We start from the raw sequence: 72,089 nt of genomic DNA, 5'->3' as shown, positions 1-72,089 counted from the left end.
ATAAATTAAATGCAATGATATCCTTCTGCTTCCCACCCATGTGAATTTTTTATGCCATTTCCTCTGCCTGTACCATCTTCCCAACAAAATCTTGCTCATTGTCCAAAACACAGATCCAACAGATCCTTCTCTGTGCAGATTCTGGGGGGCCTCTCCAATCGGAGTCAAGAGGAACACTCTGTTCTGTCACTGTACACATACCTACAGCAGCACTTATGCAGTTATGAAATTAATTTAGATTGGCATTCATTCTATTATACTAAGAGATTCTTGAGGACAGGAAATGTATCACTAATCCATGTATTACTCACATATATCAATATTTAGCTTTGAAAAGATGTTCTATGAAAATTTATATGACTTCACTTAGAATTAGGGGAACTATATGGTCTCCAAGTATATGGCAATATATGGAGCCTAGTCTCTTTTGAGCAACATTTTTTATATTCTCTAAGATGCTATCATAGCTTTCTCCCCTCTCAGGGCCATCCAAGGCAAATCAGCATGTTCTCGTGCTGTTTGTACCCACTATTTTCCATTGGTTGTTATGTAGATTTGAGTAATTTTTGCATTTGTCTAATGGTGGTTATTAAGTATGACCCAGAGTCATGTGGAGGCTCTTTACTATTCAGGGGTGGATAGTGGTGTGTAAACTGAGATCCCAATGGAAACCAGCATTACAAGGTTTCTGCAGCTAGGCGGAGGTCCAAGGTTTCACTGGAGATATCAATATCCCTGTATCTTCTGATAACACTCTTGACAATTTCATCATGAGGTGAGGGTTTTGGAGGAAGGTTTAGAATCATGAAGAAATGGTCGAATATTACGTAACATTGCAGTTTGGAGAGCAGTTGTTTTTTTTTTCAGCACCATGAGGCTTGAGTGATCTTAGTTCCCTAACCAGGGATTGAACAGGGGCCCCTGCAGTAGAAGCACTGAGACTAAACCACTGGACTGCCAGGGAATTCCCATATAGAGCAGTTTTTTAATTACATTGGTCTATTTATCTTTTTAGTTAGACTTGATGCAACCATGAAGTTTCCATGATTCCACAAGAAATTATGTGGCTAATTAAAACTCCTGTGCTTTTGAAAACCTAGAATCCTCTCTTTGACTTTATACTGCACAAGGTGTCATGACTATGCAAAGATTATGCTGAGAGGTAACAGTTTGTTGAATGACTGAATGAATAATCCAGTAAATTAGTGCACTGCTAAAAATAGTAATTAACTGTGTGTAAATATGATGCAATTTTATTTCTACCTCTCTCATTATACTTATGCATTCAGCATGACATTTTTGCCTCAGAGCAGATACTCAATGTTTTTATCTAAATAATGAAATCATTTAAATTTGTGCACTGTTAGAAGGAAATCTCCATGAAGCCTGAAATCTGATAACTTTTATTTCCTTGGAAGCATCTATTAAATAACAGACACATAGTGAGAGGTCAATCACTTACTGAATAAGTAGATACTTAGATTCAAAAAGAAAACTGGACTCTGACACAGGACAACAATGACTTCATCAATGTAACAATTGTGTTTGATTTACTTGCTCAGCTGTTCCAATGGCTGACTGCCTGTCACATTACCAATCAAATTGATGGTTCAATGATCTAAATTTGCATTTAAGACACTGAAGTGGTCAGATTGATTATTCAGTGCTCTTTTGCAGGTTACATTGACAGAATGTAGTCATTGAATCCATTGTCTATCAATTGATTTTCATTTATTTAATTGGGATAGATTTCCTCTTAAGCCATTAGATTAATGTTTATGTGAAGATTCATTTTGACCTAAACTACTAAATTAGAGTCATTGATTATATCAGTCAGGGTTCAATCAGAGAAGAACCAGTAAAGCAGGTAGTTTGAAGGGAAGACCACAGGCAAGTTCACACACACAAGCACAGGCTGAAGCACTTTTCCACAAGAAGTCAGGAAGAAAGAATCATGAGAAGGACTAGAATCCCATGGACATATGAAAAAACTGACATTCACAAGTAGAATCTTTTCTTTCTCCCAGGTAAACCATAGCTATGCTTTGACGCCTTCCAACAGATTTAGTCAGAGCCACCAGATCATCTAGGTAATTGCCATCACTTAAAATTAACTGATTAGGGGCTTTAACTACATCTGCAAAATCCATTTACAGTAACAGCTAGATTTGTGTATGATTAAATAACTGAGGACTGTAGCCAAGACAAATTGACACATCAAAAAAGCCTTCCCATTTTTCTCTGCTAGGCTTGAGACTCCCTTCCTCCACACAGAAATGCAAGGCTAGGGACACTGGGAAGGGGGATTCTGCCTCATAGAGTGCATCTCATAAAGTTCTCTCTGTTCCATACAGGGAGGGTTCATCCTATGAAAATGAGCTCCTAGCCTAGGAAGTGTTCCCACAGACTGGGAATTTCCTTCCTCCACCTGGAGGACATAGGCAGCTCAGTCCAAGGAGGCTCCTTCAGAGCCCTAAAGGACAGTTCTCAGCTGCCAGCAGCGACCAATGGGAGTCTCAGTGTAATGAGACGGACAAGTTTATTCTAAAATTTATATGAAAAGGTATAGGCCCTAGAATATCTAAAATTATCAAAAGTATAAGTGGGAGGAACCACTCTATCCAATATTAATGCTATACAGCTACAGTGCTCAAGAGAGTTTGCTATCAATGGAGGGTCAGATACATAGATCAATGGAATGGAATTTAGATCCAAGAAATAAACCTACACATATATGCTCAACTAATTTTTGGCAAAAATGAAAGAGGAATTCAACAGAAGGAATATAGCATTTTCAACAAATTGTGCTGAAATAATTGGACACATATACAGAGAAACGTGAACCTTCATCTAACTCTCACACCTGAAACAAAATTTAGCTCAGTGGATCACAGACTTAAATATAAAAATTAATACTATAAAAATTTTAGAAAAATCATAGGAGAATGTATTTATGATCTAAGGCTAGGTAAAGAACTCTTCAATTTAATACCAAAAGCACTATGCATAAAAAAGGATAAACTGATAAAGTAGACTTTATCAAAAATTAAAGAAAAAAGCTTTTGTTGTCTATACGTCTCTCTTAAAATGATGCAACTATAAGACGAAAACTGAGAGAAAATATTTGTAAGCCACAGATCTGACAAAAGACTGGTATCTAGAATAGATAAAGGATACAAAACTCAACAGTAAAATCAAACAAACAGTCTGATTAGAAAATGAGCAAAAGACATGAAAAAACAATTCTCCAGAGTATATCCAAGTGAGGAATAAGTATGAGAAAACATGTTAAACTTCATTAGTCATTAGAGAAATGCAAATTAAAACCATAATGAAATAGCACTACACACAACAAAAATTCAAAAAGAAAATAGTGAAAACTCTGAATGCTTAGCGCATTCAGAAAAATGGTATCACTCATATATTGCTGGTGGAAATGTAAAGTGATACAGCCACTATAGAAAACACTTTTGTCAATTTCTTATAATCTAAACACAACTACCACATGAGAGTCATAATTTATTCATTATACCACCAAACCAAAAACAATCCCCAAGTCCTTCAACATGAATGATTAAACAAAGTGATATATCTATATCATGGAATGCTACTCTGAAGTAGAATAATGAATCTTTGATAGGCAAGACAACTTGCGTGAATCTCCAGGTCATTATGCTGAGTGAAAAAAATCCAATCCTAAATGGTTACATATTGTATGGTTCCATTCATATGGCATTCTTGAAATGACAAACTTATGGAGAACCAATTAGTGGTTTTCAGGGGTTGTGGCTGTAAGGGGCCATATCGGGTACCCTGGTGGTGACGAGACTGTTCTGCATCCTGATTGTATCAATATTCACATTCTGGTTGTGATATCCTATTACAGTTTTGCAAGATGTAACCATTATGGGAAAGTGTATAATGAGTACAGGGCAACTCTATGTTGTCATTGTATGTTGCCCTGTACTCATTGTTTTACACACAACTGCTGTAAATCTACAACTGTCTCCAAAAAAATTTAATGAAAAAGCAGTCACATTAATCAAATGTTTTAATTTATTCTCCTGAGTTTCAATTTCTTGAAACACATATAGAATTTGAGTCATGATTATAAATATTTGTTTATAGTATTAGTTCCAATATTTATCAACCACATATTTTGATTCATTAACACTTATTAAGCCAATAGATATTCAGTATTTTCATATATACTCAATCATTTGATTCTTATAGAATCCCAGTGAGTTAAGTAATAAGTTTTTTTAATAAGTGAAAATAACACACACTCCATGTTAGAAAAGAGGAAACATTCTAGAGGAGATTAGATGAGGTCATGTAGCTAATTAAGACCAAAAAGCAAAACATTGACACCTGTTTTTTTTGCATCTAATGAAAAATGAGAGAGATAAAGAAGAAAGGAAGGAAGAAAATAATTTATTACAATACATGTTAGAAATCAATATTATTATTATTGTTATTTTTTCCTACTAAGATCTTTAGTGGTGCTGTTAAGGAAGTAGACATTATGGTCCTTGATCTGATATTTGGAGAAAAACGTGGTTATAACCATTGTGACATATAAGTCGCTGAGGTGTGTCAGAAAATCTAAAAACGTATTACTCTATGAACAGAACTAGCTGCTTCCACAAATCTGACTCAATAAACCTCTATTCCACAAACATTCACGAAAGGCCTACCGACTATCTGATACTACACTGTTCTCTGGGGGTATAACACAAAAAGAACAAAGATCTGTTTTAATGAAACTCAGACTTTTAGGAACCACAAGCCCTCCTGTACAACAGACTATATAGGTACCAATATCAGTGACCCAGCCTGGAAGTCATATTCAAAGCTATGTCTGCAAGCCTGCTTCCTTATTGACCAAGTTTAGCCTGAAACTAAAGAAAATATTGACAGGTTGGCCTAACTGCTTTGATATCTTTAGAGACAAAGTGAGGATGGAAATACAAAATTAATGTTATGGAAAAGTCCTGAACTACCTGATCCTAAGTGTTATAGTACTTTTTTTTTCAGGTTAAATGCCCCAGGTTTCTTTCTTTCTTCCTTCCTTCTTTCCTTCCTTCCTTCCTTCCTTCTTTCTTTCTTTCTTTCTTTCTTCCTTTCTTTCTTTCTTTCTTTCTTTCTTTCTTTCTTTCTTTCTTTCTTTCTTTCTTTCTTTCTTTCTTTCTTTCTTTCTCTTTCTTCTCTTTCTTGGGGTATAATTGCTGTACAATGTTGTGCTAGTTTCTGCTGTACAATGAAGTGAATCAGTTAAATGAACACATATATCCCCTCCCAGGGCTACAGTATTGATGATGTGTTGGTAATGGTGCTTAAGTCTTGTGAAAATGTACAGAAATTATATTGTGTTTAACATTACTTCAGTGTACAAAAGTAAGGACTTTCCAAGATCCTGTTTTATTTGAGATGCTGTATTTCTAAATCCCTGTTAATTTACACATCTTAGGAAATCTTGCCTGTCCGTGGAAGCAGGACCAAGCAGGGTAATATGATCTTACTCAATGAGTTCCTGACACCACTTGTGTCAATGGGAATGAGGCAACCAAAAAAATGATTTCAAGTGAAATTATTGTAAATCTTTAAAAATACCTAATATCAAGAGAGCCAAAGCATATTAAGAGGGTTATGCGCTCAGACAGTCAAGAAAATAAAGTTGAATTAGATTGCTGAGAATAAATCACCCAGAGCCCCAAAAGACATGTTTACCAAATATGCAAAAAAAAAAAAAATCCCATTCAGTATGCACTGTGAAGAGGCAGAGAGTGTTTTTTTTTTTTTTTTGGTTGTTCTCAACGACATTTGGGTAGGAAACACATATATATGTACATTTACTGTCTAGATAGGAAAAGCCTTAGGATGTAAGACCTGGAGAAAACTGAGGCATACATAGGGATGGATGGACAGGTTTTTGATGGATGAACAAAGATAAGCACGTTTCACGTGGAAGGAAACAAAGGGAGACAGGGTGAGGACAGCCTAAGTAGAGAGGGACCTTTATGTTGGGGAAAAGTGAAAAAGATAGTTGGATCTGAAGACTGGGTAAAGATTAGGGAGAATTATTTGACATAATTTTTGCCAAGCTGGAGCACACAATAATTATTGAACTGCAGTGAAAATACTGGGATCCTTAATAATTATTTTACTTAAATATATTGTATTTTGATGGCACGTAAAGGAGCTGAGATGTTTTATGATGAAGTGAAAACAGCACTGGGTTAGCAATTCACAGATATTGAATTTTAATCTTTCCCTTCCTTTCTAGTGATTGAACATTGAAAAATCACATAAGTGTTTAGATTTGGGGTACTTTTATGAGCGAAATTAAGGAATTGGAGTTGATTTTTAAAATTCTTTCCACTGCTAACAATCTTCTAAATCAGATTACTCAGTTAATACCATTTCTTTTCCATCTTTCTTTATATGTTCTATAATCTTCACCTATTCCTGAATATTGGTTACCTTCGTGTTTTGCCCTAGGCTGTCTTCTCATCTCATACTTCCCTTGGATATTCTCCCCCTGTTTTCATGCTGTGAACTAGCCCTACAGATCTAATATTTCTAATCTGTATTTTTAGTCCAAATCTCCTCAAGTCATCTAAGACCATCTCTCCTTGGATATTTCAGCTTGAATATAGTATTTCTATTATTATACTCTATAATGCATGATACATATCTATTGTATTATATACCCAATGGAAAAGTAAGGTTTTGTATTTCTCTATTATCAACTTACAGCTGAATGCCTGAAATATAGTAGACTCCCAATAAATGTTTACTTAACTGAACTGTTTATTAAATTTAGGGAAAAAAAACAGCTTTTATTCTGAGTATAGCATGAAAATATTAAGAAATATATTCATCTCTCAGTTACATCTCATGTCTGTATTATCATGTACATTTCTACTGAAGCTAAAATTAAAGATAGTACACTTCTCCCAGAATTTAAAATTAGGCAGAATAGATGTATAGTGCCATACTCTGATCCAATTTTTTTTCCAATATTTTTTGTATCCTCAAGAATGTTGGTGCTATCTGATTCTCTATTAACTTTCTTTTGCCTGAAGTATTGTCATGATCAGAAAATCTCATAAGACATAACTTTAGCCTTAGCCCTATAGTAACACATTAGATTGGACAATAAGAAGACAAAACAACCAAGAATAATTCAGTGTTTTATTACCCAAGGAGGGTCTGTTATTAATGAAAAGTGAATTTTCTTGAATTCCCATTAGAATTTCATATAGGCAATTACAGTGCATTCAGCTCAATCAGTTTTTAACCGTTTGTCCACTATATTAACAGATTTTCCAAAGAGAGAATTAAAAAATCCAAATCCTATTTGTCTTGGGAATTGAACAAAATTGTATTTTTTATACAGATGCAACATTATATGACTTACAAGTTTGGTTAAACACTAGTTTCTATCACTCATTGTTTCTGTAGCTGGGTCACCTTTCAAGCATAGCAGCACAATATACTTTTTCTTCAAAAACTGTAATTAGATTTTTTTAAAATATGAAAAATATTTGCATGGTGTTTTAGATGGGTCTCTGTGCTCAGTGATTTACATGTCTTGTCACTAAGTTCGACCAGAGCTTATAGATACACATTATTTATCTCCACTTTCCAGATAAAACTGGAGCTCATTGTAGAAGGTGAAAGAGTCAGAATTTGAGCCTAAGCGATTTTGTCTAAAAATCCAAACTCTTTTCATTGCATAAATCCTCCCCCACACTCACTCCTCCGGACAAAAAATGAGAAATTACACAACCACAATTTTTTTTATTTCAAAAAATGTTACTTTTGGAAAATAAATTCATTCAAACATTTGTGATCATCCCTTTTAACAGGATTTTAGAGGTAGTATGCCAAATGGAGAAATAGAGAAATAGAAACACAAACAGTCATTACATCATAGTCACATTTCAATTTTTATAAAATATGTTTCATCAACTTTGGTAACCGATCTTTTTTCCTCAATCTTAATTCTAAATGTCACCTATTTCTAAAATCAAATTCCTTCATAACATTGATCTGTTGAAGCAGGCGTGCTTCTGATTCTGAATGCAATTGTAAGCTGGAATTCCAAACGTATATTGGTTTATAGAGGGACTTTGAGATAACTAAATAACATCTTATGTTATTTTTTAATCAACACTGAAAGTATTACAGTATTTAATATATTTGGTAAAATAGAAAAACAAAACAATTCATATATCAGCATATCACCTCTGTATAACAATTATACTTGAGTCAGGCAAGAAGACTTTTTATCTCAGTTCTGTTACTTAGCTGTAACAAGTTGTGAAGCTTTGAGAAAAGAACCAAAGATTTCCTTTTAGCCCTCCTTTCTCCTAATTTCTAAAATGCATATAATAATTATAAAGCCAGACTTATGTGTTAGTATAGGATAAGTGAGAATGTATGTGAATACAGTGTGGGTATTCTATCCCAGGATATTTTATATGCATACATATATTCAGCATGATTGCATTAGTAACATGTACCTTTTTAAGTTGGGGACAACTGGTTTTCAGATATATCTCTTAGGAAGCTTTGTTAAAAAAATCACGAAGATGGATATATGTGAAAGTGTCGTCATTTTGTTCACAGTCTCACCAGTGCTTTAAGAGTAATGCCCAAATTGCTTCTGGGCTTTGACTTTCTGTCATGCACGTAAATGAGAGAATCTTCTTTTAGAGTAATGTCTTATTCCTGTTGCAGGTATGACCACCACTTCTCTGAACTTATATGCTACCTTAGCTCCTAAAGTTTGATAACCGTGAATAAATTCTTATCTAAGTTCCACATATTCCTGGAAGATGGTTCATGACTCAATGAAACTGATATAGGTAAACATGAAATACCAAGGATTTACTTGACTTGCATTGTCTTGTGTTTGATTTAATTCGGCACTAGAATTCCTGTCCATGGAACATAGCGAGGGTTGTCCACACTCCCCCCCTATAAAGTGGGCACTTCTTAGATTGTCGCTATTTTATAAGATGAATGAGGAAGACATTGCCTTTCTGAACCAGGTCTCAGGCCCTTTCAGGGTGACACTAAGTATATTCTCATTTTTCATCTATAATAATTACATCAGGAAATCTACTACTGTATTACTCTTTTTAAAAATTGAAAGATTGGGATTGATATATACACACTACTATATATAAAATAGATAACTAATAAGGACCTACTGAATAGCACAGGGAACTCTACTCAGTACTCTGCAATGGCCTATATGGGACAAGAATCTAAAAAAGAGTGGATATAAGTATATGTATAACTGATTCACTTTGCTGTATACCTGAAACTAACACAACATTGTAAATAAACTATAGTCCAAAAAAATTTTTTTTAAGTCTTAATTTGTTTGCACATTATAATGCATCTAGTAAGTTATATGAATGGCTAATATTCATCAGAGATAAATTATTAATTTAAAGTGAAATTTTTTTCTTTGTACAATGTCATTATCTTTCACCTCTTCCCATGTTTGACCTTGGAAATGTATATAAACTGATGAGGTGTGTATTATCTCCTCTATTAGATTATCTATATATGTAAACTTAGTGCTTAGCCACAAAGTTAGGAAGTAGCAAGAATGGCACTGGAATATTTTCACAGTTTTATGCTCCTTTTAGTGAACTGTCATACTATGTCACCTCCAACCACTCAATGTGGATGACAACCCAGATTCTTATAATCTACTTTTTGGTGTTCCTTATCATAGGCTTTTATCCCTCTCTCCTTTTGTGTCACTCAGCTCCAGTTAGGCTCTTGGCAAATAAATCAAAACTATTCGCTGTACTAGAGTCATTCATCGATTTGTCCGTCCCTCCTATATACATATCCTGAACATCCATTATGAGCCAGGCACCAAGTTAGACACTACAGATGAAGAGAAAGATGTCGTCTATCCTAAGAGACTTCACAGTAGAGAAAAGCACAGACTTAGTGAATCAAGTGTGAGAAGTCACTGTGATGATAGATGGTGAGGACAGAAGGAAGCACAGGTGGCTGCTAGGATACATGAGAGACACAAGGGGGAAATCTCGATATCCCTATAGGCATTTCCTTAAGGCAGTTCACATAAACCAAATCGAGCACACAAAACAAAATGCACCTCGCAAAACTATCATCTCATTTGGAATATATTACATTTAAATGGTAACTCTTCAAGTAGTAACCTGACAATCTAAGATTTTCCTAAAAGTGGAGATCATGCAAGTGGTGATGGGACTTACTCTGTAACTTGAGAGAAGGAAGGCTTCATATTTTATGTATGAAATAATGGAATTAGAAAGTCTTCATTGGGCCACGATCATAGTAATAATTATTTGAGTCAAGAACCAACAGTGGATTATTCTAAAAAGATTGAGGATTAACAAGTATTTTGAATATCTTCAAAGTCTCTCCCCATAATATGTATAGCTGATTCACCTTGTTATACAGCAGAAACTAACACACCATTGTAAAGCAATTATACTCCAATAAAGTCGTTTAAAAAATAAAATAAAACACTCAAACAGCATTACAACAACAACAACAACAAAAATATTTATTAATCACAAATGGAAAACAGGAACTTTAGAGTGAAGAAACCTGATAGACACTGCCCAAACCAGACTGTTAAGCCAGCGTCACGTGCCTCCTGACACAATGCACTGAAAAAGACAGAGTATCACTTCTGTAGCATTTTTGCAAAAATGTTTAATTTGGGTTTTATCATAAAGAAACAATAGACTCTCTCATACTTAGGGGCATTCTATAAAATAACTTACCTGTACTTTGAAAAAATAACAAAAATTAAATATAAAGAAAGACTAGAAGAATCTTCTAGATTAAAGAAAATTAAAAAGACCTGAACCTAAATGCAACACAAATTAAAATTTAATTTTGTTGTATAAAGATTGTTAATTAAACAACTAGCTAAGTTTTGATAATCTATCAGTATAAGATAATAGTATTGTATGAATATTAATTTTGTATTTGGATAATTTTACTCATAAGTAAGTAAAGTTTCTATTTCAGAAAGCCAAACAAAAATATTTAGGGATTAAGGGAAGTCATGTATTCAAAAATATGCACATGTATATGGATAAAAACAAAAGAAAGAAAATGGAGCAAGCAGTTAGCATTTTGGGGTATCTGAGTGCACAATATAAGAAAATTATTTTTTCCATTCTTGCTATTTTTTTCTGCAAGTCTGAAATTACATCAAAACAAAAGTTAGAAAAATCAAGTTAAGTATATTTTTATGACTTTTATAGTATATGCACATTGTAAAAACTTCAAATATAAAAAGTATGTAAAAAAATAAACACCCAATATCTCATCACCAAAATATATAATTGTTAACAATTTAGAAGTTACATTCCAGTCTTACATTTTCATGGAAACACATATGCACATTCTTATGAAATTTCAACATTGAAATTTCATTTCACTTAATAAAAACCCCTTTATATTGTTAAATATTCTTACATATTTTAATGACTCTATAATTGTCCATACTTCAAATGTACTGTAATTCATTGTCACCCCCTCTTCTTCAATATTTAGATTGTTCCCATTTTTTGCAATATTATATAATGCCAAAATAAAAACATAATTGTTCATAAGGTTTTGTATGCATTCACTATTTCTCTAGAGTTTATTCTTAAGAGAGGAATTTCTAGATAAAGTTATATAAAACTTTTTACTCCCCTTGACCATTACAAACCATATTTTCTATTCAATTCATCATTTCTCTATTTTCAGGGTCTTCAATCATGTTTCTGTTCCCCACCCCCCCCTCAGCAATGTCCATACTTCCAAAGCACAGAGAAGAGAGGAGGTACATCTTCCATTCTTTCTAACCAACCTACTGAAGATCATGCTTTTTTTTTTTTTTTTGCCCATTTTCCTCTTTTCTTCTGGCTACAAGGAAGGAGCTGCCCTTTCTCCTACCCAAGGTCAATTTTTCCACAGGGCCTTTGCATCACCTAGCTCCCTATCTTTCCAGTAACATGAAATATGGACTATTCCTTCCATGTTCTTTACACCAATTTAAATATTCAATATTTAAACCTCCTTGGTTCTCTTCCTAGATAACAAATAGAATACTCTCTAAAGTAAACATTTACTGAGCATTGTACATACTGTTGCTATTTTTTCACCTTCCATTCTTCAACCTATTCCAATTTGCTTTTGTCCAAATTACCAGGTAATAATAGCTTTTTTCTAAGATCACCAATTGCCTCTTTGCCCATAAAGCTAAATGCATACTTTTTATACTCCACCTCACTTGCCTTTGCAATAGCTTTGAACATACTAAACACAAATTCCTGTCTTTTCACTCTATATTTCCTTATCAGGCAGTGCCACCTGTGCTCATGATTTAATTATCATCCACATACTGACAACTCCCGAATACAAGTTAAGTCTTAACTTCTTCATTGATATACACATTGTATGCACCTAAGACGAGAATGTCTTGAAGGCACGTCTATATTTGTGATGAAGTAATAAGTACATTCAGACATCATAGCCACTTAACACTATATATGTCGTTATCAAACTCCACTGAACTTGTCTGCTCAGTGGAGTTTGATAAAGATTAGGCAAATATTCTCCAAGTAATGTCTTAGGAATTCAGTCTCCTTCCACAATATCCTTCTGCTATTTTGTAATCCTACCCTTTCTAACCTGTGCCCAAGAGAAAAGAGAGTAGGAAATCACCCAAACTAGAAGCAACAATTTTACATCTGCTCATATTCTGTTGGCCAGAGAAGTAGCACTTCCTAGATCCCAATGAGCTGGGAAATGTAGTTTTCTAAGTTGCTCAGGAGGAAAGGAAACATGGTACATATACTGTCTCGGGTGCTCCCTCTGCCCACCAAATGTAAAACCTTAAAACCTTTCATCCCAATCAGGAACTTTCTCAGTTCTCCTAACTTAAATAAATAACAACGTCATCTAATCAGTGGTGCAAACCCCAAACCTAGGAACTACTCTTGACTCTTCCTTTTTATCAGCTCCTATATCTGTTCTATCACCAGGTCTGCATTTCACCTTTACATATCTTTCTAATCTGTCCACCCTTTTCCATTTCCACCATTCCCATCCTACCTAAATCACCAGAAAGTATCATCTAGACTGAGGCAGTCTTCCTTTGTTTTCATTTCCTATGTTCACTATTCATCCCATCAAATCCATTCTACGCCCTGTTGTCAGTGCTCTAAAAATGAAAATCTCATTATGTTGGATCCATGCTTACCCCTACATTGATCCCCCTTCCCAGTTTAAAACCTTTTAATCATTTGCCTTAGGATAAATGTCATAATTCTTAACATATCATACAATATCCTGAATAATTTGGTTTTCATTTAGAGCAACTCCGCCAAACCCCTATTATATGTTTTCCAGTCACTCTGTACTTTTAAATCTTTCAATGTGCTGCTCTGTTTTTTGTCTCAAGACTTTGGCTGTAGTATTTCCTTCACTCTAAATTCTTCCCTTGTTTCTTACTACAATAATTAGTATTCTCTTTTTAAATCTCAACTCAAACTTTGTGGGAGGAATTTTTTCTTTGATCTTCTAATTTAGGGAAGATTCTCCTATTATGTCCTCTGTCAGCTTGGCATATCTTTTTTTTTTTCATTTTATACATCACTGTTGTAATTTTATATGTAACAGTGTGGTTACATAAAATATACCTATCTCTTCCACATGTAGTAAGAAAATAAGGATAGCGTGGAGATCCTTCATTTCTACATGCTATTCACAGGGACTAACTCACAGCAGAAGCTCAGTAAATATTTAACAAATGAATGAATGACCCAACAGATGGGTTCACTATTATAAACTGTTTCCCAGGAAAGCCTATACCAATTTATGTTGCCATTTTCAGTGAATGAGAATCCCATTCCATTACATACCATCATAATATCACATTAATTTTCTTTCTATTGAGGTTCAGGTTTTTTTTTTTCCCATTAAACTGTATATACTCTTTTTAAGGTAAGGGTTTTTATGGCTGTAATAATTTAAACTCACATTGTACATGGAGAACTCCACCTCTTTATTCTTTTTGAAGTTCCTGTAAAACAAGAAATTCTAACTATTCTCTTTTATTTTCTATCCAAGAGAGTTTGCAGCTTCAATTTTCCTCCACTATACAGGCCATATGGGAAATCATAATTTTTTCTGTCTGCTCTCTACATGAAGTGCAACTAGCTGATGCTATCTTTTGCCAACTTGGAGTATAGGCTTTCATTTCCCAAGGTTTTATATACTTTCAGATGTAATTTGCAGTAGGAGAATGATATGAGCAACATAGCAAACTATGAAACTCCAGGCCTTTGTTCCTACATGGAAAAATGAAGTAAACAGCTACAGACTAAGTGGAATAACTTCGTGGAAGCACCAGAAATCACTCAAGTTTCTGGAGCAACTGAACCAAGTCCCATTCAAGAATAAAAACACACACAAGAAAAAAGTAGAAAAGTTTGTGTGTTTTTTATTTTTCTCCTCATCCTTGCCTCCATCCCCTCCTCAGTGCAACACAGCTTGAACTATTGGGAAGAAGCTATACAATTGCCTGTTTCTCCATCAGAATGAAAGGAAAGGATTGGAGCTAGCTTGCAATGTTTGGCTTGCCTGGGGCTGCACAAGGGATTTATTTCTGTTTTACCTGATGTGGAGCTCAGACAGGAATGAAAGCATAGTTTTTCAATATCAGGTTGGAGACAACTAAAGTAGTAGAAAGCATTCCAGCAGGTGAAAAAATGCAGGGGAATTGGAGACCCATGTATGTCTGACAGTAAAAGATTATAGGCAGAGGAATACATAGAATATCTAAGGCCCTGAGAAGAAACAGGAGTGAGACTTTTAGGAAAATTAAGACATTGAAAAGCAGCAGTATACATGGGGGAATTGGGAAACACACACACACACACACACACACACACACACACACACACACAGAAGATGCATGCCCAGAAATGCATGAAAATAACTTAAGCCTTCATGATAAGTGAATTAGTGATGCTCCATTACATGGAGTCAATTTTCAAAGATGTGGCTGTTTTTTTTTTCTCAAATGCCCAGTTTTCAACTAAAGATTATGAGGCACACAAAGAAACAGAAACATGACCCATTCAAAGGAAGAAAATAAATCTCCCAAAACTGACCCTAAGGAATCATAGGATTCAGACTCACTAGAAAATATTTTAAAACATCTGTCTTAAGTATGCTCAAAGAGATAAAGGAAAACACAGAAAAAGAACTAAAGTAAATCTGGACAATAATATATAAAAAAAATGAGAACATAAACAAAGATAGATATTATAAAAAGCAAGCTGCAATTCTGGAGATAAAAATGCAATCACTGACTGTAGTAACAGACTTGAGGGGTAGAAAAAATAATCAATAAACTAGAAGATAGGTTATTTAAATTTATTGTGTGTGTAGAGGAAAAATAAAAAAGAATCAGAGCCTAAGAAACTTATGATAAACCATTAAATAGATTAATATATGCATTATGGAAATCCCAGAAAGAGAAGAGAGAGACAGAAAGGGCCCAACAGTATATCAGAAGACATAATGATCAAAAATTTCCCAAATTTGAGAAAAGACATGGATATACAAATACAAGAAGCATAATGAAATCCAAAAATCCAGAGATCCACTCCAAGACATATTATAATCAAACTGTGAAAATCAAAGAGAAAATCTTGAAAGCATCCAGAGGCAGAGACTCATCATATACAGAAAATTCTCCGTAAAATTATCAATGGATTTCTCAGCTGAAAGTTTGAAGGCCAGGAGGCAGTGAGATAATATAATTAAAGTATACAAGAAAAATAAAAACCTATTGACCAAGAATATTATAGCCACCAAAACTGTCCTTTTAAAAATGAGGGAGTAATTAAGACATTCCCACATAAAAAAAAGCTGAGAAAGATCATTACCACTAAGCCTGTCCTGAAAGAAACACTAAAGGGGACCCTTAAACTTGAAATCAAAGGACTCTAGACAGCAACTGGAAACTATGTGAAAATATAAAGTTCTCCAGTAAAGGTAAATATATGAACACATGTAAAAATAGGTATATATTGTTTCAATTTCTTAATTCCATTTTTTATTATTTTCTAGAATTTAAATGTAATATTTGACATCAATAACAGGAAGTGGAAGAAAGTCTAGTTAGGGAGAAGGAAGGTAATTTCCTGTACCCCTCCTTGTAAACTCATTCATGGCTCTTCCAATTAAAGATCAAAGCCGCATTTTCTCTAACATTCTGGGGCAGACGACCTGGCTAAATAATTTTATTGAAAATTAAAGTGGGTGGTTTTAAGGAGAAAGATTTAAAACAGGAATGCTCTATGTTAAGTGCTGTTAAAACTGAATTAGGACGTCTTCATACTCTTTGATAATGTAAGTTCACCTCTTCCCTGCAATAAGAAACATTAAGCAGATGCTAAAATCTCACCAAAACACGTAGAATGTATTTGAGGTGTCTTTACTTATAGAACAAGTAAGACAAAATACCCTGATTTGATTTTGATATGCTGAAATTATCTATTTACATCAGCTTAGCACAGAAACTCCAACGACGCCCTCACCTCAACTCTGCATGCTAATCTCAACTTCTGAGAATGTGCCCCCCAAATTTGATAAATGCTGTATTATGCTGTAAGTTCTATGTTTATATCTTTCTCTTGAGAGTTCTCATTTTCCTTGCTTTACATCACTATTTTTCCATATTTATTCCTCTCTTTCCTGACTACTGCTTTAGGAAAAAAACAAAACTACCTTTCTCTCTACTATATTTGGCTTTACCTCCCACCTGCCAAGTACACAAATATTACCTATTTTTTATAGTCACATTTGGACAATTTCTCAGCCAGTTTTTGTCTAATGTGACCCACTGTAGAGTTGATCATTTTGGGATATCTAAATGATAGTACTTGTGGGTTCTAAGGAGTTCTGTGTAGATTGTTGATTAACAAGAGGATTCATTTCCTCTGGGACACATTCCTATAGAGACAGATGACAGCCTCAAGGTTTAGTACTCAAGAGTAATCAATCCATGTAGGAAAAACTGATCTTAGTCATTAGATTCAGCTAAAAGAGCCATTCTGGGGACACATTTTCTATGTATGATTTAATGAGAGGGACCATGGACACTCTGATGCTGGCTGACACTGCAGAACACCTTACTTATTTATGAATAAATTGCTCCAATCTGATAAACCAAAGAATTCCCCTTGAAAACAGTCCCTCCTGGTAATATTATGTTTTTGCTGCAAGGCAGAATGAATTAATCATCTTCAAATCACAACAGCAAATGTTAAAACCAACTCTATGCATATGATAGAAATAAAATAATGGAAATACTTTGGGAAACACAAGTGAGAAAATGTAATACAGACATACTGGAATTTAAGACATGCTATACTGTAGGATCTTGATGAGCTCTAGGATGTGAAATGTATGGCATTTTGTTAGAGCTGATGAAATCCGTGTTATCCTTTCTAAGTCTGCCAGTATGGAGACAGCTCAATGCAAAAAGTCTTGCCTAGTGTGACAACCAAATAGAGCTCAGCATAGGAGCTGCATAATCACAGGGTCTAAAGAATTGGAATTTGTTCTTTGAATCAGTGCCACAATAAACTCTATTTAAACAAATACAAATATATGTGGGAAGAAATAGAAACGAAAACATTTTGAAATAACAAAACCAAAAACAGCTGGATCATTTCAGCTTGGCTGATCTTATTTTCTGCCACAGCAATGAAATTTATAGCTTTGTTAAATAACTTTTGTTTAATAAAAGAATCCAGGCAGATTGCTGATTTTTTTTTCAATTGTAATAGCAATTTGAGCAAATGACCACTTAAAGCCATACTTTCATGGGATATAATTTGTTTCTCTCCCTTTCAGAGTGCTACTATTTTAAATATGGATATATTCTCATATTTTCTCTCACACCTGTTTCTTCAAGGACGTTTAAAGAGCACCAATTCCATGTCCTGGCTATTGTAAATAATGCTGCTATGAATATTGGGGTGCATGTGTCTTTTTGAATTATGGTTTTCTCAGGGTATATGCCCAGTAGTGGGATTGCTGGGTCATATGGTAGTTCTATTTTTAGTTTTTTTAATAAGTTTATTTATTTAATTTATTTATTTTTGGCTGCATTGGGTCTTCATTGCTGTGCACAGGCTTTCTCTAGCTGCGGTGAGTGAGGGCTACTCTTTGTTGCGGTGCGCAGTCTTCTCATTGTGGTGACTTCTCTTGTTGAGGAGCACGGGCTCTAGGCACGTGGGCTTCAGTAGTTGTGGCACACGGGCTCAGTAGTTGTGGCTTATAGACTCTAGAGCGCAGGCTCAGTAGCTGTGGTGCATGGGCTTAGTTGCTCCACAGCATGTGGGATCTTCCCAGACCAGGGCTTGAACCTGTGTCCCCTGCATTGGCAGGCAGATTCTCAACAACTGCGCCACCAGGGAAGCCCTATTTTTAGTTTTTTAAGGAACCTCCATACTGTTCTCCATAGTGGCTGTATCAATTTACTTTCCCACCATCAGTGCAGGAGGGTTCCCTTTTCTCCACACCCACTCCAGCATTTATTATTTGTAGATTTTTTGATGATGGCCATTCTGACCAGTGTGAGGTGATACCTCATTGTAGTTTTGATTTGCACTTCTCTAATAATTAGTGATGTTATGCATCTTTTCATGTGTCTACTGGCCATCTGTATGTCTTCTTTGGAGAAATGTCTATTTAGATCTCCTGCCCATTTTTTGATTGGGTTGTTTGTTATTTTAATATTGAGCTGCATGAGCTGTTTGTATATTTTGGAGATTAATCATTTGTCCATTGATTCATTTGAAATAATTTTCTCCCATTCTGAGGGTTGTCTTTTCGTCTTGTTTATAGTTTCCTTTGCTGTGCAAAATCTTTTAAATTTCATTAGGTCCCATTTGTTTATTTTTGTTTTTATTTCTGTTACTCTAGGAGGTGGTCAAGAAGATGTTGCTGCAATTTATGTCAAAGAGTGTTTTTCCTATGTTTTCCTCTAAGAGTTTTATAGTGTCTGGCTTTACATTTAGGTCTTTAATCCATTTTGAGTTTGTTTTTTTGTATGGTGTTCGGGAGTGTTCTAATAAAACAAATATCATTTATCAATGCATATATGTGGAATCTAGAAAAATGGTATAGATGATCTTTTTTGCAAAGCAGAAATAGAGACAGACAAAGAGAACAATGTGTGGATACCAAGGGGGAATGAGAGTGTGGAAGGAATTGGGAGATTGGGATTGACCTATATATACTATTGATACTATGTATAAAATAGATAACTAATGAGAACATACTCTATAGCACAGGGAACTCTACTTAATGTACTATAGTGACCTAAATGGGAAGGGAATGCAAAAAAAGAGAGAATATATGTATATGTATACCTGATTCATTTTGCTGTACAGTAGAAACTAACACAACATTGTAAAGTAACTACATTCCAATAAAAATTAGTTAAAAATAAAATAAAATAAAGAGCACTTATTTATCCTCTTTAAATCAATGTACTTTTGTATGGTACTTGTAATGGCCATTCTCAGCTAATCAAAGAAGAGCAACAAACAGACTTTTTTTGAGTGACTATATCTACAAGCTTCTACAGGAAGTATCAATAATATGTGGAGCACCAAGAAGACCTAGATACTAACACTTCTTCCAATGCTTATACCCTTAAAGGGCAGATAACAACCAATTTATATATTAATTATCCATCCATGCTGCCATACATTCTTTCAACATTAATTGTAAATATTTAAGTGAAGGTTACCAATCTACACTAAGGTGAGGTTAATAAAAATAGCAACTGTAGGATCTGATAAGGTAATTATCTTAGAAGTAGGATCAGAGGACTCAGTAGCTCATTAGATGTGGAACTGAGCAACAATGGTCAAATTAAATTGATGTACAGTTTTCTTTTTTAAATTTATTTTATTTATTTTTTTATTTTTGGCTCTGCTGGGTCTTCATTGCTGTGCATGTGCTTTCTCTAGTTGCAGTGAGTGGGGTCTATTCTTCGCTGTGGTGTGTGGGCTTCTCACTGACTGGCTTCTCTTGTTGTGGAGCACGGGCTCTAAGTGTGCAGTCTTCAGTAGCTGTGACATGCAAGCTCAGTAGTTGTGGCTCATGGGCTCCAGAGTGCAGGCTCAGTAGTTGTGGTGCACAGGCTTAGTTGCTCTGCGGCATGTGGGATCTTCTCAGACCACAGCTCGAGCCTGTGTCCCCTGCATTGGCAGGCAGATTCTTAACCACTGCACCACCAAGGAAGCCCCTGATGTACAGTTTTGAAACTCTGAGCCATAGAGTGCCACCCAGTACTGCCTGAGAGAATAATTAGATGGATGACTGAATATATTTTTGTAAGAAGGTAATATATATTGATTTCTGGAAGTATTAAAATTGAGACACCAGTGAGATCTCCAAACAACAAAAATACAGATCATTACAAGGTATGGCCTACTTCACTCAGACCACAATAATGCCTGAAGTTTGCCTTTAAAAAATACCAGACATTTTCAGGGCTCCACATCTTTTTCTAAGCCTATTTGCACTGACAGATGACCTTTGAGGTCCTTCCTATCAGACAAAGCATGAGGTAGTCTTCAAAGTTTCAGTGACAAATTCCTTGTCTTCTTTTCTTCAAAACCCAGGTCTTCAACTGCATATTTCTGTTTCTAATTTAATCAGTGCATTTTCTTGTTCAGTATTATAATATAGTTACTCTCCACTTCTGCATGTAGTCATGTGGTTGTAGAGAGAACCACTATCTGATTTCTGCTTCCTAAGGGGGTGCATATCAAGTGGACAGTGTGCAATTAAGTACTAAAATAGACAAATTAGCTCTAAGGCTTTCTTGTACATTCCAAATCCTTTCTCTAAAGCTTTATAACATTGGAAATATTCAGAGAGTTATGACTGTCCATTAGACTCTAATCTCCTTGAAGGTAGATGTATTGCCAAATTTATGTTTCTGTTTGTTTGTTTGTTTTTGTTTTGTTTTTGTTTTGCCTTCCAAAGAGATTCATTTACTAGGGATATCAATGAACATATGTTTTAAGAAGGAACAGATAAGAGAGTGCATTAGAAGCATGGAACCACAAATTGACTGTTTTAGACATGTAGAGAGGGACTACAAAAGCATAAGGTATTAATACTTGTTTCATTAATTCATTCAGTACTTATTTTAAAAGATGAATAAAAATCCCAAGCAGGAGAAAAACTCAGGTGAATATACAGAAGTGAGAACTGGAACTAAATATTCAGGAAACATGGACAAGACTCGGTAGAATGTTATGCAGGGTTTGTATTTCACAAAGAGGGGTGATCTTATTGAGAAGCTGAGGGGGATCACTGAAGCTAAGGAGGGAAAAACTGAGGATGTGGGATAGCCAATGCTTCTAAAGTCCATTTGTAAAAGGACACAGAGGACCATATTATTAGGACCCAAACCACATGCTTCCCTGTCAACTAAATTTTCATTTAAATTGCAGTGTAATTTTGACAAAATGGGCACCATCTGAAACTTATTATTTGGCTGTGCAAATTAATAGTTACATGGCACAGAGCAAACATATTGCAGACCCAGTGGCCAGTGGGTATATATATATATATATTTCCAAAATAGAGCTTTCAGAATTCCCAGGGATACTGGCTTTGGAACTCTGAGCATTGCCTAATGGAAGTTTCTGATTGGCTGCCATTCAAGTCATGCCCAAGTCCATGATGTGGCCCTGCATGTTGCATGCTTTATTTTTAATTTATAAATTCTATTTCAAAATCTCAGTAAAACATGACAGGCATGGCTGTTTGCAGACATTATGACACTTTTCAAGCAGTTAAAATCCCTGAGTCTATAGCTGCTGTGCCTTGTTGCAGCACCTAAGGCAACTAATACTCACCCCAAAGTGCTGATGACCCATCCTGCTTTATTCTTTGACTGTGTTGTGTTTGCTCCATTGTATCCCATGAAGATTTACTAAATTGGCATGTGAGTGTGAAAACCTGATGGATAGTTCTTAAACAGTCACATGGGAAATTAATTCATTTATATTGGTTTTCTACTCAAGGAATGATATCATCTTTGGTCTGTTAACAAAGGAAAACAGAGTAGGTATGGTTGACATTCCTACACTGTAGTTGTTAAAAAAAAAATGCCTATTAAGTTATTTGGAAGGTTCAGGAGTAAGCAAAAACACAGGTAGAATCACTCCCTACTTTGTAGCTATGACCTGATCAAGTCACTTGATCACTGTAAGTCTGAGCTTTCTCATCTAAAAGTTGAGCAATGATACCTTTTAGGGTACTTTGACTATCAATGAGATAACTAAAATGTACCTGGGACATGGGAAACCTTCAGTTAATAGTAGCTATTTAACCACCTTATATCCTTAATATTCTGTTCACTGTGTCCTGTCAGACTAACAAAACTAAAATGTGACTAGCTCTCAGGAGTTAGTTAACATCCTTTCAGGACAGGGATACCTGGTCAGACTCACCAATAAAAGTGATGGGGAAGCAGGAGGAGAGCTTGAAATTTTTCCTGGAAAAGTGAGTCACCAGTTTATCTATCCATGGATGTCTGATACCAGAAGAGAGAAAAGCTAAGTAGAATTTGGGAAATACAGTCAAAGAAAGAAAAGGAAACTGGGATAAAACATGTGGATCTGGTAAGGAAATGAGAAGAGCAAAATTGATAGTGAGAGGGGCACCTAAAGTCCAACTCAAATTAGAATTAAGAGACTTCTCTAAGGAAGCTAGACCCCACGGTTCACTGTATGTATTTATAGGGCCCTGTACATGTAGGTCTTTTTTAAAATTATTTTTTTTAATTTAACAACTTTATTGGTGTATAATTGGTTTAAAATGTTGTTAGCTTCTGCTGTATAACAAAGCGAACCAGCTATAATGTATACATATATCCCCATATCCCCTCTCTTTTGCATCTCCCCCCAACTTTCCCAATCCCACCCTTCTAGGTGGTCACAAAGCACTGAGCTGATCTCCCTGTGCTATGCAGCTTCTTCCCACTAGCTATCTATTTTACATTGGGTAGTGTGTACATATCAATACTACTCTCTTACTTCATCCCAGCTTCCCCTTCACCCTCCCCCTCCCCATGTCCATGAGTCCATTCTCTACGTCTGCATCATTACTCCTGTCCTGACCCTAGATTCTTCATATCCATTTTTCTTTTTTCTTTTCTTTTTTTGTTTTAGATTCCATATATATGTGTTAGCATACAGTATTTGATTTTCTCTTTCTGACTTACTTCACTCTGTATGACATATTCTAGGCCCATCCACCTCACTACAAATAACTCAGTTTTGCTTCATTTTATGGCTGAGTGATATTCCATTTTGTATTGTGTGTATATGCCACATATATCCATCTTCTTTACCCATTCACCTGTTGATGGGCACTTAAGTTGCTTCCATGTCCCAGCTATTGTAAATAGTGCTGCAGTGAACATAGTAGTACATGTCTCCTTTTGAATTATGGTTTTCTCAGGGTATATGGCCAGTAGTGGGATTGCTGGGTCACATGGTAGTTCTATTTTTACTTTTTTAAGGACTCACCATATTATTCTGCATAGTGGCTGTATCAATTAACATTCCCACAAACAGTACAGTGGGTTCCCTTTTCTCCACACCTTCTCCAGTATTTATTGTTTGTAGATTTTTTGATAATGGCCAATCTGACCAGTGTGAAGTGATATCTCATTGTAGTTTTGATTTGCATTTCTCTAATGATTAGTGGTGTTGAGCATCCTTTCATATGTTTGTTGGCAATTTGTATATCTTCTTTGGAGAAATACCTATTCATGTCTTCTGCCCATTTTTGTATTGGGTTGTTTGCTTTTTTGATATTGAGCTGCATAAGCTGCTTATATATTTTGGAAATTAATCTGTTGTCAGTTGCTTCACATGCAAATATTTTCCCCCATTCTGAGGGTTGTCTATTTGTATTGTTTATGGTTCCTTTGCTGTGCAAAAGCTTTTAAGTTTCATTAGGTCTCATTTATTTATTTTTGTTTTTATTTCCATTTCTCTAGGAGGTGGGTCAAAAAGGATCTTTCTGTGATTTATTTCAAAGAGTGTTCTTCCTATGTTTTCCTCTAACAGTTTTATAGTGTCTGGCCTTACATTTAGGTCTTTAATCCATTTGGAGTTTATTTTTGTGTATGGTTCTAGGAAGTGTTCTAATTTCATTCTTTTACATGTAGCTGTCCAGTTTACCCAGCACCACTTACTGAAGAGGCTGTCTTTTCTCCATTGTATATTCTTGCCTCCTTTATCAAAGATAAGGTGACCATATGTGCGTGGGTTTATCTCTGGGCTTTCTATCCTCTTCCATTGATCTATATTTCTGTTTTTGTGCCAGTACCATACTGTCTTGATTACTGTAGCTTTCTAGCATAGTCTGAAGTCAGGGAGCCTGATTCCTCAAACTTCGTTTTTCTTTCTCAAAATTGCTTTGGCTATTCGGGGTCTTTTGTGTTTCCATAGAAATTGGGAAATTTTTTGTTATAGTGCTGTGAGAAATGCCATTGGTAGCTTGATAGGGATTGCAATGAATCTGTAGATTTCATTGGGTAGTAGAGTCATTTTTACAATATTGATTCTTCCAATCCAAGAACATGGTATATCTCTCTGTTTGTATCATTTTTAATTTATTTCATTAATATCTTCTAGTTTTCTGCATACAGGTCTTTTATCTCCTTAGATAGGTTTATTCCTAGGTATTTTATTCTTTTTGTTGCAGTGGTAAATGAGAATGTTTCCTTAAATTCTCTTTCAGATATTTCATCATTAGTGTATAGGAATACAGGAGATTTCTCTGCATTAATTTTGTATCCTGCTACTTTACCAAATTCATTGATTAACTCTGGTAGTTTTCTGGTGGCATCTTTAGGATTTTCTATGTCCAGTACCTTGTCATCTGCAAACAGTGACAGTTTTACTTCTTTTCCAATTTGGATTATTTTATTTCTTTTTCTTCTCTGATTTCTGTGGCTAAAACTTCCAAACCTATGTCAAATAACAGTGGAGAGAGTGAGCGACCTGTCTTGCTCCTGATCTTAGTGGAAATGGTTTCAGTTTTTCACCATTGTGAACAATGTCGGCTGTGGGTTTGTCATATATGGCCTTTATTATGTTGAGGTAAGTTCTCTCTATGCCTGCTTTCTGGAGAATTTTTAACATAAATGGGTGTTGAATTTTGTTGAAAGATGTTTCTGATATCTATCAAGATTATCATACCGTTTTCATCCTTCAATTTGTTAATATAGAGTATCACATTGATTGATTTGCGTATATTGAAGAATCCTTGCATTCCTGGAATAAACCCTACTTGATCATGGTGCATGACCCTTTTAATGTGCAGTTCGATTCTGTTTGCTAGTATTTTGTTGACAATTTTTGCATCTATGATCATCAGTGATATTGGCCTGTAGTTTTGTCTTTTTGCGACATCTTTGTCTTGTTTTAGTATCAGGGTGATGGTGGTCTCAGAGAATGAGCTTGGGAGTGTTCCTCCTTCTGCTATATTTTGGAAGAGTTTGAGAAGGATAGGTGTTATCTCTTCTCTAAATGTTTGATAGAATTCACCTGTGAAGCCATCTGGTCCTGGGCTTTTGTTTGTTGGAAGATTTTTGATCATAGTTTCAATTTCAGTGCTTGTGATTGCTGTTTATATTTTCTATTTCTTCCTGGTTCAGTATCAGAAGGTGGTGCTTTTCTGTGATTTCTTCCAGGTTGCTCATTTTATTGGCATGGTTATGTGTAGTAATCTCTGATAATCCTTTGTATCTCTGCAGTGTCAGTTGTTACTTCTCTTTTTCATTTCTAATTCTGTTGATTTTAGTCTTCTCCCTCTTTTTCTTGATGAGTCTGGCTAATGGTTTATCAATTTTGTTTATCTTCTCAAAGAACCAGCTTTTAGTTTTATTGATCTTTGCTATTGTTTCCTTTATATCTTTTGCACTTTTACCTGATCTGATCTTTATGATTTCTTTCCTTCTGCTCACTTCAGTTCTTTTTCTGTTTTTCTTTCTCTAATGCTTTCAGTGTACGTTTGTGTTGTTTTTTTGTGATTTGTCTTGTTTTGTGAGGTAGGATTATATTGCTATAAATTTCCCTCTTAGAACTGCTTTTGTTGCATACCATAGGTTTTGGGCCATCGTGTTTTTATTGTCATTTGTTTCTAGGTATTTTTTGATTTCCTCTTTGATTTCTTCAGAGATCTCTTGTTTATTCAGTAGTGTATTGTTTAGCCTCCATGTGTTTGTATTTTTTACAGTTTTTTTCCTGTAAGTGATATCTAGTCTCATAGTATTATATTTGGAAAAGATACTTGATATGATTTCAATTTTCTTAAATTTACCATGGCTTGATTTGTGACCTAAGATATAATCTATCATGGAGAATGTTCCATGAGCACTTGAGAAGAAAATGTATTCTGTTGTTTTTGGATGGAATGTCCAATACATATCAATTAAGTCCATCTTGTTTAATGCGTCATTTAAAGCTTATGTTTCCTTCTTTATTTTCCTTTTGGATGATCTGTCCATTGGTAAAAGTGGGGTGTTAAAGTCCCCTAATTTTATTGTCTTACTGTCGATTTCCCCTTTTATGGCTATAGCATTTGCCTTATTTATTGATGTGTTCCTATGTTGGGTGCATAAATATTTACAATTGTTATATCTTCTTCTTGGTTTGATCCCTCAATCATTATGTAGTGCCCTTCTTTGTCTCTTGTAGTAGTCTTTATTTTAAAGTCTATTTTGTCTGATATGAGAATTGCCACTCCAGCTTTCGTTTGATTTCCATTTGCATGTAATATCTTTTTCCACCCCCTCAGTTTCAGTCTGTATGTGTCCCTAGGTCTGAAGTGAGTCTCTTGTAGACAACATATATATGGGTCTTGCTTTTGTATCCATTCAGCCAGTCTATGTCTTTTGGTTGGAGCATTTCATTCATTTACATTTAAGGTAATTATCAATATGTATGTTCTTATTACCATTCTCTTAATTGTTTTGGGTTTTTTATTGTAGGTCTTTTCTTTCTCTTTTGCTTCCTGCCTAGAGAAGTTCCTTTAGCATTTGTTGTAAAGCTGGTTTGGTGGTGCTGAATTCTTGTAGCTTTTACTTGTCTGTAAGGTTTTTAATTTCTCCGTTGATTCTGAATGAGATCCTTGCTTGGTAGAATAATCTTATTTGTAGGTTTTTCCCTTTCATTGCTTTAAATATGTCTTGCCACACCCTTCTGGCTTGCAAAGTTTCTGCTGAAAGATCAGCTGTAAACCTTATGGGGGTTCCCTGGTATGTTATGTTTTGCTTTTCCCTTGCTGCTTTTACTATTTTTTGTTTGTATTTAATTTTTGTTATTTTGATTAATATGTATCTTGACATGTTTCTCCTTGGATTTATCCTGTATGGGACTTTCTGTGCTTCCTTGACTTGATTGACTATTTCCTTCCCCATATTCAGGGAGTTTTCAACTATAATCTCTTCAAATATCTTCTCAGTCCCTTTCTTTTCCTCTTCTTCTTCTGCAACTCCTATAATTCAAATATTAGTGAGTTTAATGTTGTCCCAGACGTCTCTGAGACTGTCCTCAAGTCTTTTCATTCTTTTTTCTTTATTTTACTCTGTGGTAGTTATTTCCACTATTTTATTTTCCAGGTCACTTACCTGTTTTTCTGCCTCTGTTATTCTGCTATTGATTCCTTCTAGAAATTTTTAAATTTCATTTATTGTGTTGTTCATCATTATTTTCTTGCTCTTTAGTTCTTCTAGGTCCTTGTTAAATGTTTCTTGTATTTTCTCCAGTCTGTTTCCAAGAGTTTGGATCATCTTTCCTATCATTACTCTGGATTCTTTTTCAGGTAGACTGCCTATTTCCTCTTCATTTGTTTGTTCTGGTGGGTTTTTACCTTGCTCCTTCATCTGCTGCATATTTCTTTGTCTTCTCATTTTGCTTAACTTACTGTGGTTGGGGATCTCCTTTTTGCAGGCTAAAGTTTCATAGTTACCATTGTTTTTGGAGTCTGCCCCCAGTGGGTGAGGTTGGTTCAGTGGCTTGTGTAGGCTTCCTGGTGGAAGGGAGTGTTGCCAGTGTTCTGTTGGTTGGGCTGGATCTTGTCTTTCTGGTGGGCTGGGCCACATCTGGTGTTGTGTTTTGGGGTGTCTGTGAACTTAGTATGATTTTAGGCAGCCTCTCTGCTAATGGGTGGGGTTGTGTTCCTGTCTTACTAATTGTTTGACATGGGTCATCCAGCGCTGGAGCTTGCTGGCCATTGGGTGGAGCTGGATCTTAGTGTTGAGAAGGAGATCTTGGGAGAGTCCTCTCCAATTGATATTATGTCGGGCCAGGAGGTGTCTTGTGGTCCAGTGTCCTGAACTTGGCTCTCCCACCTCAGAGGCTGAGGTCTGACACCAGGCCAGAGTACCAAGACCCTGTCAGCCACACAGAATTCCAGTGTTGAAATATCTTTCTAGGTCCTAAACAAAGCTGCTCCTCCCTGGAGTCCATGTCAGCAAGTGGAAACTTAGATAAGTCTGTGTGTCTGTAAATGCTCCACTTGACCACCTCAATTAATGTTTATTGGAGTATAGTTGATTCACAATGTTGTGTTAATTTCTGCTGTATAACAAATGAATCAATTATACATACACATATATCCATTCTTTTTTATATACTTTCCCATATAGGTAATTATAGAGTATTGATTCGAGTTCCCTGTGTCACACAGTAGGTTATTATTAGTTATTTATTTTATATATAGTAGGGTGCATATGTCAGTGTCAGTCTCCCAATTTATCCCTTTATTGTTCTTAACTGGAAGTCAGAAGCCAGTGGCACTTTTGTATGCATCACCTCATTCCTGTATAAATTTTATGTTCTTTTCCAGTGTCATTTATTGTGTATTATTTTATTCATTTTGCATAGTTAAAAACTGTCTATTTTTATATAGGTAGTATATATTATCCATGTCCTTTGACTTAGCCTGGACTAATGAATATTGATCCTTTACTATATAACCTGTTCAGTTGTCTTTCTATTTCTTGACTTAGTCCTCTGAACTCAGACAGTTTATCCAATTTTGAACTTAGTCAACCCCTCCACTAATACTGGTTTCTTAACAGATGTTTTCTCTATCTTAATATCAAAATTTACATGGATAAATTTGCCTCTAAGAACTGTTTCAGAAGCATAACAAATGTTTTGATATGTCTTCATTTTCTTTCATCTAACAGTATTTTCTGAGCCTTTGTCCCTTTGCTTATTCATGTGTGTTGTTTAAGTTTCACAATTTTGTGTCCCATATTTTCCCTGCTATTTATTTTTTATTTTATTTCTTTTTAGTCAGAATATATATTTTGTAATATTTTTACCATTTCTAATTTATTGAGATTTATTTTATGTCCTAGCATATGGTCTATCCTGGAAAATGTTCCATGAATATATGAAAATATTGGATGTTTTGTTGTTGTGTGGAGTATTTTTTAGATGTCTACTAGTTCTAGTTGGTGTAGAGCATTGTAAAGTCTTCTATTTTCTTGTTGATCTTCTATTGTTCGATATGTTATTGAAAGTGGGGAATTGCATGCTTGAATTATTATTGTTTTCTATATCTCCCTTCATTTTTGTCAGTTTTTGTCTGACATATTTGATTATCTGTTATTAAGTTCATAAATGTATATAACTGTTATGTCTTCCTGATAGACTGAGCATTTTATTTTTATAAAACATTATTCTGACTTCTTTTCAATTCACAAGTCTACTTCATCTGATATTAGCAGAGCCCCTTCATATTTCTTGTGTTTGAATGATGTAACTTTTTCCAAGCATTAATTTAAGTCTATTATATCTTTGAACATAAAATATTTCTTTTGTAGACATCCTTTAATCAGATCATGTTTTGTTAATCTGTCTTTTGATTACTTTTTTTAATACATTCACATTTAATATTGTTATTGAAATAGTTGGATGATATCTGCCATTTTATTCTTTTTTCTATATTTCTCACATCATTTTGTTTCTGTAATTTTCTTATACAATATTCTTTTCCATTAGTGAGTGGTTTCTAATATAGCATTTTAATTTCTTATCTTGTGTTTTCACTGTATCCTTTTAATTTTTTTTTTTTTTTTATCATCAAGCTGTTCAATTCTACTAATGTCTGGCTAATTATTCAATCATTTTCAACACAGCCTTGTGGCATAAATTGCTGTACAGACTAATGCGATCAAATTGGGGATCCTTTGCAGCAGGAACCGTTTCTAATGTCAGTGTTTGGTATTTATTCAGATCCCAGGAGGGCTCCCCTCAGCTAACTTACTCCTTAGTTCTCTCCAGTTAACTAGCCTGCCTAGATTTTAGTCTGTATCTTGAATCTCCTCCCAGTTGTCCATTACCAGAACTTCCGCTGTTTTTATGAGGGCCTTTATGCTCAAACTTCTTCACTCTTTGTTGTAAAGAAAATCAGTTCCTTGGGAAGAGGTTAAGAGCTCTTTGTTTTAAGACTCACAGACATAGAGAACAGACTTGTGGTTGCCAAGGGGGAGGGGGATAGGGGAGGGTTGGACTGGGAGTTTGGAGTTAACAAATACAAACTATTATACATAGGATGGACAAACAAAAAAGTCCTACTGTATAGCACAGAGAACAGTATTCAATATCCTGTGATAAACCATAATGAAAAAGAACATTTGTATATATATATATATATAACTGAATCACTTTGCTGTACATCAGAAATTAACAATATTGTAAATCAAGTATACTTCAAATTTTTTTTTTTTTTTTTTAAGAAAGAGCTGTCTAGGAGGCAGGTTAGCTTTTGGCTTGATCCTTTCTCCTGGCATGAAGATCCTTTTTCCTGTCATGAAACCACTGCCTCCTGCTCTAAGGCAAGGATGATGAAGCCTCCAGTCTTCTCAGTATGCTGTACCCAACAAGGCTTATAATATAAGGTCTCACCCTGGATTTAGCTTCAGCAACAGGAAGCTAGGGCCAAGGTGAGAAATGTTGACATCCTGCTCCTCCAGGAATGAAGTCCTCTGACTGAGAAATGAGCAGAGAAGGAGCCTTGTGTTCTTAGCTAAAGCAACATGGAATAGACTCTCTACTCACTGAGACTGGAGTGGAGAGACAGAAAGTAGTCTTCATTCAAATACCACAAACTTTCACCTTTCTTATCAAATTTTTGCCAATGTTCTTGAATGGCTGTTTATTCTTTGATGGTTTATCCTTCAGACCTTCCTTTCCAGAGACCTTAAATGATAATTTTTGTTAATAGTTTTTAATACATTCAATGGAGAGAGAAAGTCAGTGGAACCCTCAACGCTGTCACACTACAGGTAGACCTCATGTGGCTATATCTTTATAAACTTTAGTTTTTATGCATACAAACAGAAATATTTATAGAATAAATAATATGGTAATTGAGATTTAATTCAAAATATTGTAAGGAAGTGCTTAGAGATATAGATGAAATGAAATAGGTTTAGGAATAATTAACTTGAGTAAAGGATGAGCCAAGTTTATTAAATTTTTCTCTCTCTTTCTCTTCCTCTCTCCCTCCTTTGTTATCCTTTTCTCTCCAAACATGTATATGGTAGGTGTGTGTGTCTGTGCATGTGTGTGTGTATGTGTGCATGCTCAATTTCAGACAGTATCTGGAGGATATGAAAGAAATCTACTCAGTAGCTGCCTCTGGTGTTTGGGGCAGGAGAGTGTAGGAGAGAGAATTAGTTGTTAGGATATACCTTTTTCCTCCTAAAGAAGTTTTAGATGATTCTGAAATATGGCTGTGTTTCCAATTTGAATCTATTAATATAGTGCAGGTTATTATTTTGTAAAGAGCAAAGTTGTTCAAGATCACTCAGTAAGTTAGTGCAGAGTTAAGATTTGGATCCAGACCCTCTAACACCTGACTCCTTAATCCAGAGCTCACTTATATAATGTCACACGGCCATCCTGATTTTAGGCCAAGTTTACTCTGTTTTTCAGATAACTAGAAAAGGGTCCATTAAAAATTATTTGAGAACATGTAGTTATAAAAAAAAAAAAACATTTTGGAGGATTGAAATTAGCATATGTACCTGCTTCATGCAAAGTTGTTACTAAAGATTGACTTTGATTTAAATTACTTTTGGAAGAAGAAATGTGGTTGTGAACAGGGAAACTAAATCATCTTATCAGGATGAACCTACATCATGACATCTACTGATTGTGATCCATATCTGTCTAGGTAATATGTATTTATTTAACTTAGGCCTCCAGGGTAAAATGAATCTTTTTGTAATTTTTCCAATAATGGCAATAATAATGATATATGTGTTCATAAGAAATATAAATGAGTAGGTCATGTATTATAAAATCACAGACTGAACAAAAATGGGATATTTAAAAACTTTAATAAATCTTAAATATTCCATAAAAATCTTCATTTCTCACTGCTCCTTATGCATCATAGCAGTGCTATAATGTTTAACAATGATCTTTCTGGGTTTTTGTTTTTTGGGGTTTTTTTAGACCTCCAATTTGTAGTGTTTGCCAAATTCTGTAGTATAAATACTCTGACTATGATCAAGTTCAACCTACCAATGGTTAACAACTAGCCAACAAAATTCCTGAAAGTTTAACAATCGGGTCTCACAAGCTGGTATGTCAGCCCCAGCATACCTATTGAGCTCACGGCCCAATGGGAACATGTGCGTTTGAAAATTAAACCCAATATAATACTAGGCTTTTAGAGACAGTAGAGACAAGTGGAGGTTTTGAAAATGTCTAATTTTATGTGACAACTTGACAGGGCTATGAGGTGCCCAGGTATCTGGTCAAACATTATTGGGTGTGTCTGTGAAGGTGCTTCTAAAGGAGATTAACATTTTAATTGGTAGACTGAGTAAAGCAGATTGTCTTCTTTAATGTGGGTGGTTCCCCATCCAATCAAAGACCTGAAAAGAACAAAAAGGCTGAGTAAGAAAGAATACGTTCTGCTGGACTGTTTGAGCTGGGATATCAGTCTTTTCCAGCCTTTGCACTTGAAATAAGAAATTGGCTCTTCTTATATCTTGAGCCTCCCAACTTTCAGACAGAAACTTATACCACAAATTCCCATAGCTGTCACTTGTTTTGATTCAGACAAGAACTATACCATAAGTCCTGGGTGTCCAGTTTGCCAAACACAGATAGTGGGACTTCTCAGCCTCCATAATTGTATGAGCCAATTCCCCATAATATCTATCTAACTGCCTATCTATCTTTCTATCTATATCTATCTATCTATCTATCTATCTATCTATCTATCATCTATCTAATCTATCTATCCTACTGGTTCTGTGTCTTTGGAGAACCCTGACTAATATGAACATTTCTACAGGCTTTCCCCCTTACCAACACTGTTTTATTCTTCTGTGTCTAGTCAAATGCTTAAAAATCCTTCAGCACTTAAAGTCTTATTTCTGGCATGAATCCATTTCTGCCACTATCAGCCTATGATAATTCTCCTGTTTTCTGAATTCTTGAGATATTTAATTAAAATAACTACCATTTGCTGAGGGCTGACTAGAATAACATGTAGCAGGCATTCTTGGGATATTTGCATTTATTATTTTGAAACCGTATGAAAATACTGCCTTGACAGGAATAATAGATGCAACAAAGAATCATAAAGTTTGTTACAGTGAATTAAGGACCTTGTAGCATGTAAGAGACAGGACTCAGAAACTCCATTCAAGACCTATCTCACACCAAAGCCCACAGTCTTTCTATGTCATTTCATTATTATACCTCTCTTTGTATAGCACAGGGATCTCTACTCAGTGCTCTGTGGTGACCTGGATGGGAGGGAAATCCAAAGCGGGAGGATGTATGTGTACGTATGGCTGATTCACTTTGCTGTATGGCAGAAACTAACACAGCATTGTAAAGCAACTATACTCCAATAAAAATTAATTTAAAAAAATATATACATACCTCTCTTTTGAATGATGGATCTCAATCCATATGCATCAGCCCTACTCTCCAAAGGATATTAGCACTTTTATTCATATTGTGGGGGAATGGGATAGAATAAAACTAACATAAGGAGAACATCTTAGTCATACACTATACTGGAAACTCTTCTTACATTAGGTCATTGTACTCTCCTAACAAGCCTGGGTGTAGCATTATTATTATTATTATTATTATTATTATTATTATTATTATTATTCCTACTGTACAGATGAGGAAACTGAGGCTCAGATGATTTCCTATAATCATGCACTTCATGTGTGACCAAACAGAAGTTAAAACCCAGTTCTCAAATGGTTTGTGTTCCCTGCACTACTGAATATTCTTTACAGACATTGTAATAAATGACTTCCATTAAAAATCATAGACTTATTCTACAGTATCTTCCCACATGTCACTCCTTCAAGCACTGGGATTCCAGTGATGTTTCCTTACTGGAATTAAGAGAATGAATTGAGCAGGTATTACAAGTATTCTCCACATTACAGCAGAATGATAGATTTCTCTGCAGCTTCTTGATATGAAAGAATAACAAGAGCAGGGATGATTGACAGGTGTCCTTTGCTTCTGCCTTCTCACACCCATATGCCTTCTTCAAGCTCACAGAGTTTCACAGGTGAGAAGCAAAGACTCCTAGATGACATCTCAGGGGAGCTGGTCTAAGCAGAAGGAAGAGTGTGCAGTCACAGATTAAAAATGACTGAGGGGACCTCACCCCAATTGTCACCTTCTTCCTGCACAATTTGTCATAATCTTTAAGGTGCCACCATTGGATGATATTTCTGTAACTCTCAGAAGCCTCTGAGGTAGGATGGGATTTCATTTTCTATATAGTGCAGTGGATGACAAAATGGATATTGGCATGCACTCCACCTTGGACGATCTTCTTCACATATCCTAGCCTCAATCCCTTGTGAAAAATGAACAATAATATCACTTCTCTGTCAGAGATGTCATGAGGGTTAAATAAGATGGTCTTGAGTACTTGAAATGGTGTGTGACACATAATAAGTGCGTTATTACTCTTGTTATTATTATTAACATTTCATTTTAGAGTTGAGAATCTGAAAGGTCCAAGAGAAGGGCTCTTGGTGATAATTTAAATTGGTGTCAATGTCTCTGGTTTATAATCCAGTGACCTCTTCTTAGATATCTTATTACCTGAAATGGCAACTTGGACCAATAAATGAATAAGTTACTTAAGGGAAATACTTTAGTGACTTTTTCAATTTAAATAAGGTTATTTAAGTAAAATTTTGGATAGTTGACTTATTTTTATGGGCAATTATAAGTACATAATAATGAGGTTTATTAATTAGGAGAGAATTACTTTAACATATACTAACATATAGAAAATTTATTTGGTTAAGTCATATGTATGGGGACTATATCTTAAAAGATGTTCTGTATAGTAATGTTTGGGAACATCTCATAAACTATATTTTATTTATAGAAATGGAATGGAATAAATTTATAGAATTAGTTCAATATATCTCTGATGAAGCTATTTGATCAATAAGATACTTGGCAACATAAAAAGAGCAAAGAAAAAATGAGTAGTGCACAGTTTCACTGTGGATATAACAATGAAAAAATTACATGGAATATTCTTTGAGTCATGGGTAAAGGGGCTGCACTGTCTTTACTTTTTAATGTCATTTTGCACATGGCATATGCCTATTCTTCTTTTCATTGGCAAGGGCATAAATAAAAAACAAAGCAAAACGGAAAGAAAAATGACTGTGGACTTACCTCAGTTGGTCCAGACTGTCAGTATCCCTGATTGGATCTGCCCCCTTGAACATCAAGATTATGGAGTGATCATGGCAGCCTGCTGCTTTGATAATTCCCCCTGATAATGGCCTTCATGAAAATTTGTCTACAGAAAGCAGAAAGTTGAAAGAGTCAGTTAAATATATAGATCAAGCCATCTTAAAATTCACTAAGTTATTTACAAGTATTGAAATCTAATTTTTGGCCATTCTATAACCCATCTTCCTTCATTTACTATTGAGGGAAAATAATCACATATTTACATTTCTTTAAGTTATTGAGCACATTACATCATTATTTAGCAATTAAATGAAATTATAGTAATTTTCTTGGTTTGCAATTAAGTTGTTTTAGTACATATTTCTCACTCAGAAAGATCAGAAAATTATTTTCTCATTCCATTTGACTTTTCTTATGAAGTTATGAAAATAAATTAGAGCCAATATTTGCTGGTTTAAAAGAAAATGAAAGAAAGAGAGGATTTGAATGTGTACAAAGTATTTTCTCAAGAATGCAGATACAAGGTTGTATAAAAATATATATTCTTTTCAGATGAAAAAAATTTCGATTTGGCTGAGTGGTCGAAGTTATTTTTTAAATAAGGCCTAGCTGAGTGGCCATTTTAAGTGTATTACAAATATCAGTGAAAACCAATAGCCTCACATTTCTCTCTACAGATATCAGTCATGGCAGTCTTGTCACTGGCAGTAGAGACTCCTTGCCATACTGTTTCTTAAGAGAACGCATTTCATATTTCTTTGTTGTAAATGTGCAAAGGTTCTTCAAAATATTTCCTATTACTCATAAGTAAATGTTGTTTATTATTATCCTTTAAAAATGAAGAGTATTGCTCCAAATACGTATGGGAATAGGGAATGGTTGGATGACTTAAAGTAAGAACTTCACTTTGAGCTGAACCTTCTCCTGGAATTGTCCAGCTACCAAGTTCCAGCACGTGAGTTCAATTAGCATGGCTGAAGAAGGTAGTTCTCACTTCTTCCAAGGTAAACCTGACGTTCTCAAGCTTTTTTCAGGACAAATTCCTAGATGGCAAAATGGCAGCATCGGAATTAATTGGTGGTCATAGACTGAAGAAAAGTGTATACTCCACAGTCCATCTCTTTAACTTCCAACGGCTTAATTTTACCTAGGGAGATGGAAACATTGACTGGGTGATTATCTGGTTACCTTCAAGGCTACACGTTAATTTGAAAAGATTAATGAAGTTAAGCCACCTTGAGAGTGTAAAATACGGCTGCCATTGTTTTCATGATATACCTGTAGGTGTTGTCTCATTGGAAGATTGAGAAAGAGTAACATACAACAATTAATGTATAACACAAATGTGAATTTCAGTGCTATTCTATACCAATCATTCTGAATACTTTAAGAGTTCTGAAAAGGGAACTTTAGAAATATCTAGATAGTCTAGAGGATCTTTGGAGTGGGTAAGAGTTAAGCTCATCGTTTAAGGATGAGGCAAAAGAACAAAGCTGTGAAGTTTCAGGCTCTACCTCAGACACTAGAATATATTAGGTATGAAAATATCTTCTAAGATGCACAATAAAGTTTAGACAAAGGCTATATTATTACTGTTTTTCAAATGAAGTAATTAATGCTCTCAGAGATAAAATCATCTCCTACAAAATAGGGGGGGTTGGACGTATTTCCTCCCTGAGGACTTTCTCTGCCCCCAAACTACCAGCGTTACTTCTGCTGAGACTGGGGTCTTTCCACTTTACAAAAAAATGTAAAATGATCAGTAGCACACCTCCAGCTTTTCTGCTTAGATTAAAATGCAAGTTTATTCTCCTCTAGGGAAAACTAATTTTTCAGAATGCTGACTCTCCTATAGTACTCTTTCACACTCTTCCTGGTCCCTTTCACCATCACTTAGTAATCACTAATCTGCTTTAAATTTCTATATATATGCCTGTTCTGGATATTTATTATAAATAGGAATGTATAATATTTTTGTGTGACTGGCTTCCTTCATCTAGCATAATGTTTTCAAAGTTCATATATGCCATAGTATCAGCACATACTATGTTTAATGCCAAACAATATTTCATTGCATAGATAATGGAACATTGTACACATTTATTTCTCAGTTGATGGACATTTGAGTTGTTTCCAGTTTGGGTTATTATAAATAATAGCACTAAGAAAATCTGTGTAAAAGTTTCGTGTGGACATATGTTTTCATTTAGCTTTCATGTATAGCTAGGAGTGAACTTTTTGGATCACATGGCAACAGTTTGTTAAACATTTAAAGGAACTGTAAAACTGTGTTCCAAAGCAATTGCATCATTTTACATTCCTACCACAAGTGTATAAGTGTTCAAATGTTTCTGCTTCCTTTTCAGCACTTGTTATTGTTTGCCTTTTGTATTATAACCATCCTAGTGGTTGTGAATGGTATCTCTTTCTCCTTGTAGTTTTGCTTTGCACTTTCCTAATGACTAATGATGTTGAGCAAATTTCATGTGCTTATTGGCTACCTGTACATATTCCGTGGAGAAATGTCTATTCAGATCCTTTGCCCATTTAAAAATTATGTTTTTTATTATTGAGTTCTAAGTACTTTTCATATATTCTAAGTACAAGCCTGATATCAGATATATGACATGAAAGTATTTTCTCCAGTTCTATGGGTTGGCTGTTGACTTTCTTTATGGTGTATTTTAAAACAAAAATGTCTTAAATTTTGATGAAATCCAATTTATCTGTTTTCTGTTGTTTCCTGTGCTTTTGGTGTCATGTATAAGAAATCTTTGCTTAATCTAAGGTCACATAGATTTAAGCATTTTTTTTCTTCTAGGAGTTTTATAGGTTTAGCTCTTACAATTATGTCTTTGAACTATTATGAGTTATTTTTTTAAATATGATGTGAATTAAGTATCCAACATCATTCTTTTTCATGTGGATCTCCAGTTGCTCCAACACAATTTTTTAAAAAGACTATTAGTTCCTTAATTTTTGTTGGCACTATTGTCAAAAGTCAATTGAACATAAATATAAGTAGCTTTTTTTTCTGGATTATTAGTATGATTTCATTAATGTATGTGTCTATCCTTATATCAGTACTATTATTTCTTTTGTATATTTCTTTTGTATATTTCTTTTGTGTATTATTTCTTTTGTATATTTCTTTTGTATTTTGTATTGTAGCTTTGTATTAAGATTTTGCATGGGGAAATGTGAGTCCTCCAATTTAGTCTTTCTTTATCAAGATTGTTGTGGCTATTTTGGGGACTTTTCTTTCCATATGGATTTTAAGATCACATTGTAAATATTTAGAAAAAAGACAGCTGGGATTTTATAGAGTTTATACTAACTCTATAGATAAATCTTAGGAGTACTGACATGCTGGCAATATTAAGTCTTCTAATTCATGAACACAGAATTTCTTTCCAGTTATTTAGGTCTATAATTTTTAATGATATTTTGTAAGTTTTAGTGTTCAAAGTTTGAGCCTCTTTTGTTAATTTTTTAATGCTATTATCAATAGAATTCTTTTCTTAATTTCATTTTCATATTGTTCATTTGCAGTGCATAAAAATGTGTTGACTTTTATGTTGATATTTTACCTTGCAACTTTGCTGAGCTTGTTCATTAGCCTGAAAAATTTTCAAGTGAATGTCCTACAATTTTCTATATGCAAGAATGTCATTTCACATGAAGATAGATTTATATTTCCTTTTCCTATTTGAATGCTTTTTATTTCATTTTCTTGTCTAATTGCCCTTGCTAGAACTTCCAGTACTACGTTGAATAGAAGTGGCAGAAGTAATATCTTACCATTGCTTCTGATCTTATAGGAACAATTTCATTCTCTCACAATTAAGTATGGGCTTTTTGTTTTATTTTGTTTTGTTTTCTTTTGGTAGATGACTGTTATCAGGTTGAGGAATCACCTTTTATTTCAAGTTTTTTGAGTGTTTTTTTCATGAGAGTATGTTGGATTTTGGAAACTGCAACCAAATTAAACTCTCACATTGTTTTTTTTAATTAACCTTGGAATGTCTCTATTTTTTCCCAAACTGTCACAGTGGAAAACCCATATGAAGGCTCTCTAGTCAACAGTTCCAACTGAACCCTTTCTAGCCATCCTCAACAAAGTGCCAGATCCATGAGTGCAACCATCTTAGCTCCATCAGATGAGCCAATCCACTAGCTGAAAATTACCATGGTTACCATGTGGAATAGAAGAATGTTCAGGTGAATCATGTAATGACTAATCTTTTTTCTTAGTCCATTGGGGCTGCTATTACAAAAATACCATAAACTGGGTCACTTATAAACAACAGAAATTTATTTCTCACAGTTCTGGAGGCTGGAGAGTCCATGATCAAGCTACCTGTGGTTTCAGTGTCTGGTGAGAGTCCACTTTCTGGTTCATAGGTGATGCATTTTTACTCTGTCCTCACAGGTAAAACAGGTGAAAGATATCTTTTATGAGAGCACTAATCCTATTCAAGAGAGGAATGCCCTCATGATCTCATCACCTTCAATGTTCCCACCTCCTAATGCCATCACCTTGTGCAATAGGTTTTCCACATATGGATTTTGGAGGGATACATTCAATCTATATTATTTGTCCTCTGAAGAGGAAGAAAAAGCTGAATGGTATCATGTTGAGGGCATGTTGGCTCTCAAACATTCTGACGTATATTCTTCTATTATCTACCTGTCTGTCTGTCTATTTATCTATCATCTATATCTATCTATCTATCTATCTATCATCTATCTATCTGTAATCTAGCTATTTATCTATCTAGCTCTTTCTTTTTTCTCTTTACCTTACTCTCTATGCTAGTCAGGATTCACCAAAAGAATTTTAGAGCTCAGCAATGGATTATCCACAAATTGCAAACTCTGGCCTTGTCTATCCTAGGTATTTGCTTATTGGGGAGATAATAATGAATAAGATATAATACTCCATCGAAGTGTTAATAACTTGGCAACTGTTTAATCAATCACTATGCAAGTGTTCTGAATTGGGAAGCGAAAGGCCATTACTCTCAGGGAGCAAAGCCTTTACATTCACACTTTCTTACAGTTCTAAATCAAGTTTGACTTATTTATAAATAAACAGTTAAGAGTAAGGTCATCCCTATAATGGCATAGATATCATTTTTCATATTTTAATAAATTTAACATCGCTTTTTCTCTAGATAACATTTAATTGCACTTATTTATATCTCACAAGTGAGTGTTTATTAGAGCACTGTCTCAGCAAGACCTCTGGAAGCTGTTGGACATACGATCTAACTCTTTGGTAGAAAAAGAAGGTCCCCAGTCCTCCCTTGTATATATCTGCAGAATAAATAAAGGTCAGAGATAACACCAAGATGAATGGGCATTTTTCTGCTCTTAGGTAAGGAGGAAATAAAGTAAATCTTTTCCTTTATTTTGTATTTATTTATTATTCATTTATTTATTTATTTTTATTTTAACTAGAGAGGACTCAGGGATGTACCTTGCTTGAGAGCAGAAGAAATAAGTGTTCATTACTGAATCTCCACTGGGAATCAAAAGTGCATGTTTTCTGTAGCATTTCATAAACTATCTCCTGGCAACCAAGAATGGTGGTTTGTGAAAAGTGGGTTAACACGGCAGCTGCAGTTGGGTTAGGGAACACTCAACTCTAACCCCAAGAGATAGTAATAGCAATTGTTCATGCACATGTCATGTATCCAGGTATATTATAGAGAATTTTTCTCATGATCAAACAAGAAGTAAAGTATTACAATGTCTGAGCACACCTATTGAAAACTGAACACACCTTGAAACATTTAGAAACATGAAGGTCCAAAATCTGTTGAAAATGGTGACTTTCCTGTACAATGGTGTTCTGTGGGGAAGTTTAATTATGTTTCTAAGAAATTTTTATAACTGCAATGAATGTTGCTTTTGAAATCCATAATGGTGATTTGATATAGAGCAATCAAAATCATAAAATTTCATACTGAATGCTCTCTTTGCAATATAGACTTTCCTCGTTTGAATAGGCCCTTTGTATGCCAACGAGGGAGAGGGTTTTTGGTTTCACTGTCCATGGACTGAGAAACATGACACATTAGAAGTAGCCTGAGCCCATAAGTCAGCTTAGTGATTTGCCCAAGGTCACACAGCTTGTCAGCATGACCAATTTGAACTCTTGGTTCTTGATCCCAGACCAGTGATCTTTTGTCATAAAACTCAAGTAAGTCACCTTTTTTAGATGAATAAATTTGCTTCCCTTAAGGGAGATATTTTTCTCTAAGGTGACTTCTCATACATATCTTACAGACTTCCCATTATACAGATGAGAAAACTCTAACCAAAAAATGTCAGACAGCTTGCCCAAAATCAAACATCTAACATAGGCAGAGCCGATGCAAAATCTTTGGATGCCATGTTTTGCTGCCTTTCAAAATATTAGGCAAGATTGTCTATTATTAGAGCTGAAGTATTTAGTCCATAAATAATTAAGCCAAACAGAAGTTAGCATTCTTGCTAAAAAATGTGATATATGCAGGATCTGTTAGGGTTTGTATCTTTTGAATCATTTTGCCAATCCATTTGCTGTCTTTGAGAATATAAATTTTAAAGAAAATATATAAGAAGGCCCATTTAATTATGTCCATGTAATTAGCCCATTTATATCTTTTGTTTGCATTCTTTGCTTTTTACTGCGAGGATATTATCAATATTTAAATTTTATTATGCAAACTCCGCACACTCATGCTAAATTCCAATTGGCAAGTATATGTTTCTGATCACAATCTTGGCAAAGTCACTGACTCATGGAATATCTGGAGTCCAGTTTTCTTTGCTTAGCCCACTAATACAATTTACAGTGTTTTGAAAGGTAGCCTATTAGCTGTTCGTCTAAGTAATTGACACAGCTAAGGTTCAGATGAGCCTCTACATTTTCTTCTTTCACAAACCATTAGGCAAAGCAATTTTATTTCATTTTCTTGCTAACTTATTCTTCAAGTTGCTGATTCCCTTAGCAACTGGATTTAGAAGACAAAGGTGAATATGGGCTGGTATTTATTTTATAAAGCTCAAACTCAGCCTTCAATTTAATTCTTCAATGTTAAATGTGTTGTCTACACTTTTGAGAAAAAGGACTTAAGACAATATTTCCTATTTTGAATCTCAGTGTGTTCAAATTATGTATAACCAATGCTTGAGATGATCATTATGGTGAAGTTTATTTCTGTTGTTTCCTCCAATCCATTTCAATACAATGACAAACTTTTTATTTTTTATGACATAAAATCAATGTATTTTATTAAGGATGCTACTTTGTGAAGAGTAATAGATTTCAGATACAGTATTTTCATACTTTGGGTTTTGACTGTGTGATTGGCCTATCAAGATCCATGTGAAAATTGTCAACTCTGTAATGCAAATTAGTGTCAGAACAGGGCCTAGGGTCTAAGAGAAATTTATAAGAGGAGTTGAAAGAAATATCATATCCATTCCATTATACTGCAGGTTTGTTTGTTTTAGGTAATTTAGGATTTTTGGTGAACTGAAAGTGTTGTTGATTTTGTTTTTCAATGTTAAACAATCAAAAGGAGATAGAAAATGCATTTGAATCAATTAAGCGTATTTGTTGATTATATAACACACTTGAATACTTGAACTTCTTCAACTTTGATAATTAACTGACTCATATTAAGAATGGGTCATTTCATTATTTCACACTGGAAGAAATTCCAATCAGGAAGATTCTGTGATTTATTCAAGGACACACAGCTTTTTAAGTGTAAACAATTCAAACGCAAAATTCTTAACCCCTATGAGTTCATGTAATTAAAATCATGGGTAGTGAAATATAATGTGGATATTCAAACATGGGCTGATTAAATAACTGTGTATTTATGTATAGTTTTTCCCTTTCTCTGTTTGCAAATGCAGAATCCAAATAATGTTTGTTGAAAGGAGTTTTTTTTTTTTACTCTCATTTGATTCCATTGGTTTGGGATTTAGAAAAGATATTAGTAGATTCTTAGAACCTAGGCTTGCTAAGAAACCAACTATTCTATTTCGTTTGATTGCCATTCTTTTGAATTTCCTCCTGTATTGATGTTATCCTCATATTCATTTTTGGCATTTGTTTCTTTCTCAATACTTTTTATCTTGAGTATTCCCTTATCTCTCTATCTTCTCCTTCCCTGTCTTCTTGGTCACTTCCTGTTTTACCTGTCTGCAATGAACATTTTCCTATGACATTCTCTTTGAAAAAATTCTTGCTTCTACTCCACATTTATTCTTGGCGATTTTAACTCTTCTTACTTCATAGATAACCCATGTTCTTATGGTTTTTAAATGTCTATTTGTCTCCATCAGTCATTTCCTCATGTACTTATATTTTTCTCATGGATTTACTGACATCATCAAAATATTCTTCTAAAAATCTCATCCACTTTAAACATGTTCCTCCTCTCATGCTCCCCACCTTGACTGACGTTATAAGTACCATTTCAATAAGTTAGGTGAGAAAAGTTAGAGATAATTTTTACTTTTCCTTCTGTTGGGGACACCCTTTTTTTTTTTCTTTCTTTCTTTCTTTCTTTTTTTTACCTAGGCCTGTTGTTTTCTGCTCTATAGATTCTGATTGCTGTGCCCATGTACCTTCAATACTCTCCCTGTCTTGCACTCTCTTGCTAATGCCTTCTTCTTCCTTCCTCTTTTATTGACCCTGCTTTTGAAACATCCATCCTTGACTTAATCCCATTGCCTGGTCTTTAATCAATTGTTTCTAAACTTAAGTTTCTGTGTATGGGTATGTAGATGGAAAAAACATATGAACTGAAACCTCTGTTTCTTGGGTTGCCTGAAAATCCTACAAATAAAAGAGTGTTCTCAAGTTTTCAGTAATGATGATTTTTAAGCCTTCACCATGCAGCTCAACTTCTTTGATACCTCTTGTTCTTGGCAGATGACTCTAGATTTCTATTCCTGAGACAACAGATAACTTCAAACAGAAGCTACCCAGCTTGGTGACTGTGTCACTACAGATTTACCTATAAGCCTATTCAACACTGACTCTTCCACTCGTTAAATGTCTTCCTTTGCCCCTTAAATATTCACATACCCAGATTTCAAGCACACAATAGGCTTCATGAAAATTAACACAGATTTCTACCTAGATTTTCCTAAATTCAGGTCTGTCCCTTTCCAAAAGGTCTCTGAATTATTTTGATGAATCTGAATAAAGAAACATATAATAAAATCCCGCCTTACAAACTAACCTCTATAATTCTGTCCTACTGGATACTGAACACATTTTTTAAAGCATTTTAAAAGAATTTTTAAAAATTGAAAAGAAGGGTTCATTACAGCAAGTCCTGTTTGTCACTGTTTACTCTTTTTTCAAGGTACTTCCATCAAAAAGCAGGGTTCAGGAGCTTCCCTGGTGGCGCAGTGGTTGAGAGTCCGCCTGCCGATGCAGGGGACATGGGTTCGTGCCCCGGTCCGGGAAGATCCCACATGCCACGGAGCAGCTGGGCCCGTGAGCCATGGTCGCTGAGACTGTGTGTCTGGAGCCTGTGCTCCACAACGGGAGAGGCCACAACAGTGAGAGGCCCGCGTACACTGCAGAAAAAAAAAAAAAAAGCAGGGTTCAGTTTTCATTGATATTTTACTGCTCTTGAGTGGGAAGATTACAAAGCAGTGGTACAACTTCTTCTTGTTCAGGAAAAATATTTTGTAATATGTAGAAAGTATTTTTAAGGCTAGATTTTATTGACCAATTATTTTTACAAAACTAGATTCAATGTTTAAACATAACCTATTCAGAAGGGCAAAGTTTACCACTTTTCAGGATATAAGTATGTCAATATATTTTTACAAAATTTGTATACACAAACTGACATACTCTATCCTTTCTTCATCATCAAAGGTAAAATAATAAAAGATAAATTTAAGACATATACCATTACTGCTGCAAATATAACCCTCATGCTGCTTCCAGAGAAATCATACTAAAACACAAATCTGATTAAGCCATTTTATGCTTAGAACTCTTTTATGTCTCCCATAAACCTCAGAATTAATTCAAATTCTTCAGAATGACTTACTGAGTTTTTTAACCAAGTCTTTGCTTAATTGTCAATACCCCTTTCCATGCCAAACTCTTGTAGTAATGTGTCACAGTACAGAAATATTCTGTGCCTTTTGGTCTGCATATTTTTAGTTCTTTTACAATGAAGGAAAGTCACATCTTTTCTCCAATAGTTTCACAATTTTTTAAGTGAATGAATGAATAATGCATTAGCTTTCTAAACTATCCCTCACATTCCCTCATTTCACCATCAAAAGAATGATTTCTTAAGCTATACTACATTAACCAACCTTCTCTTTGAAAAGTATACACTAGATTGTCATTACCTAAAGAACTAAGTACAAAGTTACTGGCACTCCAATCAAAACTTCCACAGTATAGTTTCAAATTGCCTTACCTGTCTTAGCTTATATATTTCTATGATCCATGAATTCATTCCAAAGAAGCTGAACTACTCACCATTTCCCTGAGCACTTTTTCATCTCTGTTGTTGGTGTATGTTAAAATGTTAAAATTATTTTTTTAACATCTTTATTGGAGTATAATTGCTTTACAATGGTGTGTTCGTTCCTGTTTTATAGCAAAGTAAATCAGCTATACATATACATATATCCCCATATCTCCTCCCTCTTACATATTCCAACTAACCTCCCTATCCTACCCCTCTAGTTGGTCACAAAGCACTAAGCTAATCTCCCTGTGCTATGCAGCTGCTTCCCACTAGCTATCTATTTTACCTTTGGTAGTATATATAAGTCCATGCCACTAAGGAAACAAAAGACCTATATGCAGAAAACTATAAGACACAGATGAAAAAAATTAAAGATGATACAAACAGAGGAGAGCTATACCATGTTCTTAGATGGGAAGAATCAACATTGTGAAAATGACTATACTACCCAAAGCAATCTACAGATTCAATGCAATCCCTATCAAACTACCAATGTCATTTTCAACAGAACTAGAACAAAAATTTTCACAATTTGTATGGAAACACAAAAGACCTGGAATAGCCAAAGCAATCTTGAGAAAGAAAAACAGAGCTGGAGGAATCAGACTCCTGGACTTCAGACTATACTACAAAGCTACAGTAATGAAGACAGTATGGTACTGGCACAAAAAGAGAAATGTAGATCAATGGACAGGATAAAAAGCCCAGAAATAAACCCACGCACATATGGTCACCTTATTTTTGATAAGGAGGCAAGAATATACAATGGAGAAAAGACAGCCTCTTCAATAAGTGGTGCTGGGAAAACTTGACAGCTACATGTAAAAGAATGAAATTAGAACACTCCCTAACACCATACACAAAAATAAACTGAAAATGGATTAAAGACCTAAATGTAAGGCCAGACACTATAAAACTCTTAGAGGAGAACATAGACAGAACACTCTATGAAATAAATCACAGCAAGATCCTTTTTGACCCACCTCCTGGAGAAATGGACATAAAAACAAAAATAAACAAATGTACCTAATGAAACTGAAAAGGTTTTGCACAGCAAAGGAAACCATAAACAAGATAAAAAGACAACCCTCAGAATGGGAGAAAATATTTGCAAATGAAGCAACTGAGAAAGGATTAGTCTCCAAAATTTACAAGCAGCTCATGCAACTCAATGTCAAAAAAACAAACAACCCAATCCAAAAATGGGCAGAAGACCTAGATAGACATTTCTCCAAAGAAGATATACAGACTGCCAACAAACACATGAAAGGATGCTCAACATCATTAATCATTAGAGAAATGCAAATCAAAACTACAATGAGGTATCACCTCACACTGGTCAGAATGGCCATCATCAAAAAATCTAGAAACAATAGGGACTTCCCTGGTGGCGCAGTGGTTGAGAGTCTGCCTGCTGTTGCAGGGGACATGGGTTTGTGCCCCGGTCTGGGAGAATCCCACATGCCACGGAGTGGCTGGACCCGTGAGCCATGGCTGCTGAGCCTGTGTGTCTTGAGCCTGTGCTGCACAACAGGAGAGGACACAACAGTGAGAGACATGTGTACCACACACACACACAAAAAAATCTAGAAACAATAAATGCTGGAGAGAAATAGAACTACCATATGACCCAGCAATCCCACTACTGGCCATATACCCTGAGAAAACCATAATTTAAAAAGAGTCATGTACCACAATGTTCATTGCAGCACTATTTACAATAGCCAGGACATGGAAGCAACTGAAGTGTCCATCAGCAGATGAATGGATAAAGAAGATACGGCACATTTATACAATGGAATATTACTCAGTCATGAAAAGAAATGAAATTGAGTTATTTGTAGTGAGGTGGATGGACCTAGAGTCTGTCATACAGAATGAAGTAAGTCAGAAAGAGAAAAACAAATACCGTATGCTAACACATATATACGGAATCTAAAAAAATTGATATGAAGAACCTAGGGGCAGGACAGGAGTAAAGACCCAGACATAGAGAATGGACTTGAGGACACGGGGAGAGGGAAGGGTAAACTGGGACAATATTAGCACCATTTAAATGTCATTCATTTTTCAAGTTGCATCTAAAATGTTACCTGCTTCCCAAAATGGCAAGCCTTCTGTGATCCATCAGAGGCATAGAGATAATGCCTATTTTTGTTTTAATTACATTCTATTATAGATATTTGTTTTCATACTAATCTTTCTATGTTTAATCTCTTTAAAAGATCTAGACTTATTACTGCAAATTCTTTTTATGGGAGAGTGACTAATACACATTCATTCTTCACTAAATGTGGGAGACAGAAAGAGAGAGACAGAGAGACAGAAAGACAGAGCGATAGAGAGAAATTAAGTCTACAAAAACAGAATAATAAATATCTCCAGGAAGCTTCATAGCCCAAAATTCATTGAATTTTTTATTAAGAAGATGCTTTCATTAATTAATTTAAATTTCACAAGAATCCTGCCATTTTTTTCTTCATGTAAAATCAATGTATGAGGATTTACAAAATGTTTCACAGTAGCCCTTTTTTTTTTTTTGGTTGAGAATATTTTTACGTAAATATGGCTCTGAAATGTTTTCCCTCTCAACTCTTCTGACACAAAATGTGTGGGTTTTCCTCACACCATCCAATTCTCTAACTCTTCAGATACCAACTAGGGTGTCCTACGATCTAATTCAATTGTGATACTAACTGCCCAGAGTTAGTGGAGCCCCCATAGGCTAAGAGTTTATCCCAAAGATTGTTCCTACTCTAATGCCAACCATAATCCCCAGCTACCTGTATTTCTGACTGACTGGCTATAAAGTATATAATATGACAATGGTTTAAACTCTCATTGTAAGGTCGGATCTTAACAAACGGCACTGAGAAACAAAGGAAAGCTTCAAGTGAGCTTTATTAGGGAGCGCTCCCGGGCGAGGTTCACTGGTCCGAGAGAAAGGGGCCAGAGAAGTCGCGTCCAGTGCTGGATGAGGGGGATTTTTATTGGGGTAAAAGCAGAAGGCGGCTTGCAAGGGGAGGGGGTGGTTTGCTATACAGGGTAATTCCTTATTTGGTGAGGATACAGCAGGGCCAGGTGTTGGTTGGTCTGTTGTGGTGCGTAAGCCCATTTTCCCTTCTGTCAGCCCCATTGTTTTCTGGGCAGGAAGTTAGAGTCTCTTGTTGATTCCCAGAACAGGTGAGGTCGTTATGTCCCAATGCCTCTCCTACCTCATACTGGTCGATGTTTTCTCTTACCCCCCGGGCCTCCTTTCACCCGAGCCAACGGACCTTACCCTTATGATTTAAACTTTAATCATATTTTCCTATTTCAACTCATGTTTTGTCATCCAAATCAATTTCTAAAATCTCAATTGTGAACAGCTATGATAGCAATAGTAAAGGCTGCTTTGTGTAGCTCTTGTGATGGCTTATCTACTATGAGAGTTAAGTCCTGGCTCTACTGCCATCGATTAAAACCGTGATGACTCCACTCCCTCAGACCCCTTACACTAAGTGAAAACAGGACAGCACAGGACAAGAGGAAGGGGAAAGGAGAGTATCCATGTCTGTTTTACTTATGGGTTTATTCCTGCCGAGAGATCACAAGGCAAAGAGAGAAGAAGTTGTGCTTTCAGTAAGCTCAAGGGTCTTTTTTCTTTCTATTTTTCTCTTTGTGAAATGAATTGTTTCTGTATATGCTTTATACTATAGAGGTCCCTGTGTTCAGAAAACAACAAAGCTCTTTGTTATGCAAAAGTATTGACCAATTATGTTCACAAGCTGTTGCCAGCTTCTCACAAATTGACACAAATAAAGAATGTGGGATTCCTTTAAAGTTCTACAGGAACTCAAATGAACACATTCATAGATAATTTGAATGTGCAAATTTCAAGTGTTTCCAAAATAAACTCTTCTCAAATTTAACTTCCTCCCGCACGGAAACAATTCTTATTTGTTTCACTAACATATTACATATACATGTAAAATCTGCTAAATAGGAAAGTTATGCTTTTTCCCAAATTAATATTTTCTCCATAAAATGTAACATTTCCAGAAGTGCCCCACTTACATGAAACATAAATGAGTGTTAAGTAGCTGATGTTTTTCAGAGGAAGCATTACATTGAGGAGAGAGCCACACTTAAACGAATGCCCATTCCTGTAGGTAGCTGTGTGACTTGGTTAATCACTGTTCCTCTTTATCTGGACTTCAGTTTGCTCATCTAGAAAATCAGGGTGACTTAGCTACATCAAGCCATCTTTCCAACCGTAAACGCTGTAGTCCTAATAATAGAGGGAAGGCCAGAATTCTAGGTAGGTACACTGAAGGATAAGCGTAGGCAGGCACCTGAGGTCAGCAGAGGAACAATGTTCAAAACTCAAGCAAAGAGGGCTGTCACCCACTAGCAATGAAGCTGTGTAGCAAAGTTGCTGTTTTGTCAGATCCTACCCTGGGAACAGTAGTAGGGAGTATACTGGATCAAAAATCCTAACCCATGTTCTAGCTATGTATTCGTCAACAATACACTTAATATCTCAAAATCTCAAATTTATCATCTAAAACTTGTATACTATCCTTGCATGAAGGAAAAGTAAATGATAACATATTATTAGTGATGGAAAATGAGGGCCTTATTTATTGTATAAGAAATGATTTTTAGGAAAGGACAAGGGTCTGGTCTTCCTTATTTTTAGCTCACTGCATTCGATGTAAAAATACCTCAATTTTCAAAGAACATTTTTGGTTATCTCTAGTTTGGAATTTGAAACGTTGAAAGTCATCTCAGACTTTCTCCTTAAGGAAGACTTAACAAATGTAGTTAGCATGGACATTTGAATTTTATGTAAATGTCCAGGAGCAGAGCAGGACTATAGCACACTTTAAAGAAGTGAGCAAATTGAATCTCATAAATAAATGAAAGCTCCAAGATCCAATATTTCCTGCTTTTTTGCAGGAAGAGAATTATCCTTGACATTAAAGAGAGAGATCATCCTCTGACAAAAAATATGATTACTTTTTAGACTAAATAAAAGCTAAGTGTTTCTAATTAAAAGTTAAATAAGGGAGAAATAAAAGCTTGGCTTTTAAAATCTCACTTTTCCTGTTTGTGTTTCATTTTGTCAGCTAGGGCAATTATAACATCACCTCATCTTCGGCAGCGTGTCAGGTAACACTCCATATGTTATTAAACACTGACAATGAACTTGAAGAAAGCAAAAGATTGGCTCATTAAGTAACAGAAACTTTGTGTATGATCAATAATTGGTTAATTCAAGAGAGTACTTAAAAATCATGCACACAATTGGTATCAATCACTCCCTTTTTAATCCCCTCCATTTACAGGCTGCCCCAGCTGCCTCACTCTGCTCTTCCTGTCTCTCTACAAGATGCTGCAAACATCTGTTTCTGTGTCCATCAATCTCAACCTGCCCCTGTCTCTCTTTTCGCTTGTTTTCACATCACTCCATCAGGCTGGTTTCAGTGTCACAAATTACCTTAAGTGCAGTTTTTTGTAATATTTTGTCATTTCAGAGGTTGTGGTGCATGAGTACTGTCCACACTTGTCATCCTACTGATGGTTTAAATATCAAATTGCATCCAGAGGTACCAGAATGGGGCTGGAGGGAAGTGCGTGTGGTGCATACATTCCAAAAGGGCTTAGCTGGTGAAGACTTCCTCTAATTGCAAAGCAGCTTAGTGTGTCATTCAAGTAAGAATAACATGATGTCTCTGAAAAGGAAGGCAGATTTAATGCCCTGTAATTCTCTCTCCATTCTGAGGATGTTAAATTCCTTAGATTCTTTTGAATCCAAAAGGAGGCATTAGGAGGACAAAGCATCCCTACTAATAAAGCCTTCCAAATTTAGACATCCATTTTTGAGCTGTTCAATCTTGCTTTCCCAACCAATTAAGTTTTAATCAAAAGAGATGATGATTTTACAGCAACTTCCCACTTTGCATTACAGGCCAAGGGAATCACCTTAACTTCTTTGTCCATTCCACTTTTTGTTATGTTTGTAAATTCTTATATTAAAGGATTGTTTGGTATAGGAAGTAGCTGCCATGGACACATTAAGTAACTTATTCCTCTAAGTGGCATTTGTATAAATTTATATCTAGGAAATCAGTCACTTAAAAGGATAATAATTTAAAAAAGTGGTAAAGTGAATTGTTCTTTACAGGTAAGTTTCCTGGAGTGTAAGTCAGAGACACCTTTTAGATGATTCCAACAGCAACATCAGGACCAAATTTTTCTTCTTCATAAATAGGCAGTGAGTTATTCATTTATTCCAGAAATAGGACTGTTACCAGTTATTATAAATGGACTAAAGAACCCCTAAAGTAAAAGTTATTTTTATAGTTTCAGGGAATGTAGGTTGCCATGGAAACCCCACACTTCATTTGCATCATCCTGTTACCATTTTCAGTTCCAGGACCAAAGAGCAGTGGCCCTACTTACTTTAGTGTAGCTATTTATGTATTTAATTCTGTATAGGATGGCCTTTTCAGCTTTCATATGTGTTTATCAAAGATTTTATTTTCATTATCATTGAGGTGACCAAAGCATTGAATCATTCACATGTAGGCTAAGTTTTGACCCACATAAAGCTTAAATTATCAATTTAATAAATTTATTAAGCAACAAAATTATTTTTTCTATTAGAAGAAGCCTACCATGTTAAGTCATAAAAAAGAATAAATTGAAGTTTTGGAGTTAATAATAACTCAGGCAGCTCTACAAAGCCTCTAGCCTCTGATTGCTGTTCTAAATTGTATGCAATATGTGTACACCTGTAATTAGACATATGTGAGTAAATGTATATTTAAAAATTAGCACATGCCAACTTCCCTACTGTGGAGAAACAAAGACCAAAATTTTCTTTTTATTTAGTTCTTTGACATAAATATGAATATATTTGATTACAAAGATGATTGAGTAACAGAAGGAATAAGAGATTTATGAAATTAGAGGACTGAGATATTAAGATATTAAGGCATCTTGAACACTGAGACACACTGAAAATCTGGATGCAGGCGAACCACAAGCCTTTGAAAGTAGATACAGTATGTTAAAGCGATCTGTTTGATTTCAGTCTAAGACACTATTCTGTGACCTAAGTTGATGGGACTAATATTACAAACTGGCTTAAGCGTTGCCTTCTCCAACCATATCTCAGTATTCATTTCTGTGCTATAGGGACTACAGAGAAAGAAATACATAGCCCTACATTCTGTTGTATCTAAATGCTATGGATTCTACTATGCAGACTTAGAAGATTTAAAAGGTGAAGCGAGAAGCTTGGCTTGGTGCCACAAATGGGGTTACTAGATCTAGGGCACAGATTGCTTTTTCTGGGTCAGCTATGGTAGAATTTCTACCTGTGGTGCCCTCACGTCATATATATCCAGAGTCAGTGATGGGAGGCATGATTACAAGCACTGTCCCAAAATGTTGAGAGCATTTTTTGCCAACCACGCTGTTCTTGGCTAAGTAATACCCAATCTTGATTCCATGACTCTTTAGAGATTCTATAAGCTGCAAAATACCCTAAAATAAATCTCTTTATTTCATACAATGACACTTTTTCTCATTTACAACTAAAACTTTGTATCAGTGTAATTACCCTACTAAACTGATAGTTTGCGAGTGCTCAATTTGTCCTTAATGAACAAGAAAAGATGATTTCAGAGCTACCTGAGAAACTTTTCAAATGGCTGTTCTTCATTGCCTTACCAAACTTCATTCTAACATTCTATTATACCACCTGGCATACCAGAGCTTCCACTGATGTGACCGTCTACATAGATTAAAAAGGGTGAACTGTTGATTCCAATATGCCAACATAATTCAGAGCCACTGACCTAAATCAGTCATCCAAATCTGTCTCACATTAAACTTTCGTCAGAGCTTGAGCTTGTGAAACATATGGAGCCCCAGGTATACCCCTGACCTATTGAAACAGATTCTCTGAGGTACAGACTAGGAATCTGTGTACTGAATAAACTCCTCAGGTGACTGTAACACTGCCAGCTGGGGACTTTCCCAAGCCCCAGTGTTTGGAAGCCATTTACATAAAAAATAAATCATTGATCAGTCGGGCCTAACAGAAGTTCACTGAAACAACTTAAACTTATTTCTTTCTCCAAGAGGACGTGTTGCTTACTCAAGCAAGGGAAAACTGTACCAATATTAGGTCTGGACTTCAGGAAAATACTTAATAAGATGTCTCATGATATCTTTGCAAAGAAGATGGATAACTGAAGCTGAATGCAAACATCAGTTGGATGGATTATTCAATGGTGCAATCTCTATACAAAAAAGAATCTATTCAATAAAATAATACTCTTCTAACCTAGAAGTTCCATCTGTGAAACTATCAATATAGATTAAGTTGTGTTACAGTAAAAACAAAGTTTGATTTCTTTTTCATGCTATATGTAACCTGTTTGCTGGAGGCTCTGATTCACAAAGTTCTCACTAAGGACATAGGCTTAAAGAATGTCCATGATTTGGAAAATCTCTGGTGGGATGGGGTGGATAATTGATATGACCTAAAGGATACCTGTTTTTATACTCTCAACACTTACCAAATATGCAATTTTACTTTTCTCACACTAAATAATTCTGACACTAACTACCTCGATTTAGCACAGACCTTACAGGTTAAGGGCTCAGTCCTGCAAGGCTGCCTTCAATTTCAGATGCAGATTGCAAGTCCCAGCATGTGTATCTCTAACCAATAGATCAGGGGTTCCCACACCCCCTTCCTTGGGTTTGATAATTTTTTAGAATGGCTCATAGAACAAGGAAACTCTTTACTTACTAACACCAGTTAATTATAAGAAGTATTATAAAGGATAGAAATGAACAGCAGAAAAAGAGGCACACAAGGCAAGATCTGGAAGGATCTCAAGGGTAGAAACTTTCTATCTCCGTAGGCTTTGGAGTGTGCCACGCTCTGAGTATGTGGATGTGTTCACCAACCCAGAAGCTCTCAGAATCCTGCACCCCATCATTTATGATTTTTATGGAAGTTCCATTACATCTGCACGATTAAATCATCAGTGGTCATTAGCTCTCGTTAACATGCTAAATGACACACCCACAGTGCCATGACAGTTCTGAGACCAACCATAAAAGGTCAAAATGTGGGCGGTAGCCCAGTTCCTGGAAATCCCTATCCCTTCCCCCAAATAGTTGGAATAATCCTCTCATTCATTAGCCTATGAAATGGCCCAGCCCATGAAAATTAACCAGCCCATATTTTGGGGCTGCTCTCGTCTTTTGAAACAGACAGCATTCTGTCTATGGAATGTGTATCTGCCTAAATAAAGCCACTTCTTACCTATCACTCTGCCTCTCACTGATTTCCTTCTGTGTTGAGACATAAAGAACTTGAGCTTCATTAAGTCCTGAGACAGGTGAGTAATTTCAACTAAAAGACAGTGGGTTTGAGTCCCAGCCTGTAGGTTCAGGTCCAATCTGAGTTGTGCAGTTTCAGTGTGTCTATTGGCTCTACACCCACCAAGAAATGAACCCAGTGTTCAGGTAATAATGCTACCATAAGCTTAGAAGTAGGAGAATTTAGACATGAAAACTTTAATATTAAGTAGATGTGTCATGTACCAATTTCAGTATTATATATTGAGGTAAATGGTTCTCATAATTTATTTTTATTATTATTGATTAGTATCCAATCAGGAAACTCAATCTTGAATTTCAGCCCACTTGATCTGGTCCTGTAGATCAAATGTGATGGTATAAAAAGAGTGAATAAAATATCAATTTTGGAAAAAAAAAAACCCTCAGTATTTTGAAGGATAAGACTGAAGGATAAACTGTTCATTTATTCTTCTAGATCAGTGTTTACCATATGGGCTGCACATTAGAATTGACTGGGGAATTTTTTTTAAACCCAGATGTCCCAATCATACCACAAATCAATTAAATCACTATTTCTTGGAGTGGGACCAGGCATCGTCATTTTTAACTCCCAAGGTAATTAGAATGTGCAACCAAGGTTAGAATCTACTGTTTTAAATTGATGGTTCTTAAGCCTGTGTACATATGGGAATCATCCATAGTGTTGTGGAGTGCTGTAAAATTATAGCTGCTCAGTAGCCCCTGTTGCAGGCTCTATGCAGTAAAATTATATAGAAATAGGTTTCAATTGAATATCAGAAACATTTTTCAATAGAGACTTGTCCAGAGATGAAATGAGCTCTCTCTGTAGGCAGTAATTAAGGACAGCCTGAGTAACCACTTGCCGGGTGCACTGCAGGAGTATGTTTCAAGCAGGCCTGAGTACCAGCCTTGCTATCCCTGGGAAACTGGTGGCTCTGTCCCATCAGGGAGTACAGTGAGAAAGCCTGAATCTCCAAAAGAGCTGGAGGAGCCTATGGGTAAAGAGATATACTCTCATTTTTTATTGACAACCTCACTTTTATCAGAGGCATCATTAGAAGGAAAGTACACCCATGGGGATATGCCACTATGTACTCTGCTCTCTGTAGCTGATTTGTGCATTTTTGTATCTTTTATTTATAGTATTGGATCTTTTATTTTATTACTTTTTCTTGCATAAAAATTTTGGTGTCCTTCTGTCAATCATTGTCACTCTTAGGACAAACATGTAGATGCTGTGGAAGGGATCCAAGTATTCTGTCCCACTTGATAATCTTTGGATCTAATACTAAAGTTAATTAAGCATTTATTTTTAAAGTCCTGATTTCATTAGCATATATAAATATTTTCTGTCTTTACATATAAAATAACAGAAGACTAATAATATGTGTTAAACTCCAGCCCCCATGATTAACTAGCTTTATAATCTCAATCATGTAACTTCTCTGAACATTGGTCTCCCTGTTTATAAAATTCTGGTTATAAAATCTAACAAACAGAAATATTATACCAAATGTAAAAGGTGTTCTAATGATATGAGTTATAGCTATTAGTTAGTTTCTTGCATATTGCAATTATAAACAACTCTGTGTAAGCCACTTAACTAAATTATGCGTTTTCTTCTAGATTGTTAACTCCACAAGGACGAGTGCTTTCTATCTTCACCTTTGTGTTATCTGTTTCAATAGTTTTGAACTATTAATTTTTACTGCCTACTCCATGACCACCCCCACTCCTTTCTCTGCAGTTATCATTATCCTTAACCCTATTTTATTGGCTTGACACTTTGCATTCATTAGTTACAGAAAAAGAATCATGCAGCAGAACAAAAATATAAGAAAGTGTCAAGTTGTTGGCTTGTCATGTTCAAGAGCTTAAGCTTAAACATAGAAGAGAATTTGGGATGTAGAAATAACGAACCAAAGCAAATTTTCCCTACTACATGTGATATTCTGGATGAAGGTAGGGGGTAAATTCAAGGGAAAATCAGGAGGATTTAGCTACTAATGGACTGAGTAGGGGCACTATATACTCCCCTTAACCCTGGTCAGGCTGTTTCCAGATAGGTTTGAAAATACTACTGCATCCCTGAAGAGTCTAGATATAGTTGACCCCTCTAGAGAACTAAGCCTTAATATCTTATGAATCTAGAATGACACTAATTATGTAGAAGTCTTGGAATATTGAGAAAATAGTTACTGAAGTCATTTATTGGTATGTAGTTCCTTTGAGGAATCTTAGTTGAGAAAGGCTGGTCTAGATAAATGAACAGAAACAACTCTAAGCATTTCTGGTGGTCCCAAAGCACAATGGGAGCACCAGAATAACCTCATGTAGCCAAGAAGAGCAAAAACAAATGTCGCTGGAAGAAATCCAGATGCGAGGAGGCTTCACAGGGAAATGAGGAAAGGCTCAGGAATGGGATCTGTGATCTGACAATTGAGGTCTGATGGGAATACAGTGCATCTCAGGAGGTATCGTGGTGGATGGATGACAAACAAAGAGGACACGCCTCCCCCAGGGCCAAGTGCCACCTCTCTGCAGGAAGTCTCTCTACCTCCTAGGTTTTGAGAAAGTAAAAGAAGACCTTTTATGCATTGTAGGTAAGCCCAAAGAGGGAGAGTGGGATAGAGGTGGTCAAATAGAAATTAAAATGTAGACAAAGAAAGTTACTTTTTTTTAAGTTTGTAGACTGAGATTTTTATCTGTTACATTGAATTTTGTATTACTCATAATTGAAGTCAATATTTATTATAGTAGTGAATTGAGTTGATGGGTGTGAAAATTTGAAGCTATCTTAGCACACAGTTTCTCAAATAGTTGGTGTTTTACTGAATAAATATACAATCCAGAAATATTTATTTCATCTTAAAATGTTGAAGTTTTAGAAATATTTTACCCAGAAGGAAACGAATATATAGATGCACAATGTTGGCCCATGGAAACATGCCATTCCTATAACAGTTTATCTTATAAATATTAAATTAAAGGCAATTTTATAAATGATGATATTTCTGTTCTTTATTTTTACACTGAAGATGTAAAATATAGAGAACTTAAGGGAGTTAATATTAAAGAAATTATATTTTTGAATTTGGAAATAACTGACAATCAATCCCATTAGGATTTTTCTAGCTCTCTTCTATAGAAATATAAACATGAAATAAAAGAGTTTTATTAGTAATTATAGGGATATTAAATACCATTTGCTAAAAATCATAGCACATTAATGACTAATGTTCAGTAATATCTTCCCTCATGTCGTATTTGGAGTAGAACTGACTCAAGTGAAGGTAAAAGTATGAAGTATGTGCAATAATTACTGAACTTATTAGAAAAATAACTCAGCAGTTGGAGAATTATTTAGAGCATTATTTCAGATTCTTTCCAGTCTTTTCTTCAGTGAGTAGAAGCATTGAATCATTAGTACATTTCTTCATAAAACTGATGAATTTGGATGGACAGGACTAATTTTATGGTTTCCAATTTTGTGATGCCTCAAATAAGCTGTTTCCATTAGGAATCTTGGCTGCTTTAAGAGTCAGTTTTATTGTATTTTTGTTTTCCTCCAGCAATTGAGCTCAAAATCAAGCTTCACCATCTATTTACCACCAAATTACTATTTTTTTTAACTTTCTATCTTCCTGTTTTACTACTTGCTATTTCTGATTCATGGCTAGTCTTAATTATTTTTTACAGTTCAAATCTTCCACTGTCACCTAACAGTATTTCCTGAGTTCATAAAAACTTTTGAATTCAGTAAAAATTTATACATGGTACAACCCCCACACACGAAGCCTCACACATCCTGATTTATCAACAAAGGGTATAAAATGGACATAGAAAGAAGCGTTAAGTGCAATACATACCTGCGTTCTTACAGCAGCATGCTTTGGAATTGAATAATTATTCAATAATTCAATAATTATTATGGATTTATACTGAAGAGTTTTCATGCTGTCCTGAGAAAAGAGGGAGAACTGTGTGGTTTGGGAAATTAAGAAGAATACTAGACTAATATATATATATATATATATATATATATATATAATCTGCATGTTTTATCTTGAAAAATCTTGAAAATTAATAACTCTTTCAATTTTATTAATTGTGAAGGAAGTATATCTCTTGTGTCCATATTTAACTCCTTCATTATCTAAAATAATTTTTTTGAAGGTAAAGTCAGTCCTCATTTTTATATGTGCCAACTGTGTAGTCATTCTTACTTCTATCTACACATACAGCATGTAAAAATGCATGAAACAGGATAAGGGGTCCCAGGTTAAAGCTAAATTCATCACTATAGCAATAAATGCATATATTAAGAAAAAGAAAAGATCTTTAAAAAACTATAAATTTACACTTCAAGGAAATAGTAATAGAAGAAAAACCTGGCACAAAACTAGCAGAAGGAAAGAAATGACAAAAATTAGAGCAGAAATAAATGAAAGAGCAACCAGAAAAACAATAGAAAAAAATCAGCAAAACTAAGCCCTGTTTCTTTTTAAGATAAAATTGATAAAACTTTAACTAGACTAACAAAGATAAAAAGAAAAAAGACCAAAATAAATAAAACATAAATGAAAGAAGAGACATTACAACTGATATTACAGAAATATACAGGATTATGAGAGACTATATGTATGTACAATGATATGCCAAAAAATGGATAACCTAGAAGAAATGAATAAATTCCTAGAAACATATAATCTACTTATACAGAATCAAGAAGAAATAGAAAACCTGAATAAGCCAGTAACAAGTAAGGAGACTAATCAGTAATTAAAAGTCTCCCAACAGAGAAAGCCAGGACCAGGTAGCTTCGCTGGTGTCTTCTACCAAATATTTAAAGAAGAATTAATGCCTATCCTTCTCAAACTATTTTAAAAAATTGAAGAGAAAGGAATGCTTCTGAATTCATTCTATAAGGCCAGCATTACCCTGATACCAAAAGCAGATAAGGACACTATAAGAATAAGAAAACTACAGACATATTTCTGACAAATATAGATGCAAAAAGTTTTAACAAAATAGCAAACTGAATTCAACAACACATTTAAAGGATTATACATCATGACCAAGTAGAATTTATCCCAGGGATGCAAAGATGATTTACTTATGCAAGTTAATAAATGTGATATACCACAATAATAGAATGAAAGATAAAAATTGTATAATTGTCATGAAGAATTTGACAAAATACATCTTTTCATGATAAAAACCCTTAACAGATTGGTTATAGAAAACACATACCTCAACATAATAAAGGCCATATATAACAAGCCCACAGGTAACATTATACTAAACAGAAAAATTTGAAAGATTTTTCTCTAAGTTAAAGAAAAAGAAAAGAGGGCCCACTGTCACCACTTTTATTCAACATAGTACAGTACTGAAGTCTTAGCTAAAGCAATTTGGTAAGACAAAGAAATAAGGGGCATCCAAATCAGAAAGGAGAAAGTAAAATTATCATTATTTGCCAAGGATATGATCTTATATATAGAAAATCCTAAAGATTCAACCCAAACAATTTTTGTTGGAATTAATCAAGGAATTCAGTAAAGTTATAGGATATAGAATCAACATATATAAATCAGTTGTGTTTTGATACACTAACAATGTAAATTGGTTCAGCCACTATAGAAAAAGTATGGAGGTTCCTGAAAAAATTAAATTAGAACTACCATATGATCCAGCAATTCCACTTCTGGATATAAGTCCAAAGGAAATGAAAACAAGATATTGAAGAGATACATGCACTCCCATGTTTGTTGCAGCATTATTAACAATATTCAAGATATGAAAACAAACTAAGTGTTTGTCAGTGGATGAATGGATAAGAAGCACGTGATATCTATATTACAATGGAATATTATTCAGCCATGAGAAAAAAAGAAATTCTTCCATTTGTGACAACATGGATGGACCTTGAGGGCATTATGCTAACTAGAAAGATATCTGGGAAGTCCTCAAATATTTGAAAATTATTAAAACCAAGAAACCAAAAAAAAAAAAACCCAAACACTTCTAAATAATCTATGGAACATAGTTACATTCAAAATAGAAATTAGAATTGTATGTTGAAATAATAAAAAATGAAAACAAATCACATTATTTTTGTGGTATACAAGTAAAGCAAAATTTACCCAAACAGGAATTTTTTAGCACATAAACACAGTGTTCAAAAAGAATGATCTCATATCAATGACCCTAGCTTCTACTTTAAGAAACTAGAAAAAGAAGAAAAAGTGAAACCAAAACAAGAAGAAAAAATTATAAATATGAGATCAGAGTGGAAATCAATGAAATAGAAGACAGAAAAAGAGTAAAGAAAATTGCTGAAACCAAAAGCTGGTTATCTGGTAAGATCAAAACAATTGATAACCCTAGTCAGACTGATAAGGGAAAAGAGAGAAGACACAAATTGTCAACATCAAGAATGAGATAGTTGACATCACTATAAATTCTAAAAATATTAAAAGGGATAATAAGGGAATATTTTGAGTGTATTTTTTAACATTTAATAAACTTACATTTTAGAATAGTTTTAGATTTACAGAAAAGTTGCAAGAATATTAGTGTCCATATTCCAGCCAGTTTAATAATATTTTGAAAAAAAAAACATTTGAAGAAGCGATTTTGCATAGGTATATGGGAATAATATATTTTTGACATCCACAGTACTGAGAGAAGTGCCTGGAATAAATCAGATCTGCAATACATTTTCTTTTCTTTTTTATTGAGATAGAATTGACATATACTATTATATTAATTTCAGGTGTACAAAGTAATGATTCAATATTTGTATATATTGTGAAACGATCACCATAATAAGACTGGTTAACATCCATTACCATACAAATTACACTTTTTTTCTTGTGATGAGAACTTTTAAGACCTACACAATTAGCAACTTCTCAAATATGCAATATAATATTATTAACTATAGTCACCATATGGTACATTATATCCTTATGACTTATTTATTTTACAGTTAGAAGTTTGTAATTTTTTGACCACCTTCACTTATTTGGTTCACCCCCCCACCCACTACCTCTGGTAACCATCAACGTGTCCTCTGTACCTAAGAGTTTAGTTTTTTTGTGAGTTATTATGGTTTATTATTATTATTACTACATTATTGTTTATAATTATTGAGTCCATGTATAAGTGAGATCATACAGTGCTTGTCTTTCTCTGTCTGACTTCTTTCTCTTAACATAATGCTTTCAGGTCTTCCCATGTTGTCACAAACGGCAAGATGTCCTTCTTTTTATGGCTGAATTATATTCCATTGTGTATGTACTACCTTTTTTATCCATTCATCCATCAATATATGCTTATGTTGCTTCCATGTTTTGACTATTGTAAATAATAGTGAAATAAAATGGGGATTCATATCTTCTCAAGTTAGTGTTTTTATTTCCTTTGTATAAATACCCAGAAGTTTTTGAGGATGTTCCATACTGTTTTCTATAGTGGCTGCACCAATTCACATTCCCACCAACAATGCAAAAGAGTTCCCTTTTCTTCACATCCTTGCAACACTTATTTCTTGTCTTTTTTGACGATATCCATTCTAACAAGTGTGAAATGTTATTGTGGTTTTGATTTGCATTTCCCTGATTAGTGATGTTGAACACCTTTTCATGCACCTGTTTTCTATCTGTATGTCTTCTTTGGAAGGCTATCTGTTCAGATCATCTGCCCACTTTTTAATCATGTATTTTGTTCTCTTGCTATTGAGTTTTGAGTTCTTTATATATTTTGGATATTAACTCTTTATCAGATATATGATTTGCAAATATTTTTCCCTTTCTATATGCTGCCTGTTCCTTTTGTTGATGGTTTCCTTTGATGTGCAGAGCTTTCTAGATTGATATAGTCCCATTTTATTTAGTTTTTGCTGTTGTTGCCTTTGCTCTTGCTGACACATCCAAAAAAGTCATTGCCAAGACTGATTGTCAAGGGGACTACTGCCTATGTTTTTCGCTAGAAGTCATGGTTTCAGGTCTTACTTTCAAGTCTTTAATCCACTTTGAGTTTATTTTAGTGTATAGTTTAAGATAGTGGTCCATTTTTATTATTTTGCCTGTGGCTGTCCAGTGTTCACAACACTGTTTATTGAAGAGGCTGTCCTTTCCTCACTGTATATTCTTGGCTCCTTTGTCATAAATTATTTGACCATACATGTGTGGGATTATGTCTGGGCCTTCTATTCTGTTCCATTGATCTATATGTCTGTTTTTATGCCAGCACTGTACTACTTTGATTACTATAGCTTTGAAATATACTTTGAAATCAGGAAGGGTGATGCCTCCAGTTTGTTGTTCTTTCTCAAGATTGCATTGGCTAATTGGGGTCTTTTGTGTATCCATACAAATTTTAAGATTATTCTATTTCTGTGAAAAATGCCATTGAAATTTTGATAAGGGATTGCATTGAATCTGTAGATTACTTTGGATAATATGGGCATTTTAACAATATTAATTATTCCATGAGCATTGAATATCTTTCTATTTGTTTGTGTCTTCTTCAATTTTTTTCCATCACTGTCTTATAGTTTTCAGCATACACACCTTACACATCACTGATTAAACTTGATTAAGTTTATTCCTAAGTATTTTATTATTTTTGATGTGATTGTAAACAGGATTGTTTTCTTAAATTCTCCTTCTGATTGTTTGTTACTAGTGTAGAGAAATGTAGCTGATTTTGTATATTGATTTTATATCCTGCAAATTTACTGAATTCATTTATTGGTTCTAACAGATTTTTGGTGTAGCCTTTAGGGTTTTATACATATTATGCCATCTGCAAATAGAGACCGTTTTACTTCTTCCTTTCCAATTTAGATGTCTTTATTTCTTTTCCTTGCCTAATTGCTCTGGATAGGCCTTCAAATGTTATGTTGAATAAATGGGGTGAGAATGGGCATCCTTATTTTGTTCCTGATCTTAAAAAATTTTCAGCTTTTCACTGTTGAGTATGATGTTAGCTGTAGGCTTGTCATACACGGCCTGTATTATATTAAGATATGTTCCCTCTATACCCACTTTATTGAGGGTTCTGAATATCTTAATGCTAATACCTTTGACAATTTATGTGAAAGAACAGATTCTTTGAAAGACATTAACTACTAAAGTTTACTCAGGAAGAGATAGCTTAAAGTTTCCCAAATATATTAAAGAAATTGAGTGCATAGATAGACCTTTACAACAAAGAAAACTTCAAGCCCAAATGGTTACACTATGCAATTCTACTAAAATTTTGAAGAATAATTAATTGTAATTCCATGGAAACTCTTCCAAAAAATAAATAGGGAGGACTTCTCAATTATTTTTATGAGGTCAACATAACTCTGATACAAAAACAAGACAAAAGCATTATAAGGAAAAAATAAATAAACTACATATCAATATCAAAACCACAAGTTGAAAATATTCAAGAACACACATTCAAAAATTTTTAACAGAATTCATCTAATTGAATATAACTGTTTTTAAAAACATAATATACCATCATCAACTGAGGCTTATTCTGGAGCTGCAAGGTTGATTTAACATTAAAAAAAAGTTACTGTAATTCACAACATTAACAAAACATCTCAATAAATTCAGGAAAATTATTTGATACTATTCAGCATCCATTCCTGATAAAAATATTTCAGCAAACTATCAATAGAAGAAAATTTCCTCAACCTGGTAAAGGGTTTTTGTGAAAAATCTGCAGCGTGACATTATACTTAGTGGTGAGATATTAAATGTTGTCTCCCTAGTATTAGTAAAAATGCACAAATGTCTCCTCTCGCTACTTTAACTTAGTGCTGGAGATTACAGCTATTACTGCAAGACAAGAAAAATAAATTAAAGCTTTCAAATCAGAAAGATGCAATACTGTTCTTGCTTATAGACAACATGATTGTTTATGTAAAAAATCCTATGGAATCCACACAAAAAAAGTACTGCTAGAATAAATAACTGAATTTAACATGTATACGGGAATCTAGATCATCAAACATGCAAAAAACAACTGCATTTTTATAAAATACAACAACAGAAATTGAATTGAAGCAAAAACCATACAATTTACAGTAGCATTAAACTATGAAATAATAATAAACCTGATAATGTATGTTTAAGAACTGTACACTGATAGTTAAAACACAGTACTGAGGGAAAGTAAAGAAGACATAGATAAATGGAGAGATACATTGTTTCTATGAATTGAAAGACTCAATGTTTTTAAGATGTCATGCCCCTTCAAATGCATCTATAGTTTCAACATAATAACATTCCATGTCCCAGCAGGAATTTTGATATAAAAACTGAGAAGCTGATTCCAAACTTCTTAAAGAAATATAAAGGACATAAAATATTTAATAAAAAAATAACAAAATTAGAAGAATTACATTGACTTCAACACATTATAAAGCTATAATAATTAGAACTGTGTCATTGGCATCAATCTAGAAAAATAGATTGCTGGAACAAAATGGAAGATGCAGAAATATATCTACGCAATCAACTGTTAACAAAAAATAACATTCCATTGGCTAGTGTCTTTTCTGCAGAGTTGGAAAACTGGCTACTCCATGAAAAAAATATGATCCTTAATTTTGACCATATATATACTGAGTTAATATAACAAAATTAACTCAAAATAGTTCATAGTCCTAATGGAAAACCTAAAGCTCTAATAATTCTAGAATAAAATACAGGAGTAAACATTTTAATCTTGGCTTAGGTAAAGAGTTATTTAGTTGCAACGAATAAAGCACTGTCCATTAAAGAAAAAAATATAATTTGGCTTGATCAAAATTAAGAAATTTTGCTCTTCAAAATACACTGTAAACAGAAAAAAAAAAAACGACAAGCAAAAGACTGAGTGAAAATATTTACAAATCATATATCCAATAAATGACTTGTATTCAGAATACATGAAAAACTCTCAGAACTCAGTAGTAAGAAAACAACCCAAGAAAACAAATAGACAAAAGATTTGAACTGATTTTTCACCAAAGAAGATATACTTATATCATATAACTACATGAAAAGATTCAACATCATGATTGTTAAAGAAATACAAATCATAACAATGATACACCATTGCACACTAGAATATCTAAAATGAAAAATTGACTATACCAAGTTTTGGCAAACATGTAGAAAAGCTGGAATTCTCATAGACTGTTAGTGAAAATTTTAAAAAATGCTTCAACTACTTTCAAAACTAGATTTCCATTTTTTAAAAAAAATTTTATTGGAGTATAGTTGCTTTATAAGATCATGTTAGTTTCTACTGTACAGCAAAATGAATCAGGTATATGTTTACATATATCCCTTCTTTTTTGGATTTCCTTCCCATTTAGGTCACCAGTTTCTTAAAAGTTTAAACATACTCCTACTCTATGACCCAGTCTTTCTATTCCTTGACTCCTATTCAAGAAAAATGAAAGCATGTGTCCATACAATGACTTGTATATACGTTTTCATGACATTTTATTTATAATAGCCCCAAACTGGAAATAACTCAAGCAGTCATCGAGATGTGAATGGATAAATATGTTGTGGCATATCTGTACAATAAAATACTACTCAGCAATAAAATGGAAAGAATTATTGATACACATATAAATATGGCTGAATCTCAACCTGGTTGGGGAACTAAGATCCCACATGCCACAGGGTGTGGCCAAAAATTTAAAAAAATAAAACCACAGCTAGTTGTTTTCCCAGTGAACTGCCCTTCCCTTGCCTCTCTTCCCAGTTAACCACAGGTGAAAACTTTAATAACTTTGATGTTACTGCATGCTAGGGTGATCATTACTCTGGTGACCACCAACAATGGGATCTTATGTCTCAGATAAGTAGATAATCCAAGTCCAAAATCTCATCCCCAGGATGTGCTCTCTAGACCTACTTCTAGAACTATTATGTTAGTCTATGTTCTATAGAAAACACAGCTCAAAGTAAAACTTATGTGCTAAGGCATTACTGTAAAGGACAATCCTAGACCAGCAAGAATGAGGAAACAATGTAAATGAAGCGAGATAGAATAGAAAACAAACAAACACAATATTGTCTTATGAAGTTGGTCATTGTTTCACCAAGAGACCATCCTGGTGTATGGAAAACCAAGCATAAGGCACATCCAATGGAGGGAACATTGGAGAGCAAATTTATCCATTGACTTCCACTTGTCTCCTGGCTACGCTGCCCACCACCCATGCACATACACACATTCCCGGGTGTTTTCATGTGACTTCTCGGGCAATGACTAGGAAGCAACATTCCACCTTTGTATTGTGGAATTCTGTGTCAAGAGTTGATGGGAGAAGCCAGAAACTCAGGGCCTTTGTCTTCAGATGGTGGAAACTCACAGGCCACAAGGCCATTCACCACAGACCGGGGAGAGAAAAGGCCAACCATCAGGAAAGCAGGTGAGGCATTCAAGAGGGCTGACATCTAAAACAAGCACCTACTATGTGTTGGCACAGGACCACCTGGTTCCTGACTAACCAGCTTTTCTTTACAGGGTCTAATCTGTGTTGTTTCCTAACTTGGGCGAGACTCTGATGCTGTTATTGCCTGCTTGCTACTTTCTCTTTTTCTGGGAACTTCTTGGACTAGCTGTTACAAATTTCAGACATATAATACCTCCATAGCCTGTAGGCTTTCTTGTTATTTTTTTGTCCAACAGCATGCATTCTGCTATCTACCTAGTTATCTGTTAATATTTATCTATCCATTTTAAAATTTAGTACCACCAAAAGATAAGCAGGACTAATTTTTTCTTCTTTTCTCCACCAGCCAAAGTCAAACAATTTGATTTTTATTTTTTAGAGTAATATGTAATCATGAAAACCTAAAATTCCATGAGTACTTCTTTTGGTTAATCTTTAACAAAATCATATTATATTAGAGTAGCCATTTAATAGATTAGTAACCTGAGCTCCAAGTACCTATAGAACATGAAAGATTTTCTTATTCCTCATTAACCTGCAAGCAAGTGATTTTTAAAAATCAAATATATTCTGAAGTAGATGTATTTGGGCAATATCAGGTGAGCCTCAATATTCTCTGTTTATCAATAACTTGTGTAAGTTGCTTCACGAGGCAAAAGCAAAATGTTTCAGTAAATATAGGGCGTATAAAAAAACCATATCTTTTGTTCTTCAAATATTGAACTCTTTTTTCAAAGTAAAGTCTTGCTTGTCAATAACTTCCATTTACCCTATATACTGTTATTAAACTGGCAGCTGATCTCCTGATACTGATATTCTACCTCTAACAGAGGATGAAAAGAATGTATCTAGGATGATATTCCAAGTTAGAGACAGATTTAATACAACTACCATATGAGTCCATTTGGATATGTGATAATGAAAGTACTTATGATATGCCCTTATCAGTTTTTTAAATTTAACTTTATTTATTTATTTTTGATAAGCAGGTTCTTCTTAGCTATCTATTTTATACATATTGGTGTATATATGTCAATCCTAATCTCCCAATTCATCACACTACCACTGCCACCCCTTATCAGTTTTTTATATATATATATATATATATATATATATTTATGTATCAATGTGTAGAAAGTCAGCTTAAGTAGTAGCCAATTATTAGCAGCATTACAAAAAATAAATGTTTTATTTAATAGAAAATATCTAGTTAGCCTCCTGATTATTCCACTTTTGTTGTAAGGAAAAATAAAGACATCTCATCCTTTTGACTACTTACTATCTCTTGGGAATATATTCCTCTAATCTTTTGGTTCAAGTATAGGAAGGTGAAGAGAGGGCAGGCAAGAACCTACTTAGGCTAAGTTTTAATGAATAATCATCTTGCTTGCTTCTAACTTAAGTTTAAGGGAGAGGTGTTTATAGAATGATGACCCTGGGGGGTAGGTAAATACAAATTGTTGAATACCTACTCTGTGCCAGGTAGTATGGTACAAGCTTTATTTGGTTTCCATGACATAATGTTCATGAGAACTCCGAGAGGTAGACGTGGGAATCCGCTATTTATCCTGAAGATCCTGGAGTCAATAGTTTACATTTCTGGCCCAAAGTGCCCCAGAAGGAAGGGTCGAGGGTCTTATGGCAGTATATGTCATTAGAATGTTTCCTGATTTCGTTAAGTTTTAAGACAAACGTTTTCTTTCTTACACCCATTAAATCAATCATCCTTCTTAATTCTTCTGAACCCCATGAAATCAATCAGGCATCTTAAGTCTCTGAACCACACAAAATCAATTAGCCTTCGTAAGTCTCCTGACACCCATTAGATCATGGAGCCCCTTTAATTCTCCTGACCCTCAATCAATCTGCTTTATTAAGTCTCCTAACCCCCATTGATTCAATCAGCCTCCTTAAATCACGTAACTCCCAGTGATTGAGTCAGGCCCTTTAAATCATGGGAACCCCATTAAACCAATAAGTCCCCTGAAGTCTCCTCATACCCATTAAATCAAGCAACCTTCTTAAGTCTCCTGAACCCTATTAAATCATGGAGCCCCCTTAATACTCCTGACCCTCAGATAATCAATCAGCTTTATTAGGTCTCCTAAGACAAACTTTAGATGAAGACCTCAGATTACCCATTGGAACATGTTGGTCTGTAAGGGCACTTCTAGGATAGAGCACCTTTATCATTTAAGTGGTTGCTGATATTTGTCATGTCTCAATAGCGAAGTTTGCAAATTCTTCTCTCAAAGGAATACCAAGGGTATGTTTCTTAGTAACTCAATTGAATTAATGATAGTTTTGTTTTATTCTTTTCTAGGTCTGGGTTTGATCTTTTGGAATGCTTATGATGGTTAATTTTATGTCAACATGACTAGGCCATAATACACAGAGGTTTGATCAAATACCACTCAGAACGTTTCTGTGGTTGGAATTAACATTTACGTCAGTAGACTGAGTTAAGCAGAATATGTTCTATAATGGGGGTGGGTCTTGTCTAATCAGCTGAAGGTATTAAGTGAAAAAGACTGAGATTCTTTGAGGAAGAGGAAATTCTGCCTCCAGAATCCCTTCATACTTGAGTTGCGGTGTCAACTCATCCTATCCAGTGTGCCCATCTACCCTGCCGATTTGGATTTACTAGCCTCTGCAATCACATGGGTCAATTCCTTAAAATAATTCCCTCTCTCTCTCTTTCTCTCCCTCTCTCTCTTTGTCTGGAGAACCTTGATTAGTATTGCATAACATGTGATATATATTTTATCCTTACATAATAGTCCAATTGCCTGCTATAGCCCTAAATAACGTGAGATAAATTTGCAAGGTCTAAATTCATTTCTATCAGACATAAGACAGAGACAGAAGAAAACCAGAAAAGGAATAGTAAAAGGAAATATGATTTGTTTTAAGCGTTGAAGCTTAATGAACTGTCCATTCTAATATACTGTTGGTGGTGTATAAAATAGAAAATAAAATGAGAATAACCATAAGTGTAACTTCAATAGTTGATATCCTTTGATCCCACTTTCATTACTTTAAATCTAAGAGAAAACTTAGAAATAGTTTCTATTAATGAGTTTCTTCTAGTTTGTTTTATTGTTTGTCTTTGGCAAAAAGAAGTTATTGACAGCATTATCTAGTTGAGAAAAGTAATCAAAAATAAAACAAATATCCAAAACTAGGCAATAATTTAAAAAATTGTGGCATATGTGGATATTGAAATAGCATACAGACAATAAAAAGCACTTTGAGAAATACTAAAGTGCATGGAATAATATTGATAATTCAATATAAGCTGGAAATAAAAAGCCAAAATATACAAACACTCAGAACACAAATCTATGGGTCTGTATGTTTAGTAAAATGAAGTTAACACCCCCAAAGCACTTGAGGGTTATACTGTATAGAAATATGACTTTTAAAAAGTTATAATATTTCCAAATTATTTGCAATCACCATGCAATATTTAATAGTTCAGAAATTTTAAAATAGAATTTTAATTGAAATCAAGATAAAGTTGAAGGATATTAGCATGATTTAGGAAAGGAAGAAGCAGAGAGGTATACATGGAATGGAATGGGAGGAAATGGAAAAAAGACAATAGCTCAGGGCTCCCTTGGTTAATTGGGTTCCTTATGTTGTATCACTTAAAGAACCTAGTATTGTCAGGAAATTGTCAACACAGTGCTGATGAGTTGATTTGAAATGAGCATACCTTAGCTAGCCTACTTCTACTGATACATCTACATACATCAGAGAACTGTTGAGAGAGAGAAAAAATAATAATACATATTTTGGTCAAATGCAATATGTTTGAGT

Source organism: Delphinapterus leucas, chromosome 8, assembly GCF_059928025.1.
Source record: "Delphinapterus leucas isolate spDelLeu-1000000601 "Yukka" chromosome 8, BTC_Dleu_Yukka2, whole genome shotgun sequence".
Lineage (NCBI taxonomy): Eukaryota > Metazoa > Chordata > Mammalia > Artiodactyla > Monodontidae > Delphinapterus > Delphinapterus leucas.
The sequence above is the reverse complement of the archived record's forward strand: the minus strand, read 5'-3'. Positions refer to the sequence as shown.